Here is a 72,089-nt window from a genome sequence, read left to right as displayed (position 1 = left end):
CTACCAAAGGAAAGTAGCAAAATCAGAAAAGACAAATGGATCAGTTAACAAATAGAGGCCTCTCACTAACCAATATGTTTCTTTATTTATAAAAACATGTTAACAATGAAGGTGGCATTATAAATCAAAGAGGAAAGTATGGATTATTTACTAGCAGGTGTTACAAAAACTGATTAACTATATGAAGAAAAATTTAACAGGATTCCATTATTATACCAAATGCAATGGAAACATGACTTAACTGTTAAGGAAAAGCAATAAAGTTACCACAAGAATATACTGGAATTGGAAAATACTGCCATTGTTAAATGAATCCAAAAACTAGTTCTCTAGGGAAAATTCTTAAATATAAAATAGGTAATCAACAGCTGATCAAAGAGGAAAGAAAGTTAAAAAATAGAAAAAAATTAGGAGATTGGAGGAAAGACAATAGACAAAAATTAATGAATGTTAGCTGAGCACTTACCAAAACTCTTTAAAAATTAATTTGAAAATCTGAATGGGAGATACATACTTTACAAGAAAATCATTCAATATGACCCTAAGGAAAAAAAAAAAAAAAATTGAACAGATCACATCAAAGAACTATGACTTTGAAAAATAACTGGAACAAAATTTTCCTTACATGAATTCTTATAAATTTGCCAAGAAGAGATCACTTGATGCTATTAAATTGTTCCAAGGTATCAGAAATAATATATAAAGAGGTAAAATCCAGCAACACTTGTAGATTATGAAATCTGCCATATAACAAATTCCAAGGCTTAATGGCTTAAAAGAATAATTATCTCTAACATTTTCTCTAGGCCAGAAATTCAGGAGTGGCTAGGCAGTTTTGGTTCAAATCTCTTATGAAATTGTTGTGAATTGTTGTCTAGATCAATAGTCATCAAAAAGCTGGGATGGAGGACTCACTTCCATAGTGACTCCCTCACGTGGCGGGTGGATTGTTACTGATTGTTGATGGGAGTTATCAGTTTCTCTCCACTTGGTCCTTTCATGTGGCCTGGACTATCTCTCAACATGGTGGCAATTTTCCCATGAGAAAAGCAAGAAAAAGTTTCATTATTTTTATGACTTAGTCTCATAATTCACATTGCATCACTTCTACTGAACTCCATGGTTTGAACCAATCACAAGCCCCTGCCAGATCTGAGAGGAGGGGACACAGGTCCTGCCTTTTGGTGGGGAAGAATATCAGTTACATTTTAAGAAGAACGTGAAGGACAAGATAAATTATAGTTGTGGCTATCTTTGGTAAATTCAATCTCCTACAACACTAAAGCATACTGTAGCATGATAAAGTGGTACTTTATTCCAGAATGTAAAGGAAGAGTTAAAATGAAAAGTATTACGTTTAAACCTTTCTAATAATGCCACATAAGAAAAGTGATATAATTATTTCAATGAATGCCAGAAAGAATACTTCCTAAGCATATCTCAAAATGAAAAACAAATCATTAAAGGCATTCCCATTAAAACCCTAAACCTGACAAAGATATTGCAAATCCATGATCTTTAAACCACTGATGTGAAAGCACATGCTAATGGAATTAGATGAGATTATCAGTAGAGGGTAGACTGCATACCTGGGGACTCTCAGAAAATCAGCTGAAAACAATAGGAAGTTTTAAAAGAAATTAATGTCCTCAAAATTCCACTACTAGGGTTGTTACTCCATGGAAGTTTACATATGTATATCAGAAGATACCTACAAAAACATCTGGAGTATAATAGTTACCACAACAGCAATAGACTGGAAATAATCCAAATGGTCCAACAATAGGATAGACAAGTAAGTTGCTCACACAATGAAATAGTACACAGTAGTGAAAATGAACTATAGTTACATGAAATAACACAGATATAGTATAAAAATAAAACATTATGCAAAAGAAATTCACAGAATATATTTAGTCATTCCATTTGTACAATGTACAAAAAATGCAAAACTAAATAATTTGTAAGAGATGCAAACATGTATAGTTAAAAAATATAGGCAAAAGATTTAAAAATAATAAATACAACATTTAATAAAGTAGTTGTCCCTCCTCAAGGTGGTGGGAATGAAAATGTGGTATTATCAGGGAGCTTTCAAAAGTATTTATTAGTCTAGATGGTGGATACCTATGTTATCATTGTATTTTAAATTGTACATATACATTTTCATATACTTTTTTGCATATATGTAATACATCACAATGAAGTTGAAATAAATACATAAAATCCAATTAATACAGAAAAAGAGTAAAGACATATTATAAATCATTTTAAGTGATATTTACAATAACAATACAAATATAAATTCCTCAAAATAAATTTGACAAAAATACTTAGAGCCTATATAAAGATAGTTTTAGAATTTGGATGGATAAAAAAGGGTTGAAAGAGTAAGAAGAACTCATTCAATCTTAGGTAAGACAAATATAATTTTGCTCTTACTAAATTTACCTCTATTTTCAATAGGATCCAATCAAGATACAAGATTTTAAGGTGGGGGTAGAAAAGATCTGACATAGTGATTTTTGAGTGCTTTTGTGGGGAAAAAAAAAAAGGCAATTCTGAAAGAGGAATACTAAGGGGAGACTAATCCAATAGCATATTTAAACTTTAATCAGGCCTCTATAAGAGCATGGGCTTGACACAGGAATAGATAAAACAATATAAAAAAATTAGAAACCTGTAAATAGACCCACGTACAACAGTGAATTTTAAAGATGACAGAGGTAACATCAAATTTGTAGATAAAAAAAATGGCTTATTTAATTAATTATGTTTGGACAACTAAATAGACATTTGGAGGAAAACAAACTAGATTCTCTGCCTCAATCTTTATGGCTTAGTGACTAAAAAGAGCTGTATCAGATATGACATATATATAATGTCTAAACAGGTTAGTGAGTATGTATGCACATTAAGTATTATGTAAAAGACTATAAGTAAACACATCTAAATGTGAATAATGGCTGCATCTAGTTAATGTGAAGGGAACTCTGGGAGTTGCACAAGAATAAATAACACATTTAATATGAATAGCCCTCTACAATGTGGCTTGTTTTATACATTTATACTTATACTCCCCTGTAATAAGTCTGGTTACCTAATTTGTCCCCTCTAATTCTACCTGAGACCAAATGATGGTTTTCCTGTAAATCTGAGCTCTGTTGCTGTATTAAATGGCACTATTTAATGTGGATAACTCCATGTATTAACTTCCTAGTTTAAATTTCTCAATGTGAAGACATTCTTATATATTATATATCTCAGAACACCAAGAACAATACAAATTGTATGTATCCTGAACTTGAATGACAGAAGGAATGAGTTAATGTTGGCAAAAATTCCTGTAGAGGAGGCAGGGGCATGCTGCATAAGAGGCTAGGAAGCTTCTCTGCAGGTGAGGAACATTTTCTAAGCAATCTGATCCATTCATCCTCACTGCCACTCTACTTCCACTACCCATGAAGAATCAGGTGCATTTTATAAGTGAGAAATGACAATCCTACTTACCTGAGATCAGACTATGAGGAAGACAGCATATAACTGTTTCTCCTTTGTGCTCTTCTGAGAATGGGTGGAATGTTGAGAAAACTGAGTGGGAGCCTCTGAGCCTCGGAGCCTCTGAGCCTCTGAGACTTTACAGACATCAAGGGATAAAATTCTAGTTTGGACATAAAAAACACAAAATTTGATTTCAGTTTGGTCTTTCCAGGGATGCAGATGCTTTCTATTTAGTTCAATCTCTCAGAGCCTCAAGGCTTTGTTTTATTAATTACATGTATTATTATATGGTTTATTTATATAAATTTTAATAAGATCAACAAAATAAATAATAGCACATGTAAATGGCTTCTTTGATTTTAGACTATCGCTCATATTTTGTTCAATCAACTTAAGGAAAAAATAATTCCATTGCCCTCCCCTACTTATTACAACAAAATACTGGATTTACTATCACAAGGGAAACCGGAGTTTTGGAGAAGGATCCGAGATCTAGACCTTCCAGAATCTGATTATAATCTCAACTGTGCTATCAGCCACTTGTAGAACTTTATAAAAAGATCCAAGTTCTACGCTTTCCAAGGCCTCGGTTTCCTCACCTGTAAAGTGGGGGTATGAGCCTTTACCACTCAGGTTCTTCCTTGCTGATTACGGCTTAGTCGCTGAGGAAAAAGGCAATTCGTTAAGAACCCCCTTTCTCTGAAGAGAAAAACGATTCGCGCATACCCCACAATGAGACGTTTGAGCGCCACCAAAGCGCCACAGGCCGAGCGAGGGTAGCATCCCTCCGCTCGCACCATGGTACTCAAGGAGCGGGATCTCAGGGTTACCTGTCCGCGAAGCCCCTGCTCCTGCAGCCAGACCCGCAGGGCCTCTGATGTGCCTCCAGTTCCCGGACCCAGCTCACCCCAACACCTCCCAACCCAGCACGCCGACCAGGGGACCAAGCTGCCTCCTGCCCTCTTCCCTCCTTAACCCTTAACGTGGGAGAGGAGCGCTGAGGGACTCGTCTACGCCGGGTGTCTCCAAGGCTTCCAAGTCGGAGGAGTCGCTTCTCGGCCCCGACTCTTACTTTTCTGCCACTCTTCCGTCAGCCACAGCACTTCCCGCACTCGTCCACATCTGGCTCGGCCTTAGAGTCCGTGTCACTTACGGAGCCTCTGAGGGGACGCCCGGAGGGTCCAAAACACCAGGTCCATGCGACAATGGCCGCAGTCCGGCTAGATCGAAACGGAAGTCCCGAGTCCTCCTTGGCGTAGACTAAGCCGCGTTTCCAGGGATACGAGAGGGGCGGGCGGGGGGAGAGGGGCCTCTGGAGGATGTGACTCCTGATTGGCCAGAAAGATCGACCAGCAGCGTAGCTCCACCCCTAGCAGTCCTCGTTCGTGCGCGAGAAGGCCGTAGCCTTTGGCGCTTCTGAACCGTGGATGGGGCTAGAGTAACTCTAGGCTCCGATGCTCAGGGTCCTGGGAAATGGGGCATGGCCGAGATGCCAGGGAAATGGGGTCATTGGCTTGGAATAATTCTGGGACGCTTACAGCCTACAAATGCGGAACCCCTCCGTTGGAATCCTTGGAAATACTTGCTGTAGGGTCGTTTCTGGTTGGGGAGGGGTGGTTGAGCTCGCTCATCTGTGCCTTTGGCGGAACAGGCATCCAAGTAGCCCCGGTCCTGCCTACTAATCTTGAGGTTGGGGGCAAAGTAGGACTGAGATAAAGCCGAGGAGAGGATCCCCTCCTCGTTGTCCTGGGACCCCGGAAAGACTTTGAAACGCATGCTCTTCTATTAGGTAGTTGAGTGTATTATGTTAGGAATCTATCTTTTAGGAATCTCTCCCCCCCCCCTCCCTCTCCCTCTCTCTCTCCCTCCCTCTCCCTCTCCCTGTCCCTCTCCCTCTCTCCCTCCCTCCCCCTGGGTTTGATTAGTAGTATTAAAACGTTTTACTAGACAAGGAAGCTTTGGTAAGGTTGTCATTAAAAGCAAATAATTCCCTGGATTCTAATCTGACTAAATCACTTATTACTGATGAACCTTAACTGAAACACAGGCCTCTTAGGATTAAATGAATTAATATAGTTAAAATGCTTAAACCGGTTCCTGGCACATAGCAAGCACTTTAAGTTTTAACTATATGATTTAATGTTTAATCGAAGTAAATGACCCAGAGTCTGTCTGCCTGTGTCCCACCATAATGAGCCTACTTGAATGAGCTCCTCTACAACCTGATCATAGCTATCAGCTTCAATTAAACCAGAGAAGTGGGTCTTATAGAGAGAAACCTTGGGATTAGAGCACAAACTCAGAAACCTGTGTGGGTCCCCATCCCTCTGGGCAGGAGATAAATGTGAACAGCATGAGAGCCTAGAATGTGAGAACTTAAATGTGACATTTCTTGAAAAAAGCCTGGACCTAGGATCTATGGAAATTCTAGGAGACTTGTACACATGTACTGAGATTCCTTGGCTTCTGTGACACCAAGAAGGAGCTGATGAACATCTAGGCTTACTATTCCTGTGCTAAGTATGGGAGATTACAAGAACACTAGAGAGCAAGAGGGTTTTATCCAGGTGGTTTTGTAGAAAACTGGCAGGTTCATGCTCCTATTCAATGACTGATAGAGGCAGAGATCTCTTTGTCTTCCCGCAAGACAAGTGCTGCCACTTAAGATATTCCGTTAACCAGACTAGAACCTCAGCAAATTGGCCAACAAAATGAAACAAAACAAACAAACGAAAAACCTAGGAAGACCCAGTTATCAGAGAAACAAACAGAATGTGCATCTGAAGAACTGTAACTGCTGAAAGGAAGATAGAAAAAAGATGGAATAGAAATCAAGAAGGAAAAAAAGATAAAAGGCTTAAAAGAGAGATCTATGAGATCTAATGTACAGACACAGAAGTTCCAGAAAGAGAAAACGGAGTTGGTAGAAGTGAATAAACAAATGAATAACAAAATAATGGAAACTTTCTTATTAGATGAGCATTTTTTAAAGGGCCTGAATCTGTAGATCTAAAGAACTCATTACATTTCAGTCTAGATTAATAAGGCAAACTAGGTGTATAAAAGTATAATTCCTACACTCTAAGACTAAAGAGAAAACTAATAAACTTCCAAGAAAAAAAGCATAAGTTTCTAAAAAGAAAAATGACATTGGACTTCCTATTTGTAGAATACTGTTTAATAACTATACAGACTAATATACTAAACAGACTGCAGTCCATCAACCAACTATAATCACCTGTCATGATGAAAGAACTATTTCATCTTTGAATCTGCTTCACTCAGGTTTCACTAATATGAGGAAGCAATTAACGAAAAAACCAAAAACTGATACCCCCACACAAAAAAATTTGAGCAACAGAGGAAAGTCATGATATAAAATAAATAACATACCTAAATAATGTAATAGACCATGAGTCATTGTGCTAAACATGAAAGGACTGATGTCCTGCAGGGGCTCAGACCTGGGAAACATATTTGGGATCCTAGAAGGCGAGTTGGGATAGTAAATATGCTTTATTTGAAGACCACAGCAAACCCAGCCTCCTGAGTCTTTCCATTGGTCTTTATTAATATGCAGGTCAACTGAAAGGGAAAATGGCAACAGAATGAGTGCATGCTCACAAATAGATGTTTATGACCTTGAGTAAATATGCTGAATCAGTGTGTTTATGACCTTGACAACCTACTAAAAACATAACTCGCTGGAAGTCTTGGCAAGGAACCTAATTGTAGCTATCAGGGGCCTGCCCTACAACTGAGTTTTTCTATATAAAGGCAGAATCTATCAGACTAAGTCAAACAATAAAAACCACCTTATGCTGTTTATAGGAAACATTGTAAAATATGTCTAAAAGACAGATACCAGGCAAATAGAATGGAAATTTCAACTAACTGAAGGTTAAGGGGAGAGAGACAGAGACAGAAAGAGAGAGAAATTGATTTTATATGCTGATACAAGGCACAGTTTTTGAAGTACAATGGTGTCAAGCCTGTTGAATATACAGAGCAGAGATACATAGTTTTAAGAACTTGATATAGTTTTGTAATAAATACCCACACATTTGTGTCAGAATTAACTCTAATAGATTTAAAATGGCAATATATAAATTGAATAATATTAAGAGGAATATAGAAAATTTATATCCCTTGAATAGAGAATACATTTTTATGTTCATAGAACATTGACAAAAACTATGAGCTTTGTCATTCTTATTCCCAACTGAAAAGTGTGTTTTTAATTTCCCTGAGAAAACGCTCAAGAGAACTTCCGCACCTCCCCACATCTCACACACATTCATTTGCCTACCTGCATCAGTGCCAATTTGTTCTTTTACCACCGATGAAGTCTGTGCTCCTTGCTTAGAAACCTATTCACGGCAGCTTGATCAGAATTCCTGTCTTGCTGCCACTCCCTGTGTCTCTTGTCCCTTCATTCCTTCTCTCTTAGGTTTGCTGTCCTGCATTGATGTCCTGCGGGCCGGGACATTGGCGCCCAATGTGGTTGACTCGAGCCTTTTGTCTGAGAAGTGAACGCTGCCCTCCGGGGAAGCCTTGGCCAAGCGGGATTCGGGATCGCCTTGGTGATCGCGACCCGCGACCGGGAGTCAGATCCAGGAGGAGAGGGAGGCCGGCGCAAGAAGAAATCAGGGACAACTGGGATCATCATAGAGGAGGCGGCTCAGCACAGCGCTTGGTCTTGGAGCAACCACTGGGGCTCCAGGCGGCTGCCTGAGGAGGAGCTGCATGGCAAGCTGTTTGGACGCAGAACGACCGCTTCTGAACACCGGGGGGTTGCCCCGGAGGAAGAGGAGAAGCGCGGAGGGTCGCTTGGTCTAGGAGTGACTGCATCAGAGCCACGGGCGGTTGCCAGAGGAGGAGCTGCGTGGTGAGCTGTTTGAACTCAGAACAACCGCTTCTGAACACCCGGGGTGTTGCCCGGAGGAAGAGGAGAAGCGCGGTGGGTCAGTTGGTCTAGGAGTGACTGCATCAGAGCCACAGGCGGTTGCCAGGGGAGGAGGCGAGTGGTGAGTTGATTGGACTAAAAGCGACCGCTCCTGAACACCGGTGGCCTGCCTGGAGGAGGAGCACGGTGGGTCGCTTGGTCTCGGAGCCACCGCTCCTGAACACCCGGGGGGCTACCCCAAGGAGGAGGAGGAGGAACAGGGCGGGTCACTTGGGCTTGGAGTGACTGCCTAGGGCTACGGGCGGTTGGCGGGAGGAGGAGACGTGAAGTGAGTTGCTTGGACTCCTAGTGACTGTGTCAGAAACCAGGCCACTGTCCGGAGGAGGAGGTGTGTGGCGGGTCTCTGGGTATCGGAGCTATTGTACGGGGCTCCAGGTGGCGGCTCAGAGGAGGGGCCGCATAGCCAGGCGATTAGGTGCAGAGCAGGGTCCCAGGAGCTAGGCGGCTTCTTGCTGGAAGAGCCACACAGAGACACGCCTAGGGGCGGAGCAAAGTTTCCAGGACTGCGGGCAGATTCTCTGGGAGAGGCAGCCTAAGGAGACTCGCCTGCAGAGGGTGAGGCTCCCAGGACCAGGAGGTAGGTCCAGGCCCCTGGGAACGTTGCAGAGGAAGACAGCCCAGCCCAGGTGGTAGTTGTAGATTGAGGGGAACCTCTAGGAGGGGAACTGACCAGCGAGACGTCCCCACTGAGTGAGTCTTCCCTGCTGGGAGAGGTTTTCTCACAGGGACGGTAAAACCAGAGACACAGGCACAAACAGGCCTTGCCTCAGCCCACAGCCTAGTTCCCCGATGGATGACCATTGGTCAACAAGTGGAGGCACCTCTGCCCACTAGCAGGGAATATACGCCACCTGAGGGTCACCACCCCTAGAGAGGCAGCTTCTTCGTGGAGCTCTGCATTATCAACTTCCTCCAAGATTCAGGCTACTGAAGGATAAGAGGGGATATACTAGCAATCTTCAGGGACATTATAAGTCGATAGAGGAAATCTGCAATATCTTAATGACCCACTGATTAATGAACAATATGAGAAAACAAGGGAAGAAAATGCCCCAAACAAATCTAGATGTTACAACAATAGAATCCAACGACAGCATGGCAGAAGAAATGACAGAAAGGGAGTTCAGAATGTACATAATTAAAATGATCAGGGAAGCAAACGATGAGATGAAAGAGCAAATGCAGGCATTGAATGATGAGATGAAAGAGCAAATGCAGGCATTGAATGATAGCACCAATTGACAGTTAACAGAGCAAATTCAGGAAGCAAAAGATCATTTCAATAAAGAGTTAGAGATATTGAAAAAAAAACAAACAGAAATCCTTGAAATGAAGGTAAAAATAAACCAAATTAAGAACTCCATAGAAAGCATAACCAATAGGATAGAACACCTGGAAGACAGAACCTCAGATATTGAAGACAAAATATTTAACCTCGAAAACAAAGTTGAACAAACAGAGAAGATGGTAAGAAATCATGAACAGAATCTCCAAGAACTATGGGATATCATGAAAAGGCCAAATTTGAGAATTATTGGGATTGAGGAAGGCTTAGAGAAACAAACCAAAGGAATGAATAATCTATTCAATGAAATAATATCAGAAAATTTCCCAAATCTGAAGAATGAAATGGAAAATCAAGTCCAAGAGGCTTATAGGACTCCAAATACACAAAATTACAACAAACCCACACCAAGACACATTATAATGAAAATACCTAACATACAAAATAAAGACAGAATCTTAAAGGCTGTGAGAGAAAAGAACCAAATTACATTCAGGGGGAAGCCAATATGGATATCAGCAGATTTTTCAATCCAGATCCTAAAAGCTAGAAGGGCCTGGAACAACATTTTTCAAGCTCTGAAAGAAAATGGATGCCAACCAAGAATCTTATACCCAGCAAAACTTACCTTCAAATTTGACGATGAAATAAAATCTTTCCATGATAAACAAAAGCTAAAAGAATTTACAAAAAGAAAGCCAGCATTACAGAACATTCTCAGCAAAATATTTCATGAGGAAGAAATAAAAAACAAAGAAGCAAATCAGCAAAGGGAGGAATTATACTAAAGTAACTGTCAAATAAAGGAGGAACCAAGATGTGTCAAAAAATAAATAAATAAATAAATAAAATTTTAAATATGAACCAAATGACTGGGAATACAAATCATATCTCAATAATAACCCTGAATGTTAATGGCCTCAATTCATCAATCAAAAGACATAGACTGGCAGATTGGATTAAAAAGAAAGACCCAACAATATGTTGCCTGCAAGAGACTCACCTCATAGAAAGAAATACCCATAGACTAAAGGTGAAAGGATGGGGAAAAACATACCATGCACATGAACTCAGCAAAAAAACTGGAGTATGCATACTCATTTCAGATAATGTGGACTTCAAGCCAATGTTAGTCAGAAGGGATAAGGAAGGACATTTCATACTGCTTAAGGGAAGCATAAATCAGCAAGATATAACAATCATAAACATCTATGCCCCAAACAGTGGCTCATCCATGTATTTTAAACAAATCCTTCTCAATTTTAGAAACCAAATAGACCATAACACAATAATACTTGGTGATTTTAACATGCCTCTCTCACCACTGGACAGATCTTCCAAACAAAAATTGAACAAAGAAAACATAGATCTCAATAACACAATCAATAATTTAGACTTAACAGACATTTATAGAATATACCATCCAACCAAGAGCGAATACACTTTCTTCTCAGCAGTACATGGATCCTTCTCTAAAATAGACCATATATTATGCCACAAAGCTAATATCAGCAAATACAAGAAGATAGAGACACTACCTTGTATTCTATCAGATCATAATGGATTGAAGTTACAAATTAATGAAAGAGTGAAAAACAGAAACTACTCCAACACCTGGAGATTAAACAATATGCTATTATATGATTAATGGATAACAGAAGATATTAGGAAGGAAATTAAAAAATTCTTAGAGGTCAATGAGAACAAAGAAACATCATATCAAAATCTCTGGGACACTATGAAAGCAGTACTTAGAGGAAGATTTATTTCATGGAGCTCATTTAATAAAAGAAGTAAAACTCAACAAATAAACGACTTAACACTACAGCTCAAAGCCCTAGAAAAAGAAGAACAGACCAACACTAAAAGTAGTAGAAGACAGGAAATAGTTAAACTCAGAGCTGAAATCAACGAAATTGAAACGAAAGAAACAAGACAAAAAATTGACAAAATAAATAGTTGGTTCTTCGAAAAAATAAACAAAATTGATAAACCTTTAGCCACACTAACAAAGAGAAGACGAGAGAAAACCCAAATCACTAAAATTCGGAATGAACAAGGAAATATCACAACAGACACGACTGAAATACAAAACATTATTAGGAGCTATTTTGAAAATCTATACTCCAACAAAATAGAAAATTTCGAAGACATCAACAGGTTTCTAGAGACATATGAATTACCTAAACTGAACGAGGAGGACATACACAATTTAAATAGACCAATTTCAAGTAATGAAATAGAAGAAGTCATCAAAAGCCTACCAACAAAGAAAAGTCCAGGACCAGATGGGTTCTCAGCCGAGTTCTACAAAACTTTTAAAGAAGAGCTCATTCCAATACTTCTCAAAGTATTCCATAAAATAGAAGAGGAGGGAACCCTCCCAAACTCATTCTATGAAGCCAATATTACTCTGATACCTAAACCAGACAGAGACACATCGAGGAAAGAAAATTTCAGACCAATATCCTTAATGAACATCGATGCAAAAATTCTCAACAAAATTTTAGCAAATCGCATACAAAAACATATTAAAAAGATAGTGCACCATGATCAAGTGGGTTTCATCCCAGGGATGCAAGGTTGGTTCAACATCAGGAAATCAATAAATGTCATTCACCATATCAATAGACTTAAAGTCAAGAATCACATGATTATTTCGATAGATGCAGAAAAAGCATTTGATAAAATACAGCACCCCTTCATGCTCAAAACACTAGAAAAAATAGGGATAGTGGGAACATTCTTTAACATTGTAAAGGCCATCTACGCTAAGTCCATGGCTAATATTATTCTAAATGGTGAAAAACTGAAAGCATTCCCTCTAAAAACTGGAACAAGGCAGGGAAGCCCTCTTTCACACTTCTATTCAATATCGTCCTTGAAACTCTAGCCAGAGCAATTAGACAGACCAAAGAAATTAAAGGGATACGAATAGGAAAAGAAGAACTCAAACTATCCCTATTTGCTGATGATATGATTGTATACTTAGAGGAACCAGGAAATTCCACCAGAAAACTTTTAGATCTCATAAGTGAATTCAGTAAAGTAGCAGAATATAAGATCAATGCACATAAATCTAAGGCATTTCTATACATGAGCATTGAATCTTCAGAAAGAGAAATTAGGAAAACTACCCCATTCACAATAGCTTCGAAAAAAATAAAATACTTGGGAATCAATCTCACAAAAGAGGTGAAAGACCTCTACAATGAGAACTACAGAACACTAAAGAAAGAAATTAAAGAAAACCTTAGAAGATGGAAAGATCTCCCATGTTCTTGGATAGGAAGAATTAATATTGTCAAAATGGCCATACTACCAAAAGTGCTATACAGATTCAATGCAATTCCAATGAAAATCCCAATGATGTACCTTACAGAAATAGAGCAAGAAATTATGAAATTCATCTGGAAGAATAAAAAACCCAGAATAGCTAAAGCAATCCTTGGCAGAAAGAGTGAAGCAGGGGGTATCACAATACCAGATCTTCAACTCTACTACAAAGCAATAGTAACAAAAACGGCATGGTATTGGTACCAAAATAGAAAGGTAGATCAATGGTACAGAATAGAGGACACGGACACAAACCCAAATAAATACAATTTTCTCATACTAGACAAAGGGGCCAAAAATATGCAATGGAGAAAAGATAGCCTCTTCAACAAATGGTGCTGGGAGAATTGGAAATCCATATGCAACAGAATGAAACTAAACCCATATCTCTCACCATGCACGAAACTAAACTCAAAATGGATTAAGGATCTCGGAATCAGATCAGAGACCTTGCATCTTATAGAAGAAAAAGTTGGTCCAGAGCTTCAACATGTCGGCTTAGGACCAGACTTCCTCAACAGGACTCCCATAGCACAAGAAATAAAAGCAAGAATCAACAACTGGGATAGATTCAAACTAAAAAGCTTTCTCTCAGCAAAGGAAACTATCAGCAATGCAAAGAAAGAGCCTACAGAGTGGGAGAAAATCTTTGCCAATCATACTTCAGATAGAGCACTAATCTCCAGAATCTATAAAGAACTCAAAAACTCTACAGCAAGAATGCAAATAATCCAATCGAGAAATGGGCTAAGGAAATGAATAGACACTTCACAGAAGAAGATCTACAAGCAATCAACAAACATATGGAAAAATGTTCAACATCTCTAGTAATAAGAGAAATGCAAATCAAAACCACTCTAAGATTCCATCTCACCCCAATTAGAATGGCGATTATCAAGAATACAAGCAACAACAGGTGTTGGCGAGGATGTGGGGAGAAAGGTACACTCATACATTGCTGGTGGGTTGCAAATTAGTGCAGCCACTCTGGAAAGCAGCATGGAGACTCCTTAGAAAACTTGGAATGGAACCATCATTTGACCCAGCTATCCCACTCCTTGGCCTATACCCAAAAGACTTAAAATCAGCATATTACAGAGATACAGCCACATCAATGTTCATAGCTGCTCAGTTCACAATAGCCAGATTGTGGAACCAACCTAGATGTCCTTCAATTGATGAATGGATAAAGAAAATGTGGTATATATATATATATACAATGGAATATTACTCTGCCATAAAGAATGATAAAATTATGGCATTTGCAGGCAAATGGATGAAACTGGAGAATATCATGCTAAGTGAGATAAGCCAATCTCAAAAAACCAAAGGAAGAATGATATCACTAATAAGTGGATGAGGACACATAATGGGGGGTGGGAAGAGTTAGTGTTAGGGTTAGAGTTAGGTTTTGGGAGGGGGCAAGAATGGAGGAAGGAAGGACTGTATAGAGGGAAAAGAGGGATGTGAGGGGTGGGGGGAAGGGAAAAAAAAACAATGAATCAAACATTACCCTATGTAAATTTATGATTACACAAATTGTATGCCTTTACACCATGTACAAACAGAGAAATAACATGTATCCCATTTGTGTACAATAGTAAAAAAAAAAAAAGCAGGCAAAAGAAAAAAAAAGAAAGAAACCTATTCACTTAGTCATTACATTCTAGTCATTTTTGCTCACATGTAGATCTACCTCCCATCTCCTGCATTATCAGTTTTTTCCTCTTACTGGACATCAACAATCAAGCATATGTCCTTTTTAAAAAACAAAAAAGCAAAAAATAAATAAATAAATTCTCTAGGACCCAGTCTTTCTTTGGACAGTCAACCACAACACCATAAACTGAGTGAATAACAAGTGACAGAAACTTACTCCTCAGCGTTCCAGACACTAGAATTCCAAGATCAAGGCACTGACAGATTCCAAGTCCCATGAGGGCTCACAGCATGATCCACTTACAGTTAATTTCTCACTGAGTCCTCACATGGAGAAGGGACAGGAAGTTTTCTGGGACATCTATAAAGGCACTAACCTCATGACACATTGTGATATATTGCTGACCTCCTGAACTAATTGCCTTTTGAGGGTTCCATCTCCTAAATACAATCATACTGGGTATTAGATATCAACATATGAATTTGGGGGTGACACAAACATTCAATCTGTAACAGGCCCACATACCCCATCAATTACCATCTCATTCATTTCTCTTCCTCTTGAGCCAAACATCTTGAAAAAGTAGACTGACTCAAATTGTTTCTACCTCCAGTCTTTTTGTGGGAGGGCAGGTACCAGGGTCTGAACTCAGGGGCACTCAACCACCGAGCCACATCCCCAACCCTATTTTGTATTTTATTAGACAGGGTCTCACTGAGTTGCTTAGGGCCTTACCATTCTGAGGCTGGCTTTGAACTCGAGATCCTCCTGCCTCAGTCTCCCTTAGCAGCTAGGATTACAGGCTTGTGCCCCTGCACACAGCCCTCTCCTTCCAGTCTTTCTTGTAGGTACTTCAATTAGGTTTTCACCCCATATACCACTGATCTGTTCTTCTCAAAATCACTGATGAAGCCAGGCATGGTGATACATGCCTATAATCCCAGTGACTCTGGAGACTGAGGTATGGTCTCAGTCAGCCTGGGAAACTTAGAGACCCTGTCTCAAAACAAAAGATAAAAAGGCCTGGGGGTGTAATTCAGTGGTAGAACACCCGTGGATTCAATCCTCAGTACCAATAAGTAAATAAATAAATCACTGATGATCTCCCTGTTGCTAAACCCAATGGTTTGTTTTCAGTCTCATTTTATCTTATCTGAAGAACTAGGTGCAATTGATCTCTTTTTATTGGTTCTTTTAGTTATACATGAAATTAGAATTCATTTTGATATAATTATACAAGCATGGAATATATCTTACTCTTGTTAGGACCCCATTTTCATGGATGTACATGATGGTGGGATTATATATACACTATGGTGTGTTCATATAAGTACACAGAAAAAATATTTCAGATTAGTTCCACTCTCTTTCCTTCTTCTATAACCCCTTCCTTCCCTTCATTCCCCTTAGTTGAATCTGTTGAATATCTATTCTTCCCCTCTTCTCACTGATCTCTTGATATACTTTCTTCACTTGGATTTTTAGACAACATACTCTCTAGGTTTTCATCTCTGGATGTTCATTTTAACCTCTTTGGAAAACACCTTTACTGCCTGCTCCCCTCTCTGTTCTTCTAAGCTTCCCTTTGTCATAATCTTCTCTATCCCATTCTTCCCATTCCCCAAACTAGTATCTTGGACTTATCTTTCATTCTTTTTCTTACATCCCTATCTGTTCTGTCAGTAAATTCTTGAAATTCTATCTTACGTATCCAGAATATGATTGATTTTGCCACCTCCACTGTTGCCAGCCCCACCCTAGCCATCATTTTCTCTCACATGGATAATTGTCATTGCCACTTACCTGGTCTCCTGGATTTCTACCATTGCCCTACTTAATCACAATCCAGGATGATTCTCTTAAAACATAAGTGTAATTATTCACTTTGCTCAAAACCCTCAACAGGCTTCTAAACTTAGAGTGAGTCTAAATACTGACAGTGACATGAATGGTCTTGCATAATCTCTCCTTATCTTTCTGATTTTCTCCCCCACCTCTCTGACTCCATATTCCATTCTTCTGCTCCCTCATCCCATGTTAGCCCTTCTGGCCACCTTGTTGTTCCTTCTACTTGTTCTGCTTGTTTTCACTTCACTCCCTTCTTAAATTCATAATACCTTGTTGATTGATTCATCCACTGTTCTAGGTGCAGGGGATAAATCAATGAATAGTTAAAACATCTTTATTTTGGTGGGGTGAAGTTGGGTGGGGAGAAAATAACAATAGTCATCCAGGAAATAAGTAAAATTATTTGTTGGGTGAGAAAATAAAGATACAAAAATGGAATAATAGAATTTGAAATTTTATAACTTAATTGTTTTCAAGTTTAATTGTACAGCATAGAGAAAATATGAATGAATATATACTCAATAGTTTGTGTACACAGTGTGGACTTTTTATTGGGAGAGATTGATGTGAGTACAGACAGGAAGAAATCGGGGGCCTTATAGGACAGTCTCCCAAACTCTTAGTGAAAAAGGAATTTCCACCACTTTAATTTTATTTCAATGCTTGTGGGAGGTGAGAAAAGTGATAAGTGCTATCTATTTTAAGCATTTTTACCATTTAAAGTTTTATCTGGTCAATAGATAAGTACTACAGTAACTCAGAATGGCCTAACTTTTAGATAGTAGTGATCATTTTCACAAGTCACTGCAACAATCTCAAAAGTCTAGGTATCTCATAAGCATCCTCTGTACAAATAATGTTTTAAAAGACAAATTTATATAAACAGAAAATAGAACAAGATGATGACACTGTGAATATTTATACAGATTGCTTGTTAAGACAGCAAAACAAGATGGGGATTTTGTTAATCTTTACAACTTGGCACCTTATTAGTTTTATGAAGAAGAATGGTGTCTCCTACTAACAGCAGTGTGAGAAGACATCTTTAAAATGTTTGTGATGACTTTTTGCTTGTAGTTGTTAATTAAGAAGTCTTACATTTTAATTTCTATTATTTAGTATTTTAAGATTAAAAAGACCTACAAAATTAAATTTTACTAAAAAGTAATAAAGAGGAGGTAAAGGAGAATTTTCTTTAATAATATTGCATTAAGGAGCACCCAATATTCTTTGCCACAGGGGGCTAATTTCAGTCTTCAAAGGGAAGATTTGTACAGTGGTACACGCCTGTGATCCCATCTACTTAGGAGGCTGAGAGGAGAATCACAAATTCAAGGCCAGCCTCAGCAACTTGGGGAGAATCTGTCAAATAAATAAATACATACATACACACATACATACAAATAGTGTTGGGAGTGTAGCTTAACACTGGGAATGTAGGGTAAAATGCCCCTGCGTTCAATCCCTAGTACTTCAAAAAATAATAATTATAATAAAATAAAATAAAAAGTAAAGCAAAGGGAAAAGAACAAAAAGATTACACGATTGTACTAGAATTTATAATATAACACTTAAGCTTCATGTAAAATTAATTATGGTTAGGCATATGAAAATTCAGTTTTAAATGTCTAATTCATTTTTATTCAGTACAATTTCAGGACCCTCAAGCTTCTAAAACTTTCTGTAGCTTCTTTAACTGTCTCCCATTTATTAATTTATTTTCAGGGAATAAATACATTCTATGTCATAATTTTATGGGCATGTTAAAATTGTTTCAGAACCTAAACTTTTAACAGTCATAGCTTTTCTTAAAATGTATGTACTTGTGAACATAGTGCTGTACACTTTGAAGGCCATTATTTAACCAATTAAAATAGTAGTTTAGAATCCAAAGAGGAGGCTTTATCTTCTTTCTAATCTCACACACTGTGTTATCCTTTTGAGTTAGTTTTGATGTGACTCTTTGTAATCTAGGCTTGTGATCTGTAACTGTGGATTGAGATTGTTGGATTCATCTTGCTAACTAGCATGCCTGAGCCCTTCAGCATCAGCTGCCTAGCATTTATAACTCCTTAATGTCAATGAATACTGGCTCCTGTGCCAATAAAGCGTAAAGTTTTCCAGTGAAGATTCCACCTGGAGAAATGCTACCTTAAATAAGGAGATGGTCAACTCCAGAATCTCCCAAATCTTGCTATCTAAATAGGAAGAGGTCTTTTGAATGGGTCATCTTGAGAAAATGGAAGCCATCCTAAAAGAATGCCCATTTATTCATTTGATCAGAGATCTCTTATCTGAGAATTAGACAAGTCTAATTCCTGGAGTTGTTGGACCTATTAGGTTCTAAACCAACTTTGAGATCCCTGTCTTCAGTGGCCAAGGTCATAAATTTACACATATATTTACAGATCTTCGTGCTATCTGTAAATCAACAGAGTGAAGGTGACCATTAGGTGACTTTCCTCTGTTATGTTAAGGAGGCTCTTGCCTAAGGGCCTCTGCAATTGAGATTTCCTCCTCCTGGAATGCTTTAATCTCCCAGATACCTGCATGGCTCACACTCACTTTCTGCAAATGTCCTCTTAGCCGGTGTTTTCCCTTTCTTCCCACCTAAAGAGAAATAGAACCCATCCCTTCCCTACCCCATCTCCACCACCATGTCTCTTAGGCCCCATTGTTTGTCTCCACAGCAACTATCACCACACTATAGACTATTTTTATTTTTTATTTTATTTTTTTTTAATCTGAGCTCCTCCAATAGAATGTAAGCTCCATGGAGTGGAGGATAGAACAGACTTGGGCTATTTTGTTCACTGCTAGAGAACCCAGAAAACTGCCAGACACAAAGTAGGGGCTCAACAATTACAAGGATTATTGGATGGGTGAATAAACTAAGGGATATTCTTTATTGGGAGTCAACCAGTCTGATCATTCAAAGCTGGGTCCAACTCCCAGATGTTTTTCCCAACCACGGAAAGGAAGCTATGTGCCTGCAGGTGGGCAGAGTGATGAGGGCCCCTCTATATTGAACAATGTATCTTGTTGGTAGGGAAACTCCAGTGGGAAGCATAGACAGGCAAACAGAGGGAGCTGAGCCCTCTTGCCCGGCCAGCCAATCACTGGGCGGAGCTGCGGGAGCCAAGCCCTCTGCATAGCCCACGCAGCCAGCCCACGCAGCCAGCTCTCTTTGCTGGTTTGCTGCGCTAAAAGCAGAGGCGGGAGAGAGGCTTTAAGGGGCAAAGATCGAGCTCTCCTTTCTCATCAGAAAGCAGGTACGGGTAGAACATTTTCCTTTTGATTCGTGACTTTCAGCTCGGGGATTTACCCTTCGCCACCAACGCTCCCAGAGACATAAGGTATGAAAAGATTGTCTCTTCTCAGGTGTGTGTTCTGTATGCTCTAGAATAGGAAGGACTCTGAGGGGGTCCTTCTAGCACCCACATTCTGTGTGAAGCCGAGGGATGTGGTCTGGGCCAAGGCCCAAGGGCCGGCCAGGCCTGGGTGGTGGAGATCGCCACGCCTCAGCTTTCAGGCATGTGCGTTATCCTCTTAGGAGAGTGGACGTTCTGACTGAGTCTGCAGTCACCTGGGGTGGGGATCAGAGACCAGAATCGGGGTTCGCACATAACAGGAGTCTTCGAGTGGAGACCTACTATCGCTTGTAAGTCTCCAGTTTAAGTGTTGAAGTGGTCTGAATCGCCTGTTTTAATCATACCCTGGGAGTTCAGGCACGCCTCGCGCCTCTTTGACTCCGCAGGTGTTTCTCCTTCAATTCAAGGCTATTCCTGTCACCTGTGCTCTGCTGGCACTCTTCTTGCCTGGGCCTTCTATCCTGAGTGGAAAGCAAAGAAACCGCCTGAAAGCTGCTTTTCCTGTGCTGCTCACTACCAGTTTATTTCTCCTCTTGTTAGCAAAGTTGTAGAATTAATAACACATGCAACAGTGACCTATTATTGCTCTCTCTGCAGAGGCTACCAATAATCGCCCACTCACCAAATTCAATTACAGTTGTCTGGCATTCATTTATCTTCTGGGCATTTGACAAAAGGATTTTGCCTTCTTGGCTCCCCTTCCGTTAATTTAAGGAGCTCATTCTGATTAAACAAATCCCAGACAACAAAAAGAACAACAAAAAGGCCTGTGGATAATATTGTGTTGTATTTTTTTTTTTATTAATGCAAAGGTTTTGTTTTAATTCCTTAGTTATATTCCTCATATTTCTGCCATATCCTTTTAGTCCTATACATATTGCATATTACCTGTTGTAATGATTGGACAGAGAAGCATGGGCCATAGTTTTATAGTTTCACTGATCATAATTGGATTTTTTGAGAGTTATTTACTCTGAATAAGTGTCAAACTTATGCACAAAACTTTTTCTGTTTTGGGATTTTTCCCGTTGAATGATGTCCCAGAGAAGAAAGTACTGATTGAAAAGTTATGCAAGTTCTTAATGTTCTCAGTAGTTGTGGACGCATAACTTTCCAAGTGTAGCAGTTAATATTTATGTTAGCAATATCTGCCTCATCCCATTCTTACATGGCATTCTTTTTTAAAAGTTTACTTTTGCCATTTTGATAATTGAGAAGTGCAGTCTTCTGGTTTGCTTTAGTTTTGGTGTCTAAGTTTAAACTTTTTCTGAAATATTTAACAGTTAGCCATTTGCTTTTTTCTTAAATTTCTATAAATAGGCAATTCACAATTAATTTGCTTTCATTCTATCCTGATCTATTTGTATCATGCCTTCCTTAAAGGTGATATGGTTTTGCTTTCAACCATATTTTAATGTGAACTATAACTCTTTAATGTGAACTGCGTGACTGCGTTAAATATAAATGTGCAGTTTACCAAGTGATCCCTCACAGAAACCAACATCAGATCAAGAAATAGAACATTGCCAGTACCTAAAAGCCCCAGGGTATGCATACCCCGCATCTTGTGCTGCAGTTATAACTTGACTAACTTTTAGGGTACTTTATTACACCTACTCCATTTTAAAAATACATATGCCTTCATAAACATAGTTCAGTATTTTTTTGTTTTGATCTTTTAAAAATAGAATTGTGCAGTACACAATCTTAATTGGGTTTGTCTTCTTTCAGTGATTGTGGGATTCATCCTAGTAGCATATAGTTGCAGATGATGTATTTTTGTTACTGTATAGGATTTCATTGTACAAATTTACCATAATTTTGTTATTTTGTAGATGGACTCATCTTTCCTATTACTTAGAAATTACAGATAATACTGTGGTGGTTATTCTTGCATTACTCCTGGTGCACTTGCACACACATTTCTATTGAATATTTGTGAGGACTGTAATTGCTAGGACATAAGAGTATGCATATCTCCAATTGAAAAAAAATTTTTAGAATAAACTTTTTAGAATTACGGAAAGTTCTCGAATACCTTTTTGTCACAAATAGGACAGTAATTGATAATTCATTTGCACTTAACTTGACTTCCACAAGTGTTTTTTTTTTTTTTTAATTCCTGGATCCTGTGTTCAAGACACACATAAGATATTTAGTCATCTTCTCTTTAGTCTCTTGTCTGTGAGGGTTTCTTAGTCTTTCCTTGTCTCTGATGACCTCAGCAATTTGAGAAGTACAGATAGTTTGTAGCACGTCCCTCCATTTGGGATTGTCTAATATTTTACTCTTGGTTAGGCTGGGATTATAGGTCTGAGGGAGGAATAACCATGATGTGTCATTCTCATCACATAGCAGTGGTACACACTTGGGACTGATATTAACCTTGATCATGGGACTGAGGCAATGTTTGTCATATTTCTCTCTATAAAGTTGCTCTACTCCCTTATTCTACACTTTGGAAGCAAATCACTAATCAGAAGGGTTAATGCAATGTGATGGGAGGGGGTGGAGCTCTACCTCCTGGAGGAGGGGTACACTCAGCAATGAGTTAAGGCTTTTTGGAAAGTGGTTTCAACTGGGGCAATCCGCTGCCCTGGAAACATTTGGCAATATCTAGAGGCACTTTGTCAGCTGCAGAAGATCAAGAGTTTTAATGGCTTTAAGTAGGTAGATACCAGGAATGCTACCAAGCATTATATAATAAACATACAGCAGAAAATTACCTAGCTAAAAATGCTAGTAATGCTGAGATTGAGAAACTGCTATTGCAGATTCCAGGAGACCAACCAAGAAAGGAAGTCGGACAGGAGTATAGGGGGAAAATAAACAAGAGTATGCTGTTCTCTAGGGTAGATGACATTTCCCCAAGAACTTCTTATCTCTACTCTCTACCATAAAGAACCCTCCTTCCTTTGTGTTTTCCTAAGACTGTGGTAGCTCAGCTGACAACCATTGTATATATAGAGGTCTTCCTCTTTCTAGCCAGGTATTCAGCACAGGATCTAGTATCACAAAGCATGGCTGCACAGATTTCATGTAAGTGAATTCCCAGTGCCTAGAAAAATGAAGTTAAAAGGCAGCACTACACAGGGGAAAATGTAAGATTTGTAGTTAGATAGGCTATTTGTCAATTCTGTGACCTAATTTCCAAGTCTCTGTAAAATGTAAGAAAAACCAAACTTTAGGGAGTATTTTAAAGACTAGAGAATCTTTTCATAAAGAGCAGAAGTTCTCAAGAAATGTAGTCTTTATGAACATGAGCTGAAGGAATAACTTATTTTAAACAAATATTTTAATCATTATAGGTGGTAAAAGTTCATGTCATTTATTTGTAAACTGAGATTCTCTTATACCCTGGTTGCCCATATGGGTTCTGAACATTTTGGGACAAATTAATGCCATCATATAAAAGAAGTGTCATCAAATTGTCTGTTTTCCTCCTCCTAAAAATGTAAATAAAAGAAGCACTCAAAACAAAAAATTCCTTCAAGAACAACATAAATCTTTTGAGGAGATCAGAGTATATTGTATTCTAATCAGAATTGCAGATATAATGTAGTAGAAATCTAATAGGACTCCAATTTGTATACAGCTTGTCTCGAAGGAATACAAATGAAGTATGGGATTGAGAGTCAGAAAATATCAAGATATAAGGTGTTCTCCATGTATATATAATACGTCAAAATACACCCTACTGTCATGTACATCTAAAGAGAACACATTTTAAAGACATAACATGTTGTTAAAATGCACTATTATGAATGACTTGTAAATCAAGGGTGTATATTGACTTCTTTAATCCTTATGATGTAGGTCTTCTTTCCATTCATGCTTACAGATATGAAAAACAAATCCCCAAATGTCTGTTGGCTTTTGCAACGGGGTGGTAATTGGTCTGAGCTATCTCAGTGTAAGTGTGGAGGAGGCAGTTAGATGGAAGTGGATTGAGAAGGTGTAATGGGTAGAAAAGATGCTGAAGAAGTTTGATTATAAAGATGAAGGGTATGTGGCATGAAGAGAACATCTGTAAAAGACTAAATTATATTTGGAAAAGCCTTGGAAGACAGGAAAGACTTAGAAGACAGGGAGAAGTTGAAGATAGAAGGGAGAAGATAAGTGCTGAGATCACTAGTGGATCACTTTAGGGACAGTTGTTAATGCTGATGAGATTCAGATCACAGGTGGAAGGATGAGCTGTGGAAAGGGGGGGTAGAGCCCCCTTTGTTACAGAAAAGAATAATAACAGCGATATCTGAATTTTTTTTTTAGGAAATTAAGGGTGTGTTCTATGCCTTAGTTTCCCTCGTCTGCCATATTCTGTATGTCATGGAGAAGTTTGTGTTCCTTAAAGTTTCCATCAATACAGTGACTTTTCAAAAAGAAGGAACCTATGACCTATTTTTGTGAGATTTATTTGTAATCTAGAATATTTCTGCAGTGTAGTCAAAATACAGACCTAAATCTGATAGTTCACCAATAACTGTAGGACACATTATTTTCCATTTAAGTGATTAAACTGTCCCTTTTGTATGTTTTTTTTTTTTTCATCACCTGTCTTTTCCAATACCATTAACAAAAATATGGAGAGGCAATATGAAAGACTATGCAAAGGGCAGGGGAATTGAGAGATCTAAACTGAATTCTAACTGCCCCACTTTCTAGCTCTGTCTTTTCAGGCAAATCACTGAAGAGGAGGTTAGGACTTTGAAGGTGCTAGGGAGTGTGTTCTTTAAGTGGCTAACTGGAATGCCCATGCTGAGTTAAAAAATACTGAATAAAGTGTTTGAAAATGAAATGCAGGCTCAAAAGACTAGAATGTGATGGTGTTTGGAAAACTGTCATAGGACTCGGGGCTTGAAGCCAATCACTTAATTAACTAGAAGCTATTAGTAGAAAGTGAGTTATGGGAATTTGCAACTTAAAAATTTTAGTAGTAGCTACTGAAGACAGCATGAGAGTAAAATGCGGCATGCAAAAAGGTCATGGGAGTGATGTTAAGGATATGAAAGAATTCTATATTAGATGAGTTTTTAACAGTGAGCTTCACCCAGAATAACTGATGTTGGGAGTGGGTATGAAAGGAGTTTGTGAGCAAACAGAAGACCTTTAGAGCCTGTCAATGAATTTGTGACCAGAAATGGCATAAGATGAGGAAATTGTGGCATGTTCCAATTGCACATGTTTCAAGACTAATAATATGTTGGCAAGGATGCAGTAACAATGTTCTATAGGGTGAGGTATGTGTTAGGTGTCTGTGGGGAAGAGAAAAAATCAGGAAAGTAACGCATACTCAGTAGGAGCCTGATCAATGCCAGGTGGTACATGAACTTTACCTCCTTTGATTCTTACTACATTCCTGTCATATCATCTCTTTGGAGAAGTATAAAACTAGGCTGATAGAGGATGAACTGACTTTATCTTACAGTTCATAAATGGTGGGGCTAGGACCAAATTCTGGGAGGGTGGAAAAAAGTAATGCAATACAGTGGTCTATATTGAAGGACTGTTTTATGCCAAGAAACATATAAGAAAATGCTAGATCAGTACTAAACCTAATATGGTGGACTTCAGTGAATGTTCATTGAATTAGTCTACATTTCTACAATATTTGGTTTTCTCAGATCATACTTTTACATAGGTACCATTTATTCCTTTTTTTTTTTTTTTCCCCCCACCACTGCAGCCTGAATCCTGATCCATGGTCAAGATGGCAGATTCATCATCATCATCATTTTCCTTCTTTTCTGATTTTGGGCTCCTATTGTATTTGGAGGAACTAAACAAAGAGGAATTAAATAAATTCAAGTTGCTCCTAAAGGAGACCATGGAACCAGAGCCCTGTCTGATACCCTGGACTGCTGTGAAGAAGGCCAAGCGGGAGGAACTGGCTAACCTGATGAACAAATACTACCCAGGAGAGCGGGCGTGGAATGTGACTCTCAAAATCTTTGCCAAGATGAACCTGAAGGATCTGTGTAAGAGAGCAAAAGCAGAGATCAACTGTGAGTGATACTGGGGACAAACCTGGGGGGAGGGAGGTTTGGGTTTTTTTTTTTTTTTTTTTTTTTTTGGTACTGGGGATCGAACTCAGGGCCTTGCACTTGAGCACTCTACCAGCTGAGCTATCTCCCCAGCCCCTGGGGGGAGGGAGAAGGAAGTGTTTCCTGAAGCTCTTTGGGATAATTCTTTAAGAGGGACTTAGGGATTACACCATTCTAAGGGACACAAGCTCAGTGGTGGTCTTGTACGTGGGGAGCTTATTAGATCATTTGAGCAACACTGAAGAAGCAGGAGGATTTTGAGTAATGTTACTCAGCTTGGCTTCTTTACAGTGGTGATTTATCCACTTTGTACCTATTGAAATGATTAAAGGAATTGACTGATGGGAATTATCCAATGTCCTTTGCCTAAACTACAAATAAAGTCATAGGTTAAATTTTGAGAAATCTCAAATATGCTTTAACATATTTGCTGAAATATGAATAATGGGCTAAAAATTATTAAAGGACAAAACAAAGCAAGTATTTCTAGCAGTCCCAGTATTGTAGATATTTAAAATCCATTGCTCATGTATAAGGCTTTATAGCTACATGTGTATATACATTATACCTTTTGTGCATCTTGCTCTTGCTCTAAGATCAACATAGGCAAGGAAACTGAGACTTATACTACACCATTTGCCCTAGACCTACAGGGTAGGGAAAATGGCAAGTTTTGTTTGCACCACATCGTTTCCTCCCTTGGCTGAGGTGGTGGGGTTTGGGGCTCTGTTGGCTTTAGTTTCCTTTAACCCAGGTAGTCAGTCATAGAATTGGTGCACTGAGTAGAATGCTGGATCCTGTGTTCTGTCTATCACCAAAACACTTTGATTTTGGAAAATATCATGATCCTGTTGGAACTTGTTGCAGGGACAGCCCAGACCATGGGACCAGAGAATGCTGAGGCTGGAGAGGCACCAGTTCAGGAGGTGGTGCTGGGTGAGTAGATAGGCTTTTTGTTAGCATTTGAGCTTTTGAAGTATCATGGGGGCTTATCTCCCAGAGGAAATTTGTTCACCTTTGTTAATATCTTCTAATACCCAACCTGTTCCCTGAATATCATTCAGAAAGAATTGACAACATTGCCTCTCTGGCCAAAGTCAGAATCTGGGCCATATTAATGCAGGGCCTCAAGAGAGCAGTATTTGGAAATGCCCAGTTAAAAGCTGACAGTCTGATGAATGAGGTACATTCGCGTTTGTGTTTTATGGATTAAAAATTTCTTGAGCTGGCAGAGGCCATACGGCTTATCACATCTATTACCTTCCTTCAGAGGTGGTGTTGTAATTGAGTTCCAGGTGACCGCTTATCCATGTTAATTATAATTTCTGGAACCAGATCGTCTCCGTTCTGGTTCATCATCATTTCTACTTCCCTCATTTGTTTTGAATTCTACTTAGTTGAGTTGTAGCTTATGTAAATGGAATTACAGTAGGAAGAAAACTGGCCAGGTGAGGAAACTTTATTTTTAACCCAGCTATGCTGTTTTCTAAATGGCCACATTATTTCCTTCAATAAATAATTGAGAATCTACTTAATTTCAAGCACCAATGAATACAGTTTGCTTATTAATTGACCTTAAAAATAACTTGCCATTCTTGTAGTATAAGAAAAACTAATGGTTATTAAGTTTTATTTCAAACTTACTGCGTATTTCCCTGGTACAAATGTTTATATAAATATAGCTGATTTTCTCCATCTTATTCTTTGACAATTTGTGATAAAAGTTAAAAATACTTCTTGTAGACACTTTGGAAAATGCTGTAGTACAAAATAGAAGATATGAAGAACAGCAATAATTTATTTTCCTCTTTGTGTACAACAATGCCACACTGAATTATTGTAGTTTCATGATAGGGTTTTTGGTAAATAGCTTTTGGTAAATAGGTCCTCCTCCAACCTACCTCACCAATCACTATTTTTGTTTTTCAAAATATTTGGATATCAGGTGTTTTCTTATTTCTATCTTTGCTTTTCAACTTTCCATAAGTGAAACAAATATATTTTTTAAAGGATTCAGATATTATTTAAAAAGTGAGTTTCTCATTCTTTTTTTTCCTATTCCAAACCTGCTATTTATAATATATCTTAGAATCAGAAATGTATAACTACTCCAAGTCCAGTTTCAAATAACAATATACTTTTTCATGGGTAGTACAAATATAATAACTTATGTCTATCATTGCTGCCATTAATTTCACTTAAGCATATATTATGCATACATAATATAAATAAGTAACCTAATTGAAAATATTGTCATGATTATTATATCAAAGTGTTATCTGCTAAGTCATTTTAAAATAATAAAAATGAATACCTTTACCTTTTTTAAAAAAAAAAAAAAGGGATTAACCAGTATTAACATTTTGATGCATGTGGTGTAGGTTTTGAGGTATGTAAAGTTTGTCCACTATTTCCAGGGTAGGATCATATTATGCAGATTGCCCTGAAACTTAATTTCTTTTTAGCTATATAATAGACCTTCTGCATATTTGTATTTTTGCATATGTTTGTATTTTATTCAAAAGTTGAATAGTATTCAATCATATGATTGCATTCTTTTCTGACACTTCTTGTGTGCAAGGAGATGTTCATTCTGAGCATGTGATGACAAACTAGTGATACAGTCTCTACCCAGGTGCATGGTTTCTTTAAAAGTAAATAATTAAAGCTTGTTATAAGTATCGTGAATGGAAAATACACTGAGGTTTGAGAATATATGAAAGGGAGACCTATTCTAGCACTGGATTCAAAGAAGGCCTTTCCAAGACAGTATCATTTGAATGGAGATCTAAAGGAGGAATGAGGAATCTAGGTAAAGATGAGATAATGTTTGCATTCCACTTGGACACTAGGAATTCTTTTCTTCAAAATATTCAGGCTTTGCTTCAGCATTAATAGAAATGAACACTGTATAAAGTGTATTATTTTAATATATAGATTCAAGTTTGTCTTGATGTTCTCCCTGGTTTCTATTATTGTTGCCTCTATTACTTTTTATCTGGATGATGATTGTTTACCACATATATCATTTTTTTCCTCTGTTGTGGAAAAGTACAAAGAAGAGAAGATATTCTAGAGTAAATCTAATGTTGATGTTCCATCACAGTTTAACAGCTTCTAATGCAGGCTTTAAGCCTACAGAATTTTTTTTTTATTTCCGTCCATTTAAAATTGAAGCCATCTTTGATTTCAGCCTATATTATTTTTATTCCTAGCTCCGACTTCAGTATTCTTAATCTAAATTTCATTGCAACTAATGAAATTTGTTTTGATCATGTGTGTCTTTTTGTTGTTGTTTTCCCTGCTCTATTCTGTCATAGGTGATGGAACAGAATACAAAATTCAAATAAAGGAAAAATTTTCCGTTATTTTGGATAGAAACTCCTTGCTGGGAGAACCTGCAGATTTCCATCATGGAATTATTCAGGAAGAGCGAAACTTATTGGAACATCTGTTTGATGTGGATGTCAAAACTGGTGATCTGCCCCAGACAGTAGTGCTCCAGGGAGCTGCTAGAGTTGGGAAAACAACATTGATGAGAAAGGCAATGTTAGACTGGGCAGAGGGCAATCTCTATCAGCAGAGGTTTGCCTATGTTTTTTATCTCAATGGGAGAGAAATTAGCCAACTGAAAGAGAGAAGCTTTGCTCAGTTGATATCAGAGGATTGGCCTAGCACCGAAATCCCCATTGAAAGGATCCTGTCCCAGCCAAGTAATCTTCTTTTTATTGTCGATAGTTTTGACGAACTGAACTTTGCCTTTGAGGAACCTCAGTTTGCACTTTGTAAAGACTGGAGCCAGGTACACCCAGTGTCCTTCCTCATGAGTAGTTTGCTGAGGAAAGTGATGCTCTCCGAGTCATTTTTGTTGGTGACAACAAGATTCACAGCTTCTAAGAGACTGGAGTATTTGTTGAAGAGCCCACATTATGCAGAGCTACTTGGAATGTCTGAGGATGCAAGAAGGGAGTATATTTACCAGTTTTTTGAAGATGAGACATGGGCCATGAAAGCATTCAGTTCATTAAGAGGCAATGGGATGCTTTTTAGCATGTGCCAAGTTCCTCTACTCTGCTGGGTCATCTGTACTTGTTTAAAGCAGCAGATGGTGAGGGGCAGTGATGTCATGGTCATCTGCCAGACAACCACGGCTCTGTTTATGTGCTATATCTCCAACTTATTCAAACCAGTAGATGGACACTCTCCTAGTCTGCCCAATGAAGCTCAGCTGAGGAGCTTGTGCCACTTGGCTGCCAAAGGTATATGGACCATGACACATGTGCTTTACAAAGACAATCTTAGGAAACATGGATTAACCAGATCTGACCTCTCAATTTTTCTGGACCTGAATATTCTTCAAAAGGGCACAGAGTATGATAATTGCTATGTGTTCACCAACCTACAAATTCAGGAGTTTTTTGCCGCTATGTTCTATATGTTAAAAGGCGATTGGGACTCCAGAGACCATTCCATCCAGTCTTTTGAAGACTTGAAGCTGTTACTTGAAAGCAGAAGTTGTCAAGACCCCCATTTGATGCAGATGAAATGTTTTTTGTTTGGCCTTTTGAATGAAGATCGAGTAAAAAAATTGGAGGAAACTTTTAATTGCAATATATCCCTGGAGCTAAAATCAGAGTTACTTCAGTGGATGGAAGCATTCGGAAAAAGTGACTCTTCTCCATCACAGGTGGCACTTCTGGACTTGTTTTTCTGTCTTTATGAGACTCAAGATGAAGCATTTGTAATCCAGGCAATGAGCTATTTTCCAAAGGTTCAGATTAATATTTGTAAAGAATTCCATTTGCTTGTGTCTTCATTCTGCCTTCAGCATTGCCAATGTTTGCAGACCATGAAACTGTCTGTGACTGAGATATTTGAAAAGATGTTAAACTCGAGCCCTGCAGCTGACACTTGGTAAGTGCCCTGTCAGGGAATGAAGGAAGTAGATTTTGTGAGAGAGAAGAGGAATTTAACCAACTGGGATAAGCTTATAGAGCTGTTCCACTTTGTGGCAAGGAGACCAGGCATTTAAACCCCTTATTGACCAGTCATGACTGCTGGTAAAGAATAAGCAAAAACTTACTTGAGCTGGCTTTCTGGTTTGAAGTCAATTCTAGGAGAGGGACAGGGATGACAACTGTCAGCAGTCACCATTTCAAGTAGCTCAGGGGCATGAATGCTTCAGTTCTGAAGGAAGGATGTGGTGTAATGCAAACTTGCAACCACTGTAGGAAGTATATTTCATTTTTAAAAATAATCCCTTCCAGAAGAATAAGGGGTGAGAAACTTCTTGCTGAAGCTGATACTGTGTTACCCTGTACTCTACTGACCCAGCTCAACTTCCCGCTGCCTAGATAAAGGTGGACCTTTTGTGTGTGTATGCATGTTTTATGAAAGGTCTCAGCCCTTTAATGCCTATGTAGAGACTATCAGAAGTTAGTAAGAAATAGGAGCTGAATAAATGTTTTTTAAAAGAATAGTTCATCTTAAGCATTTTTTGTATATTTTTTGACTCTATTCCCTTCAAGTTGACTTTTCTCACCTTCCCATCTAACATTTGCTGAGGGCTTACTGCATACCTGACAGTCTTCTAAGATCTTTGACTCATTTAGTTTTCCAGCAATCCCATGAAGTAGATTCTGTCTTCCATTTTACTTAAGAAAAATAAAAGAAAGAGGCACCATGAAGGCATGTAACTTGACTGAGGTCACACATCTGAGTCCTTGATTTTTCCAGCTTTTCCCCAGTTGTTCCATTGGATTTCTACACAATTACAGAAGCACTCCTCTCTTTTAAGAACATATATTTCATTTTTTTCCTAACTGTGGGAATAGAAATTGAGGACTGGAATGCTCTGATCTTCAAGTAATTTTCAAGTAATTACTTAAGGAGTTCAAGTAATTTTCTTCAGTCACTTTTCTTAACTCTGACTTCATTGTTCTATTTCAAAAAGATGTGATCGAACCCAGGCCTGAGGCTGTCTTTCATACCTAACACTAAATTTTAGGAAGGAGCCCAGAAACTAGATTGTCAGGCCTCGTGCCAGCTTTCCTCACTTATGTCGTAGAGTTGTCTAATGCTAGGGTTGGCCTTGTTGCTAAAACTTTTTAAAAAATATCTGAGAACTGTTTTAAAAGGTATCATAGGTGACCTCAGTCTATCCTACAAGATAACTATATTGTAAACTTGTTCAGCATTTTGTCTGTACCATTTGTACATAGGAAATGGTTGAATGACTTATTATCTTTTCACAAATTTGACCTCAAGTGATAGACCATTACTCTGTGGTATCATTCATTCTAATTTAATTAAGGCATGAGGACCAATTTATTTAGTAACCATCATGAACAAAGCAACAAATATTTATATTAAGTATTTTATATATAGCTTGTTAAATATTTTAATATAAATGATAGCTAACAATTGTTAGGAAGTGCTTAAAACCTGAGGCGCTTAAAACCTGAGACACTTGCTGAACATTTTCTATAGGTTGCTTTGCTGAACTTTTGCTATTATCCTAAGAGACTTTCATCTTTATTTGCCAAGATGAAGAAGCTGAAGGTCACATGGTTAGTCAATTTTCCAGTTTAGTGAGAGGAAGAACTGAGTTGTTCTGTGTTCTAGAGCTTATGCTTATTATAGTCACCAGGCTACTTGTTTTATTCCTTTATCGCCCTTTATTCATCTGTAGAGTCTAGTGGTAATATACCCAATAATTAACTCATTCAGCATTTTAATGTATGTAAAGTGCTTCTGTGTTCCCACTAAACTTGACTATTGAGTCTTCACAACCTTAGAGAAGACATACCCATTTTATAAATGAAGAAATCTTGGAGCTCATAGAATTGATATGGCTTGCATAAAGTATTATAGGGCTGAAAGCCTGTAGTCCTTAATCTATAACTCATCACACTAAATGTCTACCCAGTAATCCTAATCTTACTCTTTGTGGTCATATACTTTTTGTCTTCTTGACATTGGCTCTTCAGATATTTGATCTCTTATTCCTCCCAGGTCTCTCCCTCCAAAGAGAAATCTCTCCAGTTGTAATTTTGTGTGTTCAGACAGTGGATAGAGGATGGGGGAACTATTAAGCAAAAAAAAAAAAAAAAAAAAAAAAAGCCTCTAGAAAGAAAGATGCCAAGTAAAGTCAGAGACTTACTGGTGGACTGTGCCCACAGCAAAGCCACACTGAATGCTCTTCCAGTTTCCAAAGCACATTTTCTTTTACTCTGATATCATCTTCTAAGAGTTGACTGGGCTGAAATACACTCATCTTTTTCTTCTTTCCAATCACATATAGGCAGAGGGACAATGAACGTATTATTCATTGCTGGAAAAATCTCTGTTCTGTGTTTCACATAAATGACGACTTGAGAGAACTGGAACTGTGTCATAGCAACCTTGATGAATTAGCAATGGAGATTTTTTATGAAGAACTAAGGCACCCAAACTGTAAACTACAAAAACTACTGTAAGTCTGGCATAAGAAGATTTAATGGAGTTACTGATCTTTCTTCTATCTTCCACTCTTAACTTATTAGGGGAAACCATAGTAAATAGTCATTCAACACATAACATTTTTGTTAATGACAGATGGTGGTTGTCCCATAAGATTCTGTCTCCTAGTGACCTCATAGCTATTTCAGTTTGTGTGAGTCCTGTCACTGATGTTTGCAAAACAAGTTGGCTAATGATACACTGCTCAAAATGTATCCATCATCATGGTACTTTAAAATCCTTTGTGCAAAATATTCTTATGAACAGGAACAGCAAAAACTTCTGAGGATATGGAAGCATAACTAACTTGTTCTTGGGAAGATTTCACAGGGTATGGTAATTGTCCACATGGGTTTTTGAGGCTTGATTAGGACTTTTCTAGGTAAAGAATAGAGGTAGACATTCTAGGCAGGTCAACAAAGCACTTTCAAAGACATGCTCTAGAATTTATTGTTTTTTCTTCTGAAATAATTTTATATTGAATAATTTAAATAAAATGCCCAGATATCAAATATGTCAAATTTAATGACAAGTACAGCCAATTGTCCCCAACACCAAAAAACAAAAAGGCAATAATTTTCTAATACTTGCCACCACAGGCTAGCTTTGTCTTTTCTTGTAAATTCTTGAGTTTGACGAATACAATGTTTATCGTGTCCATCCTCTTTTGCTTAACAAATATTTAAAAAAAAAGTCTTTGCATATTTTAGTCTTTTTTTTATTGCTGATTAGCTTTTCATTGTATGACTATCCTACAATTAGTTTATTCATTCCCTTGTTAATGGAACCCTGAGATTTTCCTCATTTTTTTAGTTGTTTTTAGTAAGACTGTTTTGAATATTCATAAAAGTCTTTCTTTGTGATATAAGTTTTCATCCTTGGTGAATACCTGGGAATGGAATTGCTAATTGATAGATGTATGTCTTAAGAAGACAAACAGTTCTCCAAAGTGATTGTGCCATTTTATAGTCCCAACAGCAATGTATGAAAGTTCTAACACCCTATGTTTGCCAACATTTGCTGTTCAGTCTTCTAAATTTTGTTAATTTGGCTCTCATGCTCACATTTTTTTTAAATGTGCTTGTTTGCATCGCCCTTGCACACTATTAGATCTTGGAACTGATTTTAATTCCCTCTGTGTTTTAACATCTGTCATATGGCCAAGGTCCATTGGGTGCTTAGAAGTATGTATTGAATGCTGAACAAATGATGGATCCTTGTTTCCATCAACACTGAATGCTGTCTCAAGGGGAGAGAAACTTCCCACTAAACATCTTCCTCAGACACTCTGTTTTTAGTGAGTTCTGGTAATAGATTTCAAGTAACTAGAGTTGATTGGTCTTGCAGATTGATGAGGTGAGGCACAAGGATATATGCTATGATTAAGGGGTTTCTGGCAGTCCTTCTTATTCATTCGTTCCTAAAACTCTGGCCAACATTGTCCCTTCACTGAATGTCACCAGTCCAAATCTTAAAACCATTGCCTTGTTGGTTAAATGACTTCCTCTTCTAGAATGCAAGGGTGTCAGAGAGGATGACACTGGTGACTATTCTGTTTTTTGTCACCTTAGTGGTAGGTCCTTTGCTTCAATAAGTGAGACTGCTTCCAATTTATATTTACAGAATGCTTTAGGCACTTTTACTATATGAGGATGGTTAGTGTGACAAGTCGTTAAAATCTTTATTTTCTTGTGGATGATTGCCTGGGGGCAGAGATAATGGAGAAAGAGGGTAGTGATCAGAGGGGAGGGGAGGTGGTATTACAAGGGGAGGTTTCAAACAGTTAAGTGTGAATAGACTGGGAATTTGGGGCCAGAAAAGGCACTATAGAAGACTCAGATATATTGACTGAGTTAGGAGATGGAAAGTAGGAAGGAATATTGGAAAATTTAACTTTATATTTTGCCTCCGATTGCCTCTGTACACCTACAATAGTCTGTAAGATTAGAGAGCATATTTTGCAACTATGTGTTTTGCTAATGATGTGCCCCAAATAGTTGATATTAACTATGCACTCATTTTGATTAAAGATTTCAATATTGTGAATTCATGTTATAGTTGCATTATTTGGAAGAGTTCTGGTGATTTTGGTAGTTATTCCTGAGATGAAGTGTTCAGAAGGTCCTCTCTGTTTTTCCTGATGTTATCTCCTTTTCCTTGAAGGTCAAAAAAGGTTGAGGGTGTCAGGATATATATAGAAATCAAAGCTGTAACTTAGTTGCTTTTCCAAACAGTACTCTGAAATTCAAATTAATAACCTGACCTGAAATATGAGAAACTCAGTCAGATAAAAGATGGAAGAAAGATAAGAGAATACTCATGTAATATCTAAGAGTTGGATGTGAATAGAGAGAGGTGTTGTAACCAGGGATAGAGATGATTTTGTAATCCCTTCTGCATATTTTTCTTCTGAAGGTTGCGATTTGTCACTTTCCCTGATGGTTGTCAGGGTATATCTAGTTTTTTGACCCACAACCAGAATCTGATGCATCTTGACCTGAAAGGGAGTGACGTAGGGGATAATGGAGTGAAGTCATTGTGTGAAGCCTTGAAACAGCCAGAGTGTAAACTACAGAATTTGAGGTAAGTCTTGAATTTTTATATTATGATGGAGACTTTGATCTGTCCAAACAGCCAAATATTGTATTAATGATAACAGAGTGCAGTGCTGGGGCAGGTTCAGTTTTACTTGAGTTTTAATTGTGAATTCCCTTTGGTTTGTAACTGCAATTCAGTAACAAGCCCGGGGACTGAGAACAATGTGGCAGCTGTCAAGGTGCTTGCTTATCAGCAATTAATCTTAGTGACAGCCCTCTAGTAATTTTTCTTTCTCTATGAATGTGAGAAGATTAGCGATCATACTTGTTCTCCACATTATGTGACAGATTTTAAGAAATATATTATTTTCCAATGAAAGTTAAATCAGTTTTTGACAAAACAAATATCATTATGGTAGGTTTTGTCTTAGATGTAATCCGTATACCCAGTTCAGTTGGCTGACTGAACTTTGATGCATGAAGGGCCAGTTATGCCCCCTTTATGGGAAGAAAGGTGTAGGAGAGAGAATTAAAATTTGAACCAAGTCTTGGATTCTGTGACCAATGGGAATTTTTTCAAAAGTCTTACTGGTTTCTACAAGATGAGATTAACCTATAGCATGTCTGGGGAGCTGTTAGATAATTCTTAAACAAGGATTGAATGCAGTTGTCAGCAGGCAGGTTCGAGTAAAGGTTTTAACAACCGTGAAGTAGTTTTAGGACATTATGAATAGTTTCTGTAACCTGTACTACTAGTCTGTAATCCAGGTAAGAATTGTGTCACTGGTTCCCATGTCTAAAACTACACCATTTCTCAAACTAAAATGTATTAGTAGCATAAAACCTGTTAAGTGATAGAAAGGGTATTTTCTTACAGTGGGAGCTGTGGATCTAAGACAAAAAAAATCTTAGCGGCTAACAGATCAGCAAGATGTGATAAGAGCACTTTCACTTGAGGTTTGAATAATGTCTTCTGCTGACATTAACTTTTGTAACCTTGATGTAGACCCAGTTAGCAGGCTTTCAGGTGGAAAATCATCTGTCTGGGTTAACTGTTGGAGCTTCTTGTACCAGTGATTAGATACTTTGGCAAAAGTCATCAGAGCTTTGCAATAACCTAACATTACATTGTGGAAGGACTGGATATTTTTGCATTGTGGGTGGTCACTGGAGAGTAATCAGTGGTCTCCCAGGCCTCCTCTTAACATTTCATGTAGGAAAAGTTCCAGTTTTCTGTTTCCTTTAGATCTCATGTTAAGAGCTAGTGGCAGTATGAATGTCCTCATTACTCTGGTTTTTGCATAGATCATACTGAACTTAACTCTTCAGAATTGTGTTTTTATGATTTATTCTCCCCAATTCTAGATAGTATGGGCAGTAAAAGTGTTAATAAGTTAGTGGGTCTTTTGTCAGTATGCCAGGCAGAATATGATCCCCAATTATTGTCAGAACTTTGCATATTAAGAAATAAATATTTTAGGGGAGATAGCTCAGTTGGTAAAATGCTTGCCTTGCAAGCACAGGGCCCTGGGTTCGATCCCCAGCACCACAAAAAAAAAAAAAAAAAAAAAGAAATATTTTAGAAAACTTCAAATTGCTGAGGGATTTATTTCAGCCCTTGCACCTGAACATATTGAAAAGGTGCACATAATCACTAATTTTCATAGAAATGTTTTACTATATAAAGTTTTAAGGAAGGGGGAAAAGATCTGTTCTCCATGTCTTGATAACTTTTTTCCACATTGTGGGTGCAATAATAGGCTAGCTATTTAAAATACGCTGGAAAAAATAGAGGGAAAATGAAAACTAAATACATCAGGGTCATGCCAGTAATTCCTCATCGTGTCCAGAATCCCTTCTCAGACTAGGAATCACAAGCAATGTGAGGGAGTAGTTGTTGGTTCCATCAGATAGCCACCGATGAGTGTCAGATGGTTTAAAGGCAAAACACATCTTCAAAGATCTCTAATTAGAAGACTAATATTCCATAAGAATAGCATTCAGAATAATTGAGTAAGAGAAATATTCCCGAGAAAAGCAAATATCCACAGCAATGCTGCAATAACTAAAGTAAAATATTGGATAACAGGTAAAAACCATATGGATCAATAGAAATTTTTGCTTCTATAGGAGTGAAGAGCCCTTCTGGTTTATTATGATTATTTACAATCATGAAGCACATAATGAGTCATCATACATATGAACAGACTTTGGAGAAGTGAGGGTACACACTTTGGAATCAGAAGTTCCACCACCCAGGCAGATTATTCAGCAAGTACAGAGTGGAAAACTAAACTGTTTCTTGTATTCATTAACTTGGTGACCTTGATTAGTGTTTATATACAGTTTCATAATTACATCAACTAGGCTTAAATCAAGCATCATTTAAAGTTTTAAATCCTAACTTTTTAAACAGAAATAATACGGAATAAAAGGAAATGTATTTTTTTTTTTGCTAGTTTGATTTGAATAGTATGAAAAACAAATGGATGACAATATGTGTGGTAAGAAAGTAAATTTTTCTACAACACTTTTTTTTTTTTTTTGCGGTCCTGGGGATTTGAACCCAGGGCATTGTGCTTTCAAGGCAAGCACTCAACCCACTGAGCTATATCCCCAGCCCTCTACAATACTTTTATACATATAAATTGCTAACTTATTTTTAAAATATTAAACTCCAGTGTTCCAAAATTGATAAAAAGTTTACTATACTTAATATTAAGGATAATATAACCACTTTTGAGAACCCAGATTATATCAAAACAATGATACCACAAAATTTGACCTAGTTAGTATATAACTTGCAATATTGACTGATTATAGTTTATAAATATGCTGGTAATTTAACTCACTTTAGTTATATTCCCATATACATGCTTTAAAATGTTAATGTAAGTTATTATGTCTTATAAGGAAAGCATAAGAGATTTAAGAAATTTAATTTGGACTGTTAAAGAAATATAGTATATGACCTTATGTGATCTGAAACACCATGTTTTCATTTTTATTTCTCACTGTGGTAAGATCAGAAGGCGTAGAGTCATCTTTTAAATTTCAAATTACAGAAAATTAAATAATTCACCTTGATGGAGAGTAGGCCCATGAGGCCTATCCTGTTAACCCAAAGATGCCTTCTCTTGGGAGCGTAATTCCTGGTCACCTGCAGTACATTCATAATGATTCTCCGAGAAAGACAGCTTCTGCAGCCATGTTGCTTCAGCAACAACTCTCCTGTCATCCCTGAATTTCTAATGATGTCATAAAAGTAACCTCACAATCAAACAAAAATAATTGGAAAATTCTTGAGCAACCTGGAAAATACACAGCAGATATTTTCAGAAGAGAAAAATATGTTCACACAGCTCTTCTGAGTTTCTGCAGTGCTCATCTTCAGCTGTTCCTCATGACTGAGGAATAGCAGCTCTCTCAAATGATGGCAGTTCTCTGATCTTAGTCTGCTAACAGCACAAGATAACTTATTCCACTGGGGCTTAACTCGTAAAGAAAGCCCCAACATCTTGCATCTGATAACATTCTGCCTTGACCAACTCTCACACCAAGAGCTTACTCCAAGTAGAACATGGGTCCCTTTCTCTGAGTCAACTGTATGTAGAGCCACCTTGTGGACTTATATCCAGTGACATCTGGTCAGAGTTATAGACAACAATCAGTAAGGCCAACAAAAAGTAAATTATAATTTGCTTATTTTTAAGGGACTTTAGGAATTTCTAGTCATGAGCCTTAGTTTAATGCTACTATTAAAAAATAGTTGGGTAAGTTCCCCAGAAGGAACTAAAGTAAGGAATAAGATAAGCTATCTCCTCTGTTTTGTTGGTTTATGTTTAGGTGTCAGTTTGGAACTATAATCCCTCAACTGTTTCTCTTTTGATAGATGGCCTGTGATTGATGTTTTGTCTTAATATAAATGAGACAATCCTCCTAACTCTAGAAAAAACAGGACACAGTGTCTCAGTCTAATTTCTGTTGGTACAAGACAATACCACAGACTGGTATTTTGAAGAGGTTTATTTCAGCTCATGGTTCTGGAGGTGCAAGGTCAAGAGATTGAATATGCTAAAGGCCTTGCTGAGGTGGTATAAGATATCACGTGGCAAGAGGCAGGGATGCATGTGTCCTCTGATCTCTTAGTTTTCTTTTAAAGCCCCAGTATTCAATCACTTGTATTCATCCACCCTGATGACTTTCCTCATCACTCCCTAAAGGTCCCATTGCTAAACACAGTGAGATTAAGTTTCTCTTCTCCTAAGATCCCAAAGGGGACTAAGCTCTAACGTCAGTTTTAGAGGACAAACCTTATTCAAATCATAGCACAGGGTTTTTTTTTTGTTTGTTTTGTTTTGTTTTTTTTTTTTTTTAATGCATGTGAGAGTTCCAGTGACCTTTGTTGCATTTGAAAAAAATCTTTTCAATATTTTAAAAATTTAGGAATTCAGAAATACTATTTCACATGACAATAAAAATTTAGTAGTTAAGGGTTGTTTTCACAAGACATAGCAATGATTTCTAAAGTCCCAGGTAATTGAGTACCTCTGTTATTGTAAAACATTCGTTTTTTCTTGGGAGGACAGGTAAGGGGATTGAACTCAGGGACACTTGACCACTGAGCCACAACCCCAGTCCTATTTTTTGGAGACAGGGTCTCACTGAGTTGCGTAGCACTTTATTTTTGCTGAGGCTGGCTTTGAACTCATGATCCTCCTGCCTCAGCCTCCCGAGCCACTGGGATTATAGGTCTGTGCCATGGTGCCCTGCAAAACATTCATTCTTATAAAATATTTCTGATTTATAAACTACCTGCTTTTCTTTGCAGCTGCAAAAGAACATTTTATGAAGCTGAGATTTCATTCATCAGGAGTTAGGAGTTTCCATAGGTGAAATTCCATTAGTTAGCACTAAGAAAAATAGAAATCTTAAGAAACTCAAACTTCTAATGTGGAAATGATTTAACCAAGCATTTAAAATGTATGTATTATAGTTGAGCGTTTAATATTTATGGTTAAAAACATTTTCAAATGTTATTTCTAGTTTTCTATTTTTTCCTTCCTAAATGAAATATTTTACTTCATTTTTGTTTTGTATACAGGTGTGTCCAGAAATTTGCAAATGCTGCTTTTTAATTTAATTGGCGATTATTATTACTCTTTAGATTCCCCCAAAAGGCCTGAATTAGCCAATTCAAAAGGATGTTGACATTAAAATGCTTTTATATAAAGTATACATTTAGCATACGTCTATCATACAGTTCCCAGTATATTAATTTAATTTGGGATTAGAGGGTACATATTTTATACTTTTGGACACTTTGAATACTTTTCTGAATTTTTTCGTGACAACACAAATATAATTATTTAGAATTAATTTCTACATATATAATTTTTGTCGACGTATATTACCAGGTTATATTGTTTTCTAAAAATACCTTTTCCATTGTATAAAAGCTTAATTTTGATTAATTACATTCTTGGTGTGATTGTAAACGAATGATTTCTTGAAATGTACATGAATGGTACAGTTTTTGACTGTCTTTCAATTGCCTTCATAGATGTATGACAGCTTACCTGAGTCCTTGGTCTTCACCCTTTCACTTTGCTATGTTAGTTTCTAGCATTTAGTGTTCTAAAGAGTAGTATAAGAATAGCCTGACTCTCAAATCCCTTGTCTCTCTCCCCACCTCTACAGATTGTAGTATTTTGTATGTCATTGATGATGTTAGGATTTTTAAAATTTATTTTGCATGAAATAACTTTTGGTATGGGGCAATCTTTCTCATTTTTTACTCAGAATTTCTTTAAATCGAATTTTTAAAATGGCCTCAGTTCTATTCCTCTCTCTTTCATGCTGTTTTTCAAAATCACCTTAATGGTCATTGGATATAGATGTTTTTCCTGTATAATTTTTAGTCAGTTTAATTTTTTTTCTCCCTTTTTTTTTTCTTGGAGTTTTTCAAACTTATTTTCATTAATTTAAATTTATTTTTTACTTCAAACTCAGATTCCAGTTTTCTTTTTAATTTTTGTTGCATTCTTTCATCTTAAACCTGCTCCCTTTCTCTCTCAATCTCGTCTCCCTCTTGTGATGTGCTTGTTTCATAGTCTATATCTTCCTATACATTTGAAATGTAAAGCAAATCTTTCCACACATTTTTCTCATGTTTTCTAGTTCTCAGTTTTTCATACACTTGCCCCTTAGTGTAATATCTTTCTATAAGACTTTAATTTCTTATTCACAGGTCCTCGTAATACTGAATCTTCTGTCTAGAAGAGTTCTGTACAAACAGAATGAAGAGAGTCCCCCCTTTTCCCCCATCACCTGTATAGCTGCTAATAGTGTCCTCTCCATGTAGTCTGCTCAGGCTGCCATACCAAACTACTATGGACTGAGTGTCTTAAACTTATTTCTCAATGTTTGGAGCCTGGAAGATCAAGAGCAGGCAGGGTTGATTTCTGGTGCGGTCTCTCACCTTTCATCTTCTTGCTGTGTCCCTGCATGGTCTTTCTGTGTCTACTTGCCCACTCTTTGTATCCCTTCCCCTTCTTATAAGTATGCAGTACTATTGCATTAGGGCACCACCCTTCTGACTTCATTTAACCTTAATTACTTCCTTAAAAGCCCTGTGTCCAAATACTGCCATATTAGGAGTTAGAATTTCAACATATGACTTTTGGAGGGACATAATTCAACCCAGAGCACTTTTTTTTTCCCCAGGGAAAATTGAGATTTTCAGCCTTAGATCATATTCTAGGTCACCCACGATTCTAATTCTGGACTGGGGAGGGAGCTTTTTCTGTTCCTGCCTCTGTTTACCCTGTTTTGATGGAGAGACCTTACTCCTGAGTGCCTCAGGTTGATAAGCCCTTTATAAAAGGGAACACCCAGAGCAGCTCCAGCTGCCCAGAACCTTGCTGCTGCCTGACTCTTCTCATGAATAGGTGGTATGGCTCCCAGTGTATGGAGCATAAATTATTTTCAAATAGAAATCTCTTAAGATTATTTAGAAAGACTCTACATGTACTTTTTCTACTTCATTTCCTCTTTTACTTTTAGAAAGAATTTTATTTGATTTACTTCTTGGTTTCACTTTTAAGGACTAAGTTCCTCAGCAACCATGGGTTGACTGCCATGAACAAGCAAGCCCATGGGAGATGGCCCCTGACTTCTATCCACCTCTTTGTTCCACAAGTTGGAATGTGGGAGGGGACAGTCATCCTTTCATCCTTCCTCTTCACAGTTATAGTTAGGGAAATTCCTCTGAGATTTAAAAAATATATAATACCATTAAAAGTATTTAAAAATGCTTTCATACATATTTTCATGGGGAATTGGGGCCGAGAGAGCTTTCTTGCCTCCTCAACTCTGTCACAGTCTTATGCTTTAGATAAAAAACTTATCCTATGAAGGGAAGCTGAATTTTCACTCAAGGTCCCCCAAAACTGACAATTCTCTGGCTGAGTGTGAGCGGTAGTTGTGATTCTTCTCTAGGATGTGTCATTTCTATTTTTCGGTTTTGTTTTCCAGGTTGGAATCCTGTGACCTAACTGCAGTTTGCTGTCTAAATATATCTAAGGCTCTCATCAAAAGCCAGAGCTTGGTATTTCTGAATCTGTCCACCAATAATCTGTTGGATGATGGAGTGAAGTTGTTATGTGAGGCTTTAAGACATCCAAAGTGCTGCCTAGAGAAACTGTCGTGAGTCAGTCTTTAGAATTTCATTATGATTTAAGTAGGGAAAAGCATGAGTCTTAATATTAACTGACTCTTTTGTCAACCCTGGATGAATTCTGGATACACCTCCTGTGTCTCTACTTGCCTTTTTCTGTGCATCTGGGAATTGAATCCATGACCTTGCACATGCAAAGCATGTGATGTACCACTGAGCTATGTCACCAGCCCTCCCTCCCTCTTTTACATGACTTTTAGGCGCTTTTCTTTCTGATCAGGTTTATTTTCATTCCTTTTCTACACTTCTCTTCCTTTCTTTCACTCTATCCTGTACACAGCTACAATGGCATTCACAATTTAAGTAGATTTGTTGAGGTTAATTCTGTAGTAAGTAATCAACTTTATACGCACCTGCTAATTTCCTTGTAAAGGAGAAGAGGGACATGGACTCTTGGAATTGAAGGATCCTTTCCCATCTGCTTCTCTTTCAGCTTGGAAAGCTGTGGCCTCACAGAAGCTGGTTGTGAAGACCTTTCTTTGGCTCTCATCAGCAATAAGAGACTGACACATTTATGCTTGGCTGACAATGTTTTGGGAGACAATGGAGTAAAGCTTGTAAGTGATGCCTTGAAACACCCACAGTGTACTCTTCGGAGCCTTGTGTAAGTGTCTACTAGTTTTCATCCTTCTAATATAATACGCATTGTGAAGTATATTTAAAGTGATGTTATTGTTCAAGTGTGTTTTCCACAATTCATGTATTAGAAACTTAATTCCTAATGCAGCAGTGATGAGAGGTGGTACCTTTCAAATGTTATTATGAGAGCAGTGAATTAATGCCATTGTCTTATGGATGGGTTGTTTCAGCAGTGGGGTCCTGATGAAAGGATGGATTTTGGTACCCTTAGTCTTACTCTCTTGCCCTTCTGCTTTTCACCATGGGATGATGGAGCAAGAAGGCTGACACAAGACATGAATCAAGTCCATCAATTTTGGACATCTAGCTTCCAGAACTGTTAAAAATAAGTTTCTATCTTCTATAAATTTCATGGCCTCAGGTGTTCTGTTACAGCAACAACAACCTAAGATGAATGGAGACATGAGGAACAAATTCTGTCTCTTGTTTCTCCCTGCTGTTAACCCTTCATGATGACAATGATGATGATTGAAAAGTGAAAAGGCGCCCAGACAAATCACTCTGGACCAGAACTCACACGAGAGATTTTATTCAGCAGACGAAGAGTGTCTGCCCTGAAGATAGAGAAAGCACTGGAGAGAAAATGGCGGGGGAGCTTCGCTTAAATAGTTGAATTTCCTGGGCTAAGTATGATCTGACCAATCACTGAACAGTTAAAATTTGCGGGCTATGGGTTAAGCCAATGGCTGCCGAGCACAGGCTGACAGGTGGACCAATGGCTGACTAGGATGGCAGACTGACAGCTGGGGGTGCTGTCATGCCTCCTTGCCTTTCTTTGCAGGCGTGTCCTGCACCCAACCACCCAGGAAGGAGCCCCACAAGGTCCTAGGGTTTGCTGATCTTGGGCAGCCCGAGAGCTAGACTGCAGGCCAAACCCAGCACCCACCTGCTGCCTGCTGCTGCAAGCTGGCACCTGGCCAGTTCACGTGGGCAGAGGGCTACTTAGGCATCTTTGGACCTCTACCACCACATCTGCCTGCAGGGCAGCCCACTGAGCACTGCAATGATGATGCTAATAATTCCCATGTGTTGTATCCTTACTCTGTTCTGAACCCTGTGCTGAGTTTGTTTAATCTGTACAACAGTACCTGATGGTGTCAAACTGACCACGTGAGTTCTAGGTATTTTATTGTACAGGTCAGGAATGTGAGGTTTAGATAATGTAACTTTTTTAACATCTCACAAGAAAATGATGAATTCAGAACTAAAGTCTATCATTTGGGCTTAGAACAAGCTTTTTATTTATGTATTTTTTTTATTTCATACACACACACACACACTCTGTCTCTCTCTCTCTCTCTCTCTCTCTCTCTCTCTCTCTCTCTCACACACACACACACACACACACACACACACACACACACTCTCTCTCTCTCTCTCTCTCACTGTCACTCCTTAAACAGAAATAGCAGCATTCCATTGTATGACTGAATCACAGTATGATTAATCTGTTAATTTTTGCTAGATAATTTCCTAGACATAGAATTGATAAGCCAAAGTTTGGATTTTGTTTGTTTTTTTTTTTTTTTTTTTTTTTTTCTTTTTGGGGGGGTGTGGTCAGTCAGATTTCCAGATAGGTTGTTTATATTCCCAGCAGCAGTCTAGGGACCTTCATTTTAATGCCCCTCTAGGTATTCACAATCTTTCTGATCAGTATTAGAAAGTTGAAAAATTACCTGTAATTTGATGTTGAACATCTTTTCAAATGTTTTTGGCTTTTTATTCTCTAGGAATTACTTCTTCATAGGCTTAATTTTCTTATGGATATTTTCTGATATATTTGTTATATATATTATGGTTATTAATATCACTTATACTTTTTACATATTACAAATAATTTTCCTAGCATGTTGCTTATTTCCAGCTTTCTTTATGGTTATTTTCATAAAATAGAAATTTTCCATAAGGTCAAATTCTTTAATTTTTAAAATTTACTTTTTAATTTGTTTTAATTAGTCATATATGACAGTGGAATGCATTTTGACACATTTATACAGAAATGGAGCACAACTTCTTATTCCTCTGACTGTACATGGTGCAGTCACCAGTAGCGTAGTCATACATGTATGTAGGGTAATAATGTACATCTCATTCCACCATCCTTCCCATCCCCACACTTACTCCCCTCCCCATCTGTATAATTCAAAGTTCCTTCTCATAAGGTCAAATTCTTTCTCATGACTTCTAGAGGCTTTATCAAAATTGGAAATACCTTTCTTTAAAAAAAATCAACTTATGTCCTCATCTCATTCTTAATGATTTTGTTTTTAACATTTGCATGTTAAATTATGCAGAGTTTATTCCAATTTAACACTTACATGTTATTCCCAATTTTGTCTTAAGGCTTATACTTATCAGATCTGTTGTACAAAAATAATTCATGGCAGAATGTCTTGTCACTATTGATTGAAAATGCCACTTTCATTACATACAAAGAATGCTTATTATGATTACTCCTATGCTATCTGCCTGCTGCTCTGTTCTGCAACAATACGGTATTTACATGCAATGTAAAAAACTGAACATGAATTCAGTTCGTAACAGTTTGATGTAGACATAAATGTCCCATATGAGACGGGCTGCCAATTAGCATGTCTGATCTGAGATTGGGTGTTGGCAAGTACATAAGTGAATATAACATGACACTTTTCAGATATAAAAAATCTCTGGGCAGTAGAAGAATGATTCCATCTTTCCTTACATTGTCCTTCCTCCAGGCTGAGGTGCTGCCATTTCACTTCACTTAGCAGTGAATCTCTCTCAACTTCTCTTATGCACAATAAGAGCTTGAAGCATCTGGATCTAGGATCAAACTGGCTTCAAGATGATGGAGCAAAGCTTCTGTGTGATGTCTTTCGGCAGCCAACCTGTAATCTTCAGGATTTGGAGTAGGTTTCTGTGACTTTACTTTTGTGTAGTTTCAATTATAGGCTGCCTGTGAGGGGCAGAGGAGATTTGCAGGGTGGAGTGGGGAAGGCTGAGAACTGAGTCTCTATCAGGGAAAAGAGTATAAAGCTGATATACTGTCATTCTGCCTGAGAAAGCTGATGAAGGCTGTCCATCAGATTTGTTTTTTTAAACAGTCACTATATCAGCTTCCGTCAGGTAAGATCCACAGGCACGAGGCTGAACAGGAGTCTTGTTACTCTTTTCTTGGATGTGCCAGTGCGAATCTCTCTCCTCCACTTTATAGCCATGAAGCTGAAATTGTGCTCTCGTTTTTCTTTCAAGTTTATTTTAAAATTCAGATTTATGATTAAAAATTACAAAGAAACTGAAAGAGATATTTTGAAAATCTTATAGCCCCATTTCGTACCCAACATTTTAAATCCTATGTTCCCTCTTAGTCTGTGAGCAAGTATGCATACACATATGTATGGCCCATGTATATACATCGTTGTATACACACGTGTATAGCCTCTTTGGGACTAGTAGCTTGGATAATTCATTAAGGGCATGAACCCAGAACTGTAAACTCAAGATCCTTGGAGTACTCAGAAGTATGTGTCTTGACTGATGATAACCACACTTCCAAATTAGTTTAAAAGTGTATTGTGATTGAACCACCTTTACTTTATTCAGGAAAATGTATGATATGTTTTCTTATGTGAGTTTTCTGAAATTTCCTTGATTATTTAAGTGAATATAAAGTTTTACTTAATGGAAATTAGTGTAAATTCAGTGCCTGAATTTGATTACAGAGATTAAGTTTCTAAGTGATCTGTACACTGAGTGTCAGCCCACCTTCTCTCCTTAGTATTGCTGTAAACAGGTTTTTGGCTTTTCTTAGTTATCTTATGGCACCTAAGCAAGCCATGCCAATTCTTTCAACCAATATTAACAACAAATAGGAGCTAATTGCTGGGGGGACTAAAGGCCATTAAAGTGATACTCTCATTCTCAATTAACATAAAGTGTTGATTACATGAAAATAAATATAAATACAGTTATAATGTATACCATACATTGGTAGAAGGACCCAAGGAGCAAGGAGTGGAACTTCACAGTGGAAACAGAAGTACTTTAGGCTCAAAAGATAGAGGATTTTGTCATGTAGGGATATCCTAGGCAAAGGAAAGGAGACAGAATATAAGGGAATAAAAACTTCTGTGGTACATTTGGAGAAAAATGCACATGTAAGGTTAGAAAATATGGTAGGGACACAGAGGAGAGAAAGCTTGATGTTAGATTGTGAGTCCTCTTGAGTGCCATGCAAAAGTCCTGGAAGAAATAGCTAGCTTTTCATATGCTTTCTTCTTTGAAGATAATACCTTGAGGTGGACTCTTGGAAAGATTTTTTTTTTTTTTGAATTTCAAAAATATATTAAAAATGTGGGTTTCCTGGAAGAGCTTATATCCATTTTTTTTTTAAAAGAAAAAGTGTTTATACCCCTGATTTGACAGCTTTATAGGTAGCAATCTGTTGGTGGAGAAAAATATAGTTTTACCCCTTGGGTTTCTTCTACTCATTAAGAAATCCCTTCTGTTTCTGCTGATAATATTAGACCTTCCCATATATGTCCTGGGTTGTGGATAGAGTGAGAAAAGAGGTTCAGATGTTTGGGCAGCTCTCCTAGGACAAGGTTGGTTAAGCCTGACAACTGAAGGATTGACTTCTCTTTTCTGTTTCTCGCAGATTAATGGGTTGTGTTCTCACTAGTGCATGTTGTCTGGACCTGGCTTCAGTTATTTTAAACAACCCAAACCTGCACAGCCTAGACCTTGGGAATAATGACTTGCAGGATGATGGAATAAAAATTCTGTGTGATGCTTTAAGACATCCAAACAGCAACATTCAGACACTTGGGTGAGTTTGTAGTTGTATCATTAGGAAAATGATATTTGTTTGATGGCTAGTATAGATAGAAGTTTCATGTGCAGAGAAAATGAAAAAAAAAAAATGGAGCTAGAAGTTAAGTTACTCTGGGAACTAATCTGAATTTCAAATATATGGATCAATGTATTGCATGTTCTTTGGTATAGAAGAAATATTTCACATTTCTTTCTGTCCCCTTGGTGCCTTGGAAAGATACCTATTAAATAAATGGTACTTGTTTGGGATTGTCCATATTCTCTCATACTTCAGCTATTCCATTTGTTCTTGAGTTAATTTTTCTTTTTAAAAATTTTTTTAAAAATATTTTTTTTAGTTGTAAATGCACATAATGCCTTTATTTTATTTTATTTTTTATGTGGTGGTAAGGCTTGAACTCAGTGCCTCACACATGCTAGGCAAGTGTTGTACCACTGAGACTTTACTAAACATCTTGTATCTGTGAAGCACAAGGTGCTTGCAATCTAATAAACTCTTATCCTATGTACCAGGGTGGTACTATGTTCAATGTTTAGATTTTTACTTACATCTTGAACTGATATTGGCTAGTACATTTTCATCTATACAACAAGTTATTGACCCTCTAGGTCAGGAATTGTGTTCTCTGTAAGCTTGGAGGGGCTCAGCGGGCTCAATGGCGGAACCAAATGTAAACTCGGCGGGCTTGGCGGGCACGGTGGGCACAGTTAGCAGCCAAATAAAATGGGACAGAAAGTGGTGGAAGCAAGCTTTATTGGAATTTGGCTCTCCGGCGAAATTCCCAGACCCCCCGGGGGTATAGGAACCTGGAGAAAATCGCAAGTGGCCCTGGCTGCCCAGGGTTTTTATAGACTAGGATGGGAGGGGGTCCTGTTGAGTGACAGGTGGGTGTGAAGGGTCAGTGGAACTTTCCATCCACTTTGCTGCGAACTTTCTGGTCACCTTTGGTGGGCTGGTCTTTGTTCTGGCTGCTCAGCTTTGCCCCCTACAGTCGCCTAATTTCCGACCTAACATTCTCCATGTGAGAAACCAAAATATATGTTTCAGCCTTTAGGAATTCAGTATCTCCCAGAGAAAGCTTCCTTGACTCTTACAAGGACATGCAGCTGTTCCAGTGTTTCTATTGATTGTTTACATACTTTTTATAACAATGCTGATGTTGTAACTATCATGTCTGTGATTGAATTTTATCCTATTTACAACCTAATAACTTTGTCTGCTACTATTTCATGGATGCTGGAAGAAAACTCAATATTCCATCAGAAATAAAGGACTCTATTAGTAGCAAGAATATCAGTGTCAGTTCCCTTTCCTCCCCCCAGGTCTTGCAGGACTGTCATGGAGGGTTCAGATGGATGCGTGAACATGCCACTGTAGAGCAAGTGAGAATAAACCTGCTCTTTGTCCTGGAAAGAGATGTTACTTTATTATTTAGATTGCCCCTTACAAACACAGCCCTAGGAAATGACCTGGATAGAGTTGTCAGAATCTTGTGTTATTGTTAGCAAAACACGTGGGAGAGTGAAAGATCAATGGAAAAAAATGTCTCCTAACAATATCCACCCCTTTCTGTACAGTACAGTCATGGCATCTTGTGAATTTTCATATGAATGTGCTATTCTATTAGGCACTCTGATTAATCTACTCAATAGGCTGGAACCATCTGTTCAATTAATCCCATATAGTATTTAATGAAGACCATGAACAATAAGACTCCAAGTACAGGGAGAGGTCAACTTATAGCATTGATTTCAACCACAATGCTGGGGTCCTGGCTTCAGCCAACTGAGTAAATCCCCAAAAGGATTAATAGGTCTTTGATCTGTTAAGATCCACAACAAGGAATTTAGAATGACCTGCTAATTTCTAAAGTCAGTGACAGTGACCAGGGCAAAGAGTGGACCCAAAGCAAACCACATCCCCAATAAAGGGACATTAAGTGGTCCACTGTTCCCCACATACATATAACTCAAAAGATCACAGGACACTCTAATTTGGGATGAGTTGCTGTAATTGACTTGGGTCATCATACTGGTTTGATTAAGCCAGGTGGACAGTCACACTGATAATCACAGCTGACTCATTGGCCATACAGAGTTTAACCCAAGATTGATCTGGCATCAGGACAATCCAAGTGAAATGAGGCTGTGTTGGTCACTGTACTTGTACACATATGATGAGGGCCCACATAGGGGTTTCCAGTGGTGGTGTCAGGCACAGGAGAATAGCTCACAGTCTGCCGTGTCCACAGGAGCTTTTCTGTTGCTATAGCTCGTGGACAGACATGACAGACCAGGCAGATTTCCAGGTGCAGCTGCTGCTTGATTTACATAGTTATTTTGGCAGGCTGTAATGCTGGATCCGCGGGGAGAGGGAGGGAATGAGAACTTTAATTGTTCTTCCTACTCTTTATACTTCTCAGGTTCTAAGTTTGTTCCCCCGGATTCCATCTTGGTGACCATAACTTCACTTACTCCCAAACCAGTCCTTACATATTTTTTTTCTTTTTATTACCTTAATACCTGTTAATATATGTGATATAATATTAATATGTCAAGGGAGAGTGGGCTGCCTTCTGTTGTTCCTGATATCCAAAACAAAATTTTAGTAAATCACTCACTTATCAATTTTAAAAAATTCCCCTCTATGCCTAGCTTGCTAGAAGTTTATATTTTAAAATTAAGTAGATGTCAAACTTAAGAAATTTGCCAAATCTGTTTAATTACATTTATTCATTATATCAACCTTGCATTTCTGGGCTAAAACCAACTCAGTCATGATATCTTTTATACACACACACACACAGACTTATTTTGTCAGTATTTAAGCATCTTTGTTCATAATGGAGTTTAGATTATTAGTTCTTGTGCAGTCCTCATTAAGTTTTTTTTTTTTTTTTTTTGCGGTGCTGGGGATTGAACTCAGGCCCTTAGTGCTTGTGAGGCGAGCATTCTACCAACTGAGCTATCTCCCCAGCCCCTTATTAAGTTTTTGTATCTAAGTTGCAGTAATTTTATAAATTGAGTTCAGGAATATTTCTTCTTTTCAGATTCCTGGGAGGAATTTAGTAAGACTAGAATTACTTGAATTTTGTAAAAGTTTCTGGCAAAGCAATCTAGAGTTTCCATTGTATGCAGATTGTTTTAACTTGATTACATTTTCAAAACATGTTTAGGTTATTTATCGAGTACTTTTTGGTATGTTTTATTATTGATTCTATCCATTTCATCCAAATTATAGCTTATTGGCAAGTTTCTAATTTTATTATCTGCTTAATGCCTAAGTCATCAGTAATGTCTCTTTTCTCATTCCTGATATTGGCAAAGCACACAACACTGACGTTCTCTATTCTATTGTATGTATATTTTCTATTTCATCAATTATATAATCTTATTTCTTGTACCTCCATTGGTTTTATTTCAGATTGTGCCATTTGTCTAAATTTTTGAGTTAGATCACACAATTTCTGTTCTTTCTTAACATGAATATTTAATATTATGATTTCTCTTCAGATCATTCTTTTAACTTCATCTGTATGTATTAATATTATATGCAGTGATTTGTTTTTAATCTAAAATAATTTTTAAAGTTCCTTATATTTTTCTTCAAGACATGGATTGTTATTTTTAAATGTATTTCTTTCTCTCGCTCGTTTTTTTTGGTTTGTTGGTTTGTTTTGTTTTGTTTGGCTATGTGGTAATGAGGTTCAAACCCAGAACCTCACACATGCAAGGCCACAGTCACAGCCCCTGTAATTCTTAATTTTTGAACATTAATCTTTTGCATTGTGGTCTGAGAACATACTGTATGTGATTTTAATTTTTTGAGATCTGTTGGCATTTGCTTCATGGGTCAGTGTATAGTTAGTTTTTGCGTGTGTTCTATAGTGCACTTGAAAAGAATATGTAGGGTTGCTGGTTGCAATACTCTATGGTTTGTATATTATTTGAATGTTCCTAAAAGATGCATATGCTGGCAGGCTGGCCCTAGGGTGACAAAGTGTTCAAGTGTTGGAACCTTTAAGAGGTGGCACCTGGTGGGAAGTATTAGGTTACTGGGGACATCACCATCAGAAGAATTCTTTTTTCCTTTTAGATAACTTAGTTAATGACCATGAAAAATATATTAAATCTCCATTATAATACTAGATTTGTGTCTTTCACTTTCTGGTTCTGTTTTTTTCTTTATAGTTTTGGAACCATTATTAGGGACTGAAAATATAAATTGATTAAATTTCCTGATGAATCTGTGAAAACCTTTTGTTTTATAATGCTTTTCACCCTAAGGTGTATTTTGTGCAATATTTATGAACCCTGTGTAATAATTAGTGTGACCACCTTTCTTCCACACTAACATAAATTCCATTTGGGTAGCAACTTTAAAAAATTTTTTATATGCTCAGCACCTACATAGGCACATAATTGTTCAATGGCAAGGTAGACATAAGGTGAAATTAAATTCAAATTGGTTGGGGAAACGTCAGGTACAGAAGGCATTTATTTGGTCATGTACTTGCATAGTTATTCCCTGGACTGTATTTATGGGCTTATAATTCATAATTCAGGAAGGGATATGCTCAGCCTATAAATATCTAGTAACAATAAGTACTTGTAGTCCTTGCATTTACCCAGTGTTCATTTTTTTAAGTTCTGAAACTCCACTCAAAGCTCACAGATCCCTCATGTGCTTCCTCTCTGTCATGGGATAAAGTCATTTTTATATTTTGCCTCTCTTCCTTACAGGTTGGAATACTGTGGTTTGACCTCTCTCTGTTGTCAGGATCTCTCTTCTATTCTTCACAGCAACCAAAGATTGATAAAGGTGAACCTGACACAGAATGCCTTAGGGCGTGAAGGAATTGGGAAGTTGTGTGAAGTCTTGAAGTCTCAGGAATGTAAACTTCAAATTCTAGGGTAAGTCTTCAGTAACTTCTAAGGAGGAGAGTTTCCAATAATGAGGAATTTGGGGAACCACTCATTTATCGCAGGCCTCAGAACCTGATTGTGGATCCTTGGGGATCCTAGAACATTGGATTTTGAGAGACACAATATAGCATAGTGATTGAGTTGAGCACTCTGGAGCCAGGCTACCTGATTTTGGTTTCTGGCTCCTCTTCTTACTAAATGTTTAATTTAGGATATTCCCTTATCTCTGTTTTGGGTTCCTTATCTATAGGTGAAATTATAAAATTGATATGTAGGGTTATTGTGAAGTTACTGAATCAGTATAGGCTAAGTACTTATAAAAGGGCCTAGCATAACAAGCAATGAATGTGTTAGCTCTTTTCAACATTATCATTAGTAGTATTTTGCTTGGATAGAAAAAGGCTCTTTTGAATTTTTTAGAATTCTAATTAGTTATAAATGACAGTAGAATACATTTATGCACTTCGATGTATCATACATAAATGGGGTATAATTTAGAAAAGGCTCTTGCTACATTTAATTTTACTTTGACTACTGTATCTCCTTTACTGCATCTCTATGTTCCCTTTCCCATCCATGCTCATATTCTCTATGTTGATAGACAGGTTTTGTTTTGTTTTTGTCTTTTTACTGAAATCCTTCACAGAGGAAGTGGAAGGCTATAGGAAAATTGAGCTCAGGAAAAGAGATATCACCTTGTTTTCTCAGGTTATGCAAAGAGGCATTTGATGAGGAAGCCCAGAAGCTGCTAGAAGCGGTTGGAGTAAGCAATCCACATTTAGTCATTAAGCCCTATTGTTATGATCGTAATGAAGAAGATGGGTCCCGGTGGTGGTGTTCCTGATTTGAAGACCCTGACAGTACTTGAACAAATAAAAATTAAAAGCTAACACTTCAGAATGACAGAGACTTTGGTTCTTAGCGTGAGATAATATCTGCAGAGAGATACTGCAGGTGACATGTTAGATACTGATTAGTCACTTCTCTGTAAAAACATTGGTTCTGCTTGACACAAGGATTTATAGAGACTAAATAAAATGAAAAACAAAAGCTGTCTGAAAAGTATAACTTGTTTTTAAATGGATTCAAAACTTAAGAACTCAGGTAGGAGAAGACTAGAAATGACTTGAGGCTGGGACCAGAGAATTTTTTTTAATTTAAATTTTATTTTTATTTTTACAGACTGGATTTTGATTCATTGTACACAAATGGGGGTGCAACTTTTCATTTATAAGGTTGTACACAATGTAGATTCACACCATTCATGTAATCATACAGATACATAGGGTAATATTGTCTCATTCCACTCTCGTCCCCTCCCGCCCCATTTTCCTCTACACCATTCAAAGTTCCTTCATTCTTCTCTTCCTGCCCCCACCCCCCATTGTGTATCGTCATCCACTTATCAGAGAAAACATTTGGCCTTTTTCACTTAGCTTGATATTTTCCAACTTTATCCATTTACCAGCAAATGCCATAATTTTATTCTTCTTTATGGCTAACATTCCATTGTGTATATATACTGCAGTTTCTTTATCCATTCATCAATTGAAGGGCATCTCGGTTGGTTCCACAATCTAGCTATTGTGAATTGAGCTGCTGTGAACATTGATGTGGCTGCATCACTGTAGTGTGCTGATTTTAAGTCCTTTGTGTATAAACTGAGGAGTGGGATAACTGGGTCAAATGGTGGGTCCATTCCAAGTTTTCTGAGGAATCTCCACACTGCTTTCCAGAGTGGCAGCACCAATTTGCAACTCCACCAGCAATGTATGAGTGTGCCTTTTTCCCCACATCCACGCCAACACTTATTATTGCTTGTGTTCTTGATAATAGCCATTCTAATTAGAGTTAGATGAAATCTTAGTGTGGTTTTAATTTACATTTCTCTAATTATTAGAGATGATGAGCACTTTTTCATATATTTGTTGATTGTCGTTTTTATATATTTGGTGATCTATATATCTTCTGTGAAGCGTCTGCCCAGTTCCTTAGCCCATTTATTGATTGGGTTCTTTGTATTTTTGGTGTGAAGTTTTGTAAGTTCTTTATAAACTTTGGAGATGAGTGCTCTCTCTGAAGTGTGTGTGGAAAAGATTTTCTCCCACTCTGTAGGCTCTCTGTTCACATTACTGATTGTTTCCCTTGCTGAGAAAAAGTTTTTTAGTTTGAATCTATCCCATTTATTGATTCTTGCTTTTATTTCTTGCGCTATGGGGGTCTTGTTAAGGAAATCTGAGACCAGAGATTTTTAAGTGCTTTCTTAGGATTTCTTAGGTAGGGGTTCAGGAATTAAAAGGGTCAGGCATGGTGCTGGGGTTGTGGCTTAGTGGTAGAGTGCTTGCCTGGCGTGTGTGAGGCACTGGGTTCCATTTTCAGCACCACATATAAGTAAATGAATAAAATAAAGGTCTGTCAACATCTAAAAACATGTTAAAAATAAAAGGGTCAGGCATAAGTTGTCAGTTCTCTTAAAAGCTATGCCTATAGCATAGGGGAGTTATAGCCCCCCTATGCTGGAGTGGTAGCTCAGTGGTAAAGCACTTGCCTAGCATGTGTGAGGCTCTGGGTTTGACCCACAGCACAGAAAGAAGAAAAGCCAAGTAGGCCCAGCCTGACATAAAGTCTGTTCTGTCATTTACCATTGATGAAAACAGGCCAGCCAGATTTAAGGGCAACCAATTATGGATGGGAGTAGAGTCAAAAGAATTTGCTTTCCTTATTCCACTCAAAATTCCATCAATTTTTTTTTCCTCCCTATTAACTGGTTGTAAGGGGAAAGCAAATTATTCTTTTACACAGTCAGTACTCTCTGGTCACCAAAATGTGGGTCTTTCCTACACCAAACAACTTTCTGACACTAGCAGGATGACCTTTCTGTTCAGTTCTGACCTTATCTACCTGATACAGTATCAGATCCCACAGGTTAAAGCTCAGTCCTACAGGACTCCCCTCCCCCGCCCACCACTTCAGGTAGCAATTGCAGCACATCAGGGTCCCAACAATCCCTCCTTGGGTTTGATAATTTGAAAAATGGCTGAGAGAACTCAGAAAAATGTTAATCCATTTATTATAAATGCACATTAAAAAGGATACAATGAATAACTGGATGAAACACATACATAGGATGAGGTTTGGAAGTCTTCTGTCCCAGTGAACATGGGGTGTGCTAACCTTTTAGCATGAGGTGATAAAAGCTATCATCACCTCCCCTTCCTAACAAAGCATCATGTCCTTCTTCAATTCCTCTCAGATTTAATTATTTCTGCATTGCCTCTGTCTCTCCTTTGAGAAAGTTCAATGGGGACAGGGACCATTGCTCTTTTGTTCATAATTGTATTTCTGGTTCACACCATAGTGCTTCGTTGTGGGCTCTTATTCAGTAATGTATGAACGAAAAAAGAAGAAAAACAAAACAAAACAAAAAACAAAAAACAAAAACAAAAACAAACAAACAAAAAAAAACGAATGGCTGGAAGCAAAAGTATCTAACTCTTCTGGAAACATTGTATTCCTTTTGAATCTCCCAGCAATTCCGTGAGGCAGGATATCTTCTCTCTGAATCCTGCTGCTTGGGAACACTGTCCTTAAACGCCCCGCTCTGGGGACTTAAGGAATTGCAGTCTTCGCATAGAGCACAAGTCTGAGGATTCTAACCAGGGAGCCCAGCGTTTCCAGTTACTTTTGAGATCTATTACTTTAGTTGGGCGAGGCAGATCAGCCCTCACGTTCCTGGAGGGGACGCCAGGGTCAGAGAGTTCATTCTGGGTGCTTGCAGTATAGGTAGAGTAGGAACTGAGGAGCTCTGCAGCTCTGCTCCGGGCCTTCTGTGGTTGCACTGCGGGCAGCCCGTTCAGGTTTGCTGGGAGAGGGCTCCGGGTCCTTCTCCCCAAGTCCCCTACCCTTTGTGGCCCTGAGTCGGGCGACGCAGAACCTGGCGGAGGTGCCACGGAGAAAACAATCCCAAGCTGGTTTCCATCGCCAGATAAAGCAGGACCCTGGAGAGCGCTCATGGGGCCGGGTCTACAGGCTTGCTTAATTGTGAATTCTTTGCCTGCTGGGGACAATTTCACTCAATGGAGCTGAGGTCCTAATCTCTGAAGCCATCATCCCCAAAACGGGAAGAAAGTGGATGCTTGGTATTAGTCATTGAAATAACAAATATATGTGAATTAAGGGAATATTTAAAGACAACTAGTCATTTAGGTTTGTGCTTGAATAAATGAGAAGGTGCCCCAGTGGTCGAAATTTAGAGACAAAGAATGGTGGTCGCCAGGGGCTGGGGAAGTGGGGAGTTGTTTAATGGACATACAGTTTCTGTTTTGAAAGGTAAAGAGTTCAACACTGTGGCTATACTTAACATTACTAGACTGTACACCAAAAAAAAGGGGGGGTTAAATTTTATATTTACCAATTTAAAAAAATTAAATTTAAAAAATAATGGGGTATGCCCAAATGCTCTCTCCACTGTCAAGAAACTTGTGACATAGTATAAAGCCCTGATAATGCTCTACTTATCTGGATGGTTGGATCAGAATTGGAAACACAGGGTTTCAGGCCACAGGCACTTCCTGCTGCTTCCAGGGAAATCCCTCTGACCTTCCAAATTGAAGGATGGGAGTCTTGTTCAGTTGTCCTACAGATTTCTACCCAGAGGAGATGGGGACCTGCAGGATTATTCTGTATGTTCTCCAACTCCTCGTTGTCTCTGGTCTCTGTAGAAACTTTTTATTTCTTGAAATGTGACTTCTATTCCTTGATGTAGACACATTTCTTCATCCTAGAGCTTCTAAGTCACAAATTCCCACCTAGGATTTTCCCTCCCATTAACTCTCTTGGAGGATACTGGGACTTGTGTGGCCAGTGAGAAACTCCATAGGAAATGTCTCCCTCTTTACCTGGTTCTTCCTTCTGTGATGCACTCTTCCTAGTTCACCAGTATTCACACCTTCACTCATCATTCTCATTACCATATTTTGCTGCCATTCTTTGTCATGGTCACCTAGGAGACAGTGCATAAACACACAAAATATTCATTTAATGTCTTTTTTTTTTTAAATCGATTGTTATTTTTCAAAATGAGTAGTTCAGATCATGAGTGTTGGAACTCATGAAAACTATGTATGTTAGAACCTCATTATTGTTGACCTGGTAACAGTGCAAGTAGCCCAAGGACAGCATTGGCAGCTGTATTCTGAAATGAGGGCAGTCTTGATGGTACTGAGCCTTTAATCTGTGGAGTCTGTTTCAACTCCTGGTTCTTAATGGCAGAATTAAATTGTACAATGCATGGTCAGTGTCAGAGAATTGAAAATTGTCATTGTAAAACCATATATTATCTCTTTTCAATTATTGTAATAGTCTCCAGGCCAAATACAAATTTAAAGATTTCCCACACCCCTTTCAAGTTCAATAATTCACTAGACCTACCCACAGAGTTTAGAAAAGTGCTATAATTACAGTTTGTTATAAAAAGATACAGATGAACAGCTGAAGAAGCAAATCGGGCAAGAAGTGGGTAAAGGGCACACACTTTCCAAATCCTCGTGGGGCACATCCCATCCTAGCACACCATGTGTTTTCCAACTTGGACTTTCCCTGAACCTTATTGTTCATAGGCTTGATTGACTAAATCATTGGCCTCTGGTGATTAAACTCAATCTCTAGTGCCTTTCTTTTTCCAAGTCAGGATAGGAGGAGGTGAAAATTTTAACAAGAATTATTTTCTCTGGCCACCAGCCCTCATCTAAAGTCACCTAAGGGCCCCACCATAGTCAACTCAAGAGCAAAACCGCATATGGTCAAAAAGGGCACATTTTGGATAACAAAAAGGTAGTTGTTTCTCTCAAAAAATCTCTAAGGGTTTTAGAAGTTCTATATCGGGAAAAAGAGCAAATAGATATACATCACAAGCTAACACACCTGGTCTTTAACCATGGATCCCTTGTAGCAAAAAGACCATACCTATCTGAGCAATGTTTGGAAGAGTCGGTGTGAGGTAGAGATTGGAGACTTTTAACTCAATTTTCTAATATATTTGACTACCAATTTCAGTATTATAATTTACCAACAATGCCAGAATAAGACAGCATTGCATTATGGTAGCTGTAACCTGAAAAATGAAAGTAGAAAGATACTGGCACATTACTAGAATGCCATTTAGTCATAAATAGTCTAATCAATTGTATGAAAACATCTCCCAGGATGAAGCCACTTTGGTTTGTAGACTTCCATTTGATACTGTGAGGTTCCAAAAATGAGTTGTCTCAGACTGCTTTACACTTTCAGGTATCTGGTATAATTGAATAAAAGGTAATATTTCCTGCTCCAAGCCTCCTTCAGAGTGTTTACTGTGTTTTTCCATTATATAACCCATTAACTCATTCCTTGATCCTCTTCCACTGTTCCTCCTCCTCTCCATTTATACCTCAAATTTCCCCCTTTTGGTAGGCACATGAGTCATGTTCAACTACTGTACTGGTCCAGATTCAGATACAAATAATAGTCTAGTGAGTGCCTCCCCCATTCGCATAGAATAGGGTTACATAGCTACAGAAATACTGGAAAATTTCCACTGTTAGTATAACTGCATTAACTGTTAATCCCAATTTTTCCAGATGGGGTGAAAACACAACCTGCCTTATCAGGCCACTAAGAATTCTGAAATTAAAACAGTTTCTTGTACAGGAATAATCCTTGCTTCCAACACTTCTAGTTGAATCCTTGGTTCTGTGACCATCAAACAAAGTTGGGGTGATGTAGAGAAGGAAGAAGTATAGTCCTCAGTTATGTCCCCTGTGGGAAAAACTGCATGGTCATATAAACATCTCCCATCCCTCTTCTGAGTATCTACCAGAAAAACAGAAGATTGTAGTGAGGATACTCCCTCAGCACTCCTACTATTGAGTGCAAGCATACACATGTGAGGGTGTGTAAGTCAGCCCCTCGTGCCCTTTTAGACAAGCAGTGTTTCAGTTGCCTGTTCTAATTCTCAGGAGGGTGTCTCTTTGCACATTGTTAAAATTATGGGTTGTGCCTTATGCTTTATTTGAAGAAACGTGACTTGGTGGTTCAAATTAGTGCAACATCTTCTGTTCCAGTTCTTTTACAGTTCTTTGAACATTTGCATTTATCATTGGGTAGGCAAAGCCCAGTCCACTCAGCACTTATCCCTGTCAAGACCTACTGGTAAGGGCTGGGAGTAAAGATCAGTGACAGAGCACTTGCCTAGCATATAGAGGACCTGGGTTTGATCCCCAGCATGACACATACAAATCCACACAACAAAATCAGTAGCCAAAATCAGTTCCACTTCCCAGCTATGTTCAGGGCCTTCTCCTAGGGAATCTGACATTGTCATCTGCATTTTGTTTCTTTTGTTGACATAACAGTTTTTGGCAGTATTTTTCTGCTGCAGGTACAAGAGAAGGATATCTAAATTCAGCCCATTTCTGCATTGCCCTACTCATGTGAGCCACTTCATGGGCCCAAATGGTCACTTCAAGTAAGCACACAGTGATATTCACTGGCAAATTCCAGTCACCTTCCAAACCTACAAGTAGGTTCCTCTGAAGGGCAGCCTTCTGTCTTATGTCCCAATCCGTACTCATTGTGAATGCCCATGAGATACAAAGGACTTGTCCAAATACTGTGCTATGAGACTGGACAAACTTGAGCCTGGCTTCCACCTATACGAGGCCTTGTCCTTACAAAGGTAACTTGGGTCCCTTTATTCCAGCTCAAGAAAATGCACATGCTGCCAAACCTCAAAATGTACTTTTCCTTACCCCATGTTGCCAAAGTAGTTTCAGTAATTTTCTCCCCGCCCCCCATATTTTTCCATATCCCTGTAGCCACTCTGTCCCTTTTTTGTTTCCCTTTTCACTTTCCCATAGTGCCTTTTTGTTCCCTCTGTTTTGCTTTTAAAAACTTTTAAAAGTAGACTTTAAAAATTTAAACTTCTTTGGAGTTCACATCGTTTATACTTAAATCTGTCTTGTCACTTTTAAGAAGTGTTGGATACTATTTCTCTTTGACAGTTCTATAGTGCTGGGACTCATTTCTGGGACAGAACACCACCAGATCCTTGGGTTTGACAGCTGGATGTCTGAGAGCCTTTTGTCTTCAGTTGGCATGCCCATTTGAGTATGTGGTGTGGAGTCTGACTCCTTATGCGGTGCTCCAAAGCACACTGAGAACAAGTTTTGGTTTTCAAAGTTTTGGGTGTACTCCGAGGATGGGATAAAGTCATAGGTTTGTTTGTAAGGTATAAGAATATGAGAACTTCACCCTGCCTCTCAAATTCCTGAAAACTATGTGCTTTGTTTGCCACTATGGCCTAATATTATCATTTTCTTTCTAAGAGATAACCATTTATACTAAAAACACTATTGAATTGCAGTGATCCCTTTGGGGCTCTTGGATTTTTCCCAAACTGGACTAAGAGGAGCCCTGGAATAAGAGGGCAAACATTTCAGACACACAGTGGTTCCCATACTTTGTCTGATATGAGGAAGCCTAGCTGGCTTGCAAGCTCAATACCCTGCACCTTTCCCCTCTGAGAAGGTTGAGGGAGTACTCAAGTTCTAACCCTCTATACTGGGTTGGTTCCTCAGGTGATCGGCTCCCTTCATGCAGAAGCAGGCTGCTGTGGTTTTCAGGGATTTGTTATGAGTAACAAAAGACATTCCTATTAGAAAACACAAAGGCTTATAGGAGCTCCATGCCAAGAAGCAGGTTTGACAGTTTGTATGAAGGTAGTAGCAGTGCAGAACCAGGAGAAAGGATTCCAGATGTATCTTTGGGACAAGGCTAAGAGCCAGGATTTGGGGATAGGCACTGTGGGAAATGGAAGAAGAAAGAATCACTCCCAAAAGTGTAAAGAGCTCCTACATTTATCAAAAGAGCAGAAAAAAAAAAAAAAGATGTGGAATAGTCGTGTAATGAGTACTAACAATATTGAGTAAAAAGCAGACTATGGGTTATATTGCATGGATGAATGTCCATATGATAAGTGACATAAGCAAAAATACAGAAGTTATTCGCTAGAATTACATTTATATAAAGTTTAAGAAGAGGCAAAACTAATTTGTGGTTGATGTAAGTCAGAACAGTGATTACCTCTGTGAGGAAAATTATTTTGACAAGGGCACAAGAGAACTCTACAGTGATGGAAATGTTATATATCTTGATGTAGGTTATGGTATTATAAAAAACAGTAAACAATATTTTATAAATAAATTTAGTGTACAAAATTAGCCCTAAATCATGAAAGGCAATCATTCAAAGCATTAAAATAGAAGGTATAACTTCTTCCACAGTAGAGGAAAAAGAAAGGAATAAAGACAAATCATTTGCTATGATAGAAGGAAAGAAAGATGGGAAAAAACAGGCAAGAAAAGTAGAAGACACAATAAATTGGCAGGAATAAGTCTAAAATTTACTGAAAGGTATAAATATCAGACAAGTATGAATAAGGAGGATCATTATATAATAGAAGGCATCACCAGAAATATATTAGCAATTCACAATTTTTATATACCTCAAAATTTAAATTACATGGAGCAAAAAATGCACATAAAAACAAATTGCCAAATTCAAATTATAGGAAATTTTAAAACAGTTCTTAGAGATTGGCAATTCAATTAAAAAAGAACAAGGAAGATTTAAACTTCACGATATAAAGATGTTCACCAATATTTACAGAATGTCTTATATATGAAACATTAAAATACACATCCACATTTACACATACCATATTAGGTCACAAAGTCTCAACAAGAAACAGAATGGACATAATATAGAGTATGTTAAAAATAACAAAGATGTTCATATGTTTGAAAACTTAAATTTAAAAATATTCTTCATAATTCATGGATCAAGGAAGAAGAAATGAAAATGAGAAAATGTTAGGAACTGAACAGGGAAAAAAACCCATGTATCACAGCTCAGGACATGCTGTTAACCAGCATGTAGAACTTTCAATTTTTGTTATAACAATTATAAGAAAAATTTTAAAACAATTTTAATGTGCTAAGTGCCCTACCTAAAAACAAAAGTAATACAAACTAAATTCAAAGAACATAGAAATAATAAAGACAATAGCACCAAATAAAACAGAGGATCAGCAAAGTTAAAAACTGGTTCTTTTTTTAAAAAAACAGGTTTATGAAACAAAATCCCAAAAAACTTTTAGCAGCACTGGTCCAGAATAAAAAAGGGTACAGCTATTGATACATTTGAAATTTGAAACAAAAATGGACTATGTTCTTAGAAAAGTGTATCTAACAAACTCAAGTCAAGATGAAAAAAAATTTTAAAAACCTGGATAGACTCAAAGCTAAAAGAAATTGACTAGTTGGGTAAATAGACTCAAAGTAGGTTGGATGGTCTTAAGCAAGTCTGTCCAGTATGGAAAGAAATATATATGCAAATTCCCTTTATGCTTAGACATGTGACCTTTCTAAAAAAAAAATGAGCAAGCTAAATTCATCAATTTTTAGAAAATGAATACATCCCAACACAGGTAGGGTTACCTTGAAATACAATGTTTCAGTAATAAAAATCTGTTACACATAATACGAAGTGATTCATTTAACATTAAATCTCATTCGTGCATGCTAAAAAAAAACCCTTAAAACCTTAAAGCATTTCAGTTAAAGTTGGAAATATCATAAAAATGCCTGCTTTCACTGTTCCAACTTCAGTAATTGCCATAAATCAGTATAACATATGAACACATGTATGTGTACACACAGATATAAACTTATTAACTCTTCACTATAACAGACTTTGAAAATCCATTACCACTTTTTGAACTAACAGCCTCAAACACAAAGAAGACCTGAGTTGAGATTATTTCAAGCAAAGACATGCTCGTCATTTGACTTTCACACTTATGTCACACTTATTCAAACTTCAATTGTATAACTTGTTTTAATGTTAAGTCTTGCTTTGCTGAGGTGTGCCACCTCTACCCAGGTGAAGCAGCGAAGGTTTCTGTTACACACAGACAAGCTCACGTGCTACTTTCAGGAAGCGTCCAAGGTGCAAGGGGGCTAGTGTCCAAGTGCTCGGTGTTTTTATTTTGTTCTAAAGACGACTTTCTGTGTTATAAATGTACTTTAAGGGGCAGTCTGAATACAACATTACCATGAATCCTTTAAAGGCTGAAAAATTGAAGAAGGTACAGAAGAAAAACAAAATGGTGCACCCAAAGAATGACTCCCTCTCCTTCCGGTTCCACCAACCAACACCACTCTCCACGTCTTCTCGTCCCCTCCAACAAGTGAAAAAAATACTTATGAACAGTATTTTTATAATTATTTCATTTTCCATTTTTTTCCTGTTTGAAAATGGTTTGGGTAACAATTGGAATGCATTACAATGCTCATAAAAATGGGCAAAAATTTTCCATCTAGTGGCTTTTCATTACCCGCAGCGCGTTCAGGAGTGAATTACAGACTTAGTTAAACCTGGGTGGAGTTAGTGGTTCAAGTAAAAGAAACCCCCGACCGACTTTCCCCACAGCAGGCTGAGCTGCGGGGTCAAGCGGCCAATCACAATCAGTGGGAGCCACCGGCTGCGGAGCAGACCCAGGGCGCCGTCGGAGCGTTCCGCCTGCGCACCCGGGCAGCCGCGGTTCCGGACTCGCCGACGCGCCGCCCGACCGGTAGGAGCCGCCGTAGAAGAGCGGGTCCACAGGCCGCGTCGGCACCGCCCCTTCGCTTCCCACCGCCACTGACCGCACCACCCGCCGACATGGTTGAAGCAGATCGCCCGGGAAAGCTTTTCATTGGGGGGCTAAACCCCGAAACCGACGAGAAAGCCCTCGAAGCCGCGTTTGGCAAGTATGGCCGCATCATCGAGGTCCTGTTGATGAAAGACCGAGAAACCACCAAGTCGAGGGGCTTCGCGTTCGTCACCTTCGAAAGCCCCGCAGACGCCAAGGCCGCCGCCAGAGACATGAACGGCAAGTCCCTGGATGGTAAGGCCATCAAGGTGGCCCAGGCCACCAAACCGGCGTTTGAGAGTAGCCGGCGGGGCCCGCCGCCGCCCCGCAGCCGCGGTCGTCCGAGGGGCCTGCGCGGCACCCGCGGCGGCGGCCCGCGGCGACCCCTCTCCCGGGGCGGGTCCGCCGACGACGGCGGCTATGCGGGGGATTTCGATCTGCAGCCCACCAGGGCCCCAATGCCCCTGAAGCGCGGGCCGCCGCCGCCGCGCAGGGCCGGGCCTCCGCCCAAGAGGGCCGCCCCGTCGGGCCCGGCGCGCAGCGGCGGCGGAATGCGCGGGCGGCCCTCGGCCGCGCGTGGCCGAGACGGATATGCAGGCCCGCCGCGCCGGGAGCCGCCGCCCCCGCGCCGCGACCCCTACCTGGGCCCGCGGGAGGAGGGCTACTCGCCCCGAGACAGCTACTCGAGCCGAGACTACCCAAGCGCCCGCGACCCCCGGGATTTTGCCCCCTCGCCCAGAGAGTACACCTACCGCGACTATGGCCACTCCAGTGCCCGGGACGACTGTTCGTCGAGAGGCTACTGCGACCGCGACGGCTACGGGGGGCGCGACCGTGACTACGCGGATCATCCGAGCGGAGGCTCCTACCGAGACCCCTTCGAGAGCTACGGGGATGCCCGGGGCCCGCCGCCATCTTATGGTGGAGGTCGCTACGAAGAGTACCGTGGCTGCTCGCCCGACGGCTACGGCGGCGGCCGCGACGGCTACGGCGGCGGCCGCAGCGACCGCTATTCTGGAGGCCGAGACCGGGTGGGCAGGCCGGATCGCGGGCTGCCCCCGTCCATGGAGAGGGGCTGTCCCCCGCCGCGTGATTCCTACAGCCGGTCAGGCCGCAGGGCGCCCCCCAGGGGCGGAGGCCGCCTGGGAAGCCGCTCCGAGAGAGGGGGAGGCCGCAGCAGATACTAAGCTCCAACAGACTTGGGCCCGAAAAGCGTTTTCCAGAAAAGAAGAACCAGTTCTGTGGTAACTACCCCAGGACTAGAACAAAGAAGAGTTGTTTTTACTGTTTAAGAATTTCCTGTTAACTTCCTCTCCATTTTTGTGCTTTGGGAGGAAAAAGTTAAAACTCGTTTGATTTCGTTTGGAATTGTTAAAAGTTTCTTGCAACAAGCTCATGTTAAAAGTATGACTTGAACCCGAGTACTAGTCTTCTTATATTTTGAAGTAAAAATTCTAAAGGCTCCTTCCGTTCTAAATTTTCCTGATAAATAAGGCAAACAGTTTTAAGATCTTTAACATCTGCTTACCTAAAATGGAAAATGGATCGTTCTGTCCATTCAAACCAACTAGATTTTGGGGAGAAGATGGGGAGGGATTGGGATATGCTACTCGACTTCAGGGTGTCTTCCACACTGAATCTCAGTGTTCCCAGTATTAAAAACAAACCAGCAACAACAAAAATCACTTAGATCAGATGTTTACGTAAAGAAAGTTGTGTTCACTCAGTATAAAAAAGCAGATGGATAATGCTGATCTGGCTATATGTTGCCTTTTTTGCCTTTTCTTTGGGGAGCTGCAGAATGTCCTGCCCCTCACTCCCCAAAATAATATTCATGTTTTGAAGAACGATGGAATACTAAATTAAAAATTTGGTCAATCAACCATAAAGCTGGAAAAAAAAAATCCAAAACATCAATTGATAGCATTCATTTTTACCACTAACAAATTATTAAGAAACAAATAGAAAATATACCAGTGGTGGATTTGGGGATCATAATGACTTCCTAACTCCAAGCTTCTGATTCTGGTGAAAAGAATGGGGCTTCTTTCCTTAGGGGTATAGGAAACTAATGTGAGCAACTTCTCAGGAGCCAAGAGTTTGGCATTTCAACCTCTGAGGATCTCAAACTGGTATGAAGGGTCAGGATATCCCTGTCCACTAATGGCAAGGGGTTGGGTTGAGTGTTCCTTACTCTTAAGGTGGAGAGAAGGGCTTGAGCAGAGGAAGATCAGAGAGGCTTCCTACAACATGCTTCAGGAGACACATAACAGTCTTTTCATCCCAGGGTTAGGGCAAGAAATATCTTTTCCATTCAGCATCTGTGGAATTCCCCTGAAAGGTATAGAACCCATGTTCAGTGTAATTGCTGGAAGAAAGAGATGAACACCTGAACAACAAAAATGTTTAAAGAGATCTGAATGCAGCACACTCACATACATAATTCTAAAACATGGTTTCTCAACAAAATAGCAGGTGAATTAAAGGATAGGCCACACTAATGGCCCAGAAGATCAAATGCAAGAAAGAGATTTAAAAAAAAAAAATCCAGGAATTAATCTAGCAAAAATGCTTAAGACCGCTATGGAAAAATTGTTAATCTTTATTAAAGGACATAAAAGAAAAAACTAAGTGGAGATTGATATGTTCATGGTTGGGACAATTTTATCAAAACTATTCTCAACCTCAAATTTGGAACATCAATGCAACTTCAAATGAAGTCACAACATAATTTTTTCTCATATAACTCCCCTTTTCTCTTTCCTAATAGTACTATTTATTGTTGATCAATGATGGAATATTAAAGATTTGATAAACCAATCACAAACAAAAATTAATAGCTTCATTTTACCACCAACAAAATAAACAGGTATTGTTTTAAAAGACACTAATGGGAAATATAGCTAATCCTAAAATTTGCATGGTGGAATAAAGAGCAAGAAGAACCAAAGCAATTCTGAGAAACAATTAGGAAAATCTCACCCTATCAGATATCAAGACTTACTACAAAACTCTAGTATTTTAGTCTGTATGACATCAACAGACCAGGATAGACCAGTAGACTAACATAGCCTAGAAAAAAACCCACTTGTAGATGAAAGCATGTTATGACAGATAGCTTTAAAAAATGGTGAAAGAATGGACCTTTAAAAATGACTGTCTGCAAAAAGATTGAGATTCTTTAACTCACAGCACACACAAAAATACATTCTAGATGGTTTGAAAACATAAGTGTGAAGAGGAAAAATTTTAAACACTTAGAAGAAAATGAAGAAATGCATTCACAACACTGGGGTAAAGAATTACTTTTTAAGACAAACATAAAATTACAAACATAAAAGGAAAATGATAAATCTATTAAGATATTTTTATGATAAAAGATTATTAACAAAGTGAAATGTCAAATTGGAAGAATATATTTGCATTGAAATAACTTCCAAAAGAATGCTTAGAAATCAATAAGAAAGAAAAAATACCAAAGGAAAAAATGGGCAAAAGAACTCATACCTTTCTGGTAGGTGTATAAGTTGATAAAATCACTTTGGAAATAATTTTGACAATGCCTAGTAAAAATTGGAAGGTGCATACCTTATTATGACCCAGAAATTCCATTTGAAGAAAAGGACCTAGAGAAACTTGCACATGTACATAAGGATATATTCACAAAACTGGTCTTTACAGCATTCTGAATGCCTAGAGTGGATCAACCAAGGTTTATTTTTATCATGAAGTTCACTGTAGAAGCTAATATGAGTCAACCAGATCCACATGTATCAACATGGGTAAGTATCAAAATATTTGTTTGTTAAAAAAGGCAAATTGCATAAAAACAGGTATATTAAGGAAGACTTAAAACTATGATTAGAGTGATATGCAAAAAATCAGGATATTAGTGTGAGGAGGAATGAAAGGAGATGGGATGAAAAAAGGGCTTTAAGTGAAACTGATGTTTTATTTCTTTAACAGATCTAAGGGAAAAAAATGGCAAGTTCATTTCTTAAATTTCTGGGGCCTATACTTTGGTATCTGTTATTACTCTATCAATGAAAAATATTTTATAATGCAAATTTTAATAGGAAAAAAACAACTTAACACAGTATTCAGCATATAATAACCACTCAAAGTGTTAACTGTTCTGAAAATTTGTCAGATGCAACACTCATCTCCACAGTGATTTTTCTTAACTTTGTTTTCTTATCAATATGGGTGATACCTTACTCTATTTGACTCAGTTTCTAGAACCTTCCTATCCTAGACTGTTTGTAGATAGCTTATCCCTGCCTCAAAGGAGTAATAAGCATATCTGAAAACCAAACTTTAGGAAATTGCAGTTTTTCCCTTTGTTACTTATTTGAACCATAGTAGCAATGAAAAACTTTCTGCAATTAATAGGAAAGTACTTTCTGAATGGTAATCTTCTGAATATTGGAACTATTAACTTTTAAACAAAATCAAAGTCAGGACTTACCTGAAATTTAGATGAGTTCAAAAGGTTATAGCTTAGAAGGGCTCTGGATTTTTCATGTACATGCATTAAAGGACAGCCCCAATATTTCTGCCTTGGAAATTAATGTATTAAAGCAGTCTTTGTGGGAAATATGAAAGGGATATAGTCAATGGAGAACTCATTTAAATCACTTTTCTAATGAAGAGAGAGCTTACCAGGTGTTTCCTGTGGCTTACTAACTGAATACACTTGAAACAATTTGCATTTCAATGAAAATCTTTTTATTTTCTATCTTGAGCTTTTCTCAGCCTACTTCTGAGACCCCATCCCCTCCACATTCCTTCTTCCAAAATGGTTCTAGGAACATCTAAACTCTTAGGGGGCAGCTGAAGCAAGAGTGAGGCCTAAATATATTAGTTCTGATCACAACCAGAATCCTACTGTGACTCCTGGGGCTATCTAAAGATGGCTGGAAGTAGACTTCCTGTTTTCAAAAAAGCAATAGCTCCCCACTTTACCTTGCCTCAGGGCAGGTGAGATAGAGAAGACTTTTCTGCTTCTGTTCTTCCTCACCCAGGCCTTTTTAACATTTCTGTCTTTAAATTATTTGGCTTCTATACTAGCTCCCTTTTAGCTTTTACCTTAAAAGTTATATGATTTTCCTTCTCTTTCTCCTCAGAATGCCCCTTTTTGGGAACAGTTATTATGTTCTCATAAATATTTGTCTCTTTAGGACAGACATAAGGACTCCCAAGCAGAATCAGACTGTAGCTTTTGCTATGCACATATTCCCGACGGTAGTAGGAATTCCTTTCAAAATCTGTGGTGAAGTTGATTCTGAAGCTAATTTCTCTTACAGTGTAGTACTTCAAATAATGATTTAAAAATAATCTGAATCTAAATATTTGTGGGTGACATTGAAGGTGGTTATTAAATGCAAAAAATTAACTCTAGAGGAAGTGCAATGACGACCCTACTGAATGCATCCCATTACCATATTTACTAAAATGCTCAAGAAGAATGAAAAATCTGAACACCTATTATAAAACTTTTAGGGAGCATCTTAGGAATAAATGGAGCAATTTCCCCATTTTGTATGGAGACTGCTTGTTTAGTAGGGAGATAATCATTTTTGATCATATGTTTGAGTCCTCATTCTGTTATTTAAGTGACTCAGGAAATTTTTATTTTATTTATTTATTTTTGGTACTGGGTATTGAACCCAATTGTGCCTTACCACTGAACCACATTCCCCAGCCCTTTTTATTGTTTATTTTCAGACAGGGTCTCGCTAAGTTGCTTAGGACCTTGCTTAGTTGCTGAGGCTGGTTTTGAATTTACAATCCTGCCTCAGTCTCTCTAGTGGCTGGGATTACAGGTGTGGGCCAGTGCACCTGGCAGGAAATCTTAAAAGTTTGATCTTCAGTATTTTCATGTGCAAATAGTGATGAGAAAACTATAAAATTTATGATAGTTTTAAATAAGTTGCACATATTAAGTACCTACCACAGTGCTCTAGAATTTATCATTTCAATTCCTAGTAAATTTGTTTTTGTACTAGAAGTCATCAGAAAAGTTCTGTTTGAGAGTTTTATTGTATTTATTAAAGCTCTACTCAGCCTAAAATCTTAGAAATATACTCAAGTTTTTCTATCCCCTTTTATTTTCTGCTGTCTGTGCTTTTTCCACCTCTTGGCAGTAAGGAAGACCAGAAACTTTTACCAGCAAGCTCAGTGTCTCATTCTTAA

The 72,089-nt window shown here is 38.3% G+C and overlaps 3 protein-coding genes across 3 annotated transcripts in view; 2 read left to right on the top strand and 1 right to left on the bottom strand.

Moving 5' to 3' along the window:
* The window catches only part of Znf214 (zinc finger protein 214), an 11,229-nt gene extending 6,487 nt beyond the window's left edge, over positions 1–4,742 (bottom strand). The window contains exons 1-2 of the mRNA XM_047519677.1: positions 4,574–4,742; positions 3,511–3,661 (exon numbers count right to left, since the gene is read on the bottom strand). The gene's annotated coding sequence lies outside the window, so the exon portion shown is untranslated. The remainder of the gene's footprint in view (positions 1–3,510; positions 3,662–4,573) is intronic.
* Positions 4,743–25,677: 20,935 nt separating this feature from the next.
* Positions 25,678–55,007, top strand: Nlrp14 (NLR family pyrin domain containing 14). The gene is made up of 11 exons (XM_047517934.1): positions 25,678–25,972; positions 26,879–26,947; positions 29,332–30,925; positions 33,321–33,485; positions 35,927–36,094; positions 43,585–43,755; positions 44,220–44,390; positions 47,143–47,313; positions 49,062–49,232; positions 53,981–54,151; positions 54,872–55,007. Exons 1-11 carry the CDS (start codon positions 25,678–25,680, stop codon positions 55,005–55,007), a joined length of 3,282 nt encoding a protein of 1,093 aa, XP_047373890.1.
* A 10,916-nt stretch (positions 55,008–65,923) lies between these two features.
* Rbmxl2 (RBMX like 2) lies at positions 65,924–67,081 on the top strand. The gene has a single exon (XM_047515729.1). It carries the CDS (start codon positions 65,924–65,926, stop codon positions 67,079–67,081), a length of 1,158 nt encoding a protein of 385 aa, XP_047371685.1.
* Positions 67,082–72,089: the final 5,008 nt, after the last annotated feature.

This window comes from Sciurus carolinensis, chromosome 11 (genome assembly GCF_902686445.1).
Source record: "Sciurus carolinensis chromosome 11, mSciCar1.2, whole genome shotgun sequence".
NCBI classification, from domain to species: Eukaryota; Metazoa; Chordata; class Mammalia; order Rodentia; family Sciuridae; genus Sciurus; species Sciurus carolinensis.
The sequence above is the reverse complement of the archived record's forward strand: the minus strand, read 5'-3'. Positions and strand labels throughout refer to the sequence as shown.

Coding starts and splice junctions, on each gene's coding strand:
- Rbmxl2 (XM_047515729.1), top strand. CDS start 65,924: ATGGTTGAAGCAGATCGCCCGGGAAAGCTTTTCATTGGGGGGCTAAAC.
- Nlrp14 (XM_047517934.1), top strand. CDS start 25,678: ATGGCAGATTCATCATCATCATCATTTTCCTTCTTTTCTGATTTTGGG. Junction 36,095..43,584: donor TGTAAACTACAGAATTTGAG/GTAAGTCTTGAA, acceptor TTTGTTTTCCAG/GTTGGAATCCTGTGACCTAA. Junction 43,756..44,219: donor TGCTGCCTAGAGAAACTGTC/GTGAGTCAGTCT, acceptor CTTCTCTTTCAG/CTTGGAAAGCTGTGGCCTCA.